This window comes from Onychostruthus taczanowskii, unplaced genomic scaffold, assembly GCF_017590055.1.
Source record: "Onychostruthus taczanowskii isolate IOZ18803 unplaced genomic scaffold, ASM1759005v1 scaffold93, whole genome shotgun sequence".
Classification (NCBI taxonomy): Eukaryota; Metazoa; Chordata; class Aves; order Passeriformes; family Passeridae; genus Onychostruthus; species Onychostruthus taczanowskii.
This window is the reverse complement of record NW_024507324.1, coordinates 488604-560692: the sequence shown is the minus strand read 5'-3', so window position 1 is coordinate 560692 and position 72089 is coordinate 488604. Positions and strand designations below refer to the sequence as shown.

General features: G+C 37.8%; 1 protein-coding gene and 1 long non-coding RNA gene across 4 annotated transcripts in view; one reads left to right on the top strand and one right to left on the bottom strand.

Moving 5' to 3' along the window:
• Window positions 1–17015, top strand: part of LOC121347797 — a 33584-nt gene extending 16569 nt beyond the window's left edge. Inside the window, exons 4-7 of one of the 3 annotated variants that reach the window (XR_005954282.1) lie at window positions 2392–2439; window positions 13840–13961; window positions 15229–15734; window positions 15826–17015. This is a non-coding gene — a long non-coding RNA (uncharacterized LOC121347797). Of the gene's footprint in view, window positions 1–2391; window positions 2440–10420; window positions 10462–13839; window positions 13962–15228 lie in introns of all 3 variants that reach the window. The other 2 variants (XR_005954281.1, XR_005954280.1) reach the window with 2 other exon arrangements.
• Window positions 17016–33498: 16483 nt separating this feature from the next.
• CENPF (centromere protein F) lies at window positions 33499–67468 on the bottom strand. The gene is made up of 19 exons (XM_041426678.1): window positions 67307–67468; window positions 65749–65945; window positions 64301–64416; window positions 63202–63293; window positions 60639–60906; window positions 58905–59107; window positions 56082–56207; window positions 54308–54436; window positions 52660–52782; window positions 49910–50045; window positions 45981–49426; window positions 43190–45484; window positions 42495–42635; window positions 41276–41452; window positions 40421–40582; window positions 38972–39137; window positions 37784–38260; window positions 36237–36430; window positions 33499–33699 (listed from the first exon to the last, which is right to left on the bottom strand). Exons 1-19 carry the CDS (start codon window positions 67466–67468, stop codon window positions 33499–33501), a joined length of 8811 nt encoding a protein of 2936 aa, XP_041282612.1.
• Window positions 67469–72089: the final 4621 nt, after the last annotated feature.

The window sequence follows — 72089 nt, the reverse complement described above, 5'->3', positions numbered from 1 at the left end:
GGCTCTTCAAATGCTGTCCCTACTGCAAATAGCCACAAACTACTAGAAAGAAAATTCAGAATTTAAAAAAAAAAAAAAAGTCCTGTGTCAATTGTCTGGAGCTGTGTAAACTTCCAGGTGCTTCAGGTGCAGATGAAACAGGTGGAGTTGAATGGCCATAGCTGTAATTAGGTTCCTGCAAGACTTCCATCCCCTGGGCTCCAAAGGCTCTCTGACCAAAAAATTCACTGATCTCATGCAGTGAGCTTTATAATAACACAAAACTGTAGAACAATAGATCGGATTGCTGCTGTGGGTTTTGGGGTTATTTTGGTTTTTTTTTTTTTTTTTTTTTGCCAGGAGACAAATCCTTTTGTAAATTTGCAGTGCCAGAAGCTTTATCTTAAGTTACCTTGCTCAAATACAGTGCATCTTTTCATTGTAGTGTCGGAATAATTCTTTGAAAGTTTTATGACCTCCACCATGCTACAGTTCATGACCATCCCACTCATATTAGGAGGTGGAAGCTGGATTGCTGCTGTGTATTTTTGTATGCAAGTGACTTTCACTTTTTCATGGCTAATGTCACAGAAACAGTGAACTCTAGGAACTGTAGAATTCACATCCTAGGGCTTTACTTATAAATATACAGAAGCATCAGGACTAATTAAGAGCAGCAAACACTGCCATATATAATTGAAATTTTATTCTCAACTGGTGAAGTCTAAATGAGGGAGTGAAGGTCAAAAAATAAAAGGAAAGTAACAGAGGTGTTTTTCAGTCTTTTTGTGAATTACATTCTTACAGCTCAGAAGAGACTACGCAAAAGATATTCTTCGTATAAAAGGAGCCAAGTGCTTTGTTCCCAAGCAGGTTTCAATTCTTTTTTCAAATGTCAGTCCTGTTCCCCTTCAGCAGAATTCAGTCAATCTGGAAAGAGCTTCTCACAGTAGGTGCTAATCAAAAGTTCCAGTGGCTAGAATTTCTAATTCTTAGGTGTTTCACGATCTGAATTTACAGTTCTCAAAAGTCAGATTTGGAATCTTTAACCTTAAAACACTTATTTTTCTTATTATAGTGCTACATGAATCACACAGATTTTAATTGTAGAGATAACTTTTGCATACATATCAAAAACTGCAATATTGCAAGGGTATCAATGTTCTCTTCTGTACATACCTGATGCTGTGAAATGCTGATTTGCCACCTGCTCTGTACAGCTTTACAAGAGATTATAGAATTTTGTGCCTCTGAAAAATCTGGTCGGGGTATAAAGGCCTTCTCCAGTATCCTTCTAAATATTCTCCAATCTTTTTGAAATGCACCTGCTTTTTAAACTACAACTTGTTTGGCCTCACTCCAGACAGTGACCAGCCCCACATGTCCAAAACTTTTGAGCATTTGTACAAACTACAATTTGCTTTGACATTTAGCAGTAATCACAAAAATAAAAGATGGAAATTAAGTCAGTGTCCTTCAAATGCAACTGGAATGTTGATCTTCTAGGAGATTGCTTTTCCCTCTACAGTCAAAAATACTATTGCCTCAGTTATATCCAGGGATATGCAATCTGACGTGGAACTCCTTACCATCCTTAACATTGCCTGTATGGACACAGGACTTAATGAAGGCTGAAGAATGCTTGATTTCTTGAAGCTTACTCCATTTAATCTTTTACAATGAAAACCAAATTACCACATAACAGAAAACGTGGTGTGCAAAACTGTCTGTAATTGCGTAATGAAATAGCTCCTTTTGCTAGGAAGACCGATGACCTTGAGCCTCAGGACATCTTGAATCATATCTTGGAGCATCAGTTGGCAGTTTCCCCTCTCTGATAGCAGCTGCTTACTCATCCATGAAATATAAACTTTCTGGGTAGTGGTAAATGCCAATACAAAATTAATACAGCTTTTCTTAAATTGTAAATTAAAATGAAGGTTAATAAATGTAGCCATACTGGCTCTAACTTCTATACCTAAGTAGATGTGGGTGAAAACCACAAAAAACAGATCTAGATTTGATACTGAACCAGTCACAGCACTGCTGAGGCACTTATCTTATGCTTTTATGCAGATAGAAACAATGGATCAAATCCTCAAATAGTATCATTGCAACTATAGTTGGACTAACTCAACTAATTTCACAGCATTTAATGCATGCCAGATTTTGAGAACTGACCAAGCACAAAGATAATAGAAGAAAATGGTGTTCATCAGTAGAGAAAAATTAGAATTTGGTGGTCATTAGATCTGCATTATTTATTAATTATGCTAATATTATGCAGTCTGGTACTATATTCCATAGGGAATTGAAAACCTTAGGATTATCAGTTTCATCTCTGCCCATTTTGCTATGATTATTTGTGTTGTTAGTGTTTCATTGGACTGAACCTACTTTTTGTTAATACAGCTGCTGTTGATTCATCTGCACCAAAGTGTTTGCATACCAGTGTTAAATGTGAGTAGTTTTATTTCAGTTTGTTTTGAAAATAGGTCTGCCTCCATTTGTTTGGTTTGGAAACACTTGTCTTTTACGGTAAAGGTGTTCTGAAAAGGCATATATGTGCTGAAAATATGCCTCTTCTGGGTTAAGATAATAGTATCTGGTATCTAATCTATTATCTAACTTAATTGTATCTAACTTAATTGCAAATTGGGTCCTGTTTGCAGAGACACAAGCTAACCTGCAGTGTGGGACCTGCTGAAACACCTACTGCAAGCAAGGCTGTTGGAGTCATAAATTGCTGTAGTTTTCCAGTCCAAATTCAGGCCACTGGCCCTTTGAATCCCTTGCTCTTTCATGCTACGTTTTTCATTCCCCTAGCTGCTCCATGTGTCTGGGGACATCGGGCACACGTCTGCTGAAACAGGTTTTGAGGAATAAATGGGCTTTGGTAAGAGAACCTTGCACTGCACCTTAACGCCACCTCTTGGCTGAAGCCCGCAGGACCCAAAGTCAAGGCAGAGTCTCTCCTGCCCTTCCCTTTTTGGTAGGAAGGAAGATTGATGAAAAGGAACCCGTTCATACATTTGCCTGGAAACACAGCCTTCACTTTGGAATGAGTTTAGTTTCCATCATTCACCACGTTGTGATGCATATTCTTCTTATCTCTATTCTGTCTTATCTTTCTCTGGTAATTACACACAAGGCAGGACACACGCTTCCTACACAGACACCTCCTGTTTTAAAATGAAATTGAAAAAGCTGAGAAAATGGAAGCTCCAGTTTTTCTTACAGTGCATGCATAGTGAGTTCCATGTATCCGAGACCCGCGGAGGGCCGTTGCTCTGAGCAGGGCATAGCGCACTCGGAAGAAAAGATAGCTCAGAGGCAGTGGTGACATGCAGTTGTCCCAGCAAGATGCACACAAGTCAAGAAGGCAAACATAACCCTTGCCCACAAAGAGTCAGAAAAATGTATCATACGAGATCCTCATTAGACAGGAGCAAGAGAACAAGTTCAAGGTCCTAACACATTGCAATCAAAACTTCCTTAAGTTGGTTTTTTAACTCCTCACACTCAGCAGTGTTTTCCTTTTTTTTTATAAGAGCTGTCTTTTGTATAATAATTTAAAGATTAGTATTTCTCATTAATCAGTTTAATAGTGATTAAACAGTGTTCTAATAGTAGAAATAAATGCCATGGAAAGTTTTCTGAGAACATTAGTTCGAGAGAGAGATGATCCTGATGTAGAAGTGCATGAGGAGTAGAATCTCACCTCCTTGAGAATATCAAGAGGACATAGAGTTTGTTCAGCTGGGTTTGCCACAATAGCAAGTGTTCCTAGATGATATATCAGAGGGAAACATTATCTATGTTTCTTAAAATGCTTTCTTAGGAAGATATTCATCTTACAGAGCTAAGCAGAATCAAACTGGTTTGTGCAGTTTTTGTTAATTTAGAAACCCACACTGAGTACAAGGTGCCTGATGGTCATAGGAGCCACAACATGATACTCCCAGTCAGAGAAAGTGAGGACCCAATATAATTTTTATCAGTGTCCCGCTGGTGAAATGCAAATCACCTGTGTCATTTAATATTTTTCTTCACTAAAAGGTACTATATATGAGCTAAGTCTTTTTTCTGAAAATTTAGCTGCAGAAATGTCTGCCTCGGCAAAAGAAATTTTATTCCTCAAGGAATAAAACTCAAAATTTAGAAGTCACCATGAAAATGTGCATGAGAACTTCTGTGTTCTGAAGTGTTAAGTAAGGCAGTAGCACAATGGAGGTACAGTTCTTGCTTTTGGGGATGATGTGCAAATCATTTGAGCAGTATAAAATTACGTTATGCCTACAAAAATAGGCTTCTGTTTATTATTTGCATAATCAAATATCATTTGCATAAACAAAATGAATTAAGTCTGTTTTGCCAGCCTACTAGAATAATGGAAGGGCAAAACTAATTTTCTGCTTAGTACAAGATTACAGCATTTTTTTTCTTTTCATGTACGATTTTCTCCCACAACCATCTCCCACTATTACTTTTGCTAGTTACTAAATGTGGAGTGCTTTTAAAACCTTGACATTTATTAGAACTTTGACAGGTACACATTCTAAAACCATATATTTTCTTATCTGTTCTCAATCCATACAGTCAGTTAGATATAACCTTGTTTTCCAAATGTGTGAACTGGAACTGTGCTGGATTTTTCCAAATGTGTTGATCTGTGTTGGATACCACACACTTCAGTGATAGGCTGAAAAGAAAAATCAGGTCACTTGGTAGTGATGGAGACATACAAAAATCTGTAAAACTAAAGAGAAAGACTGAAAGAGCTACAAAGATTAGTTCTGAAGAGCCAGAAGAAAATACAGAGTGCAACACTTTGTTTCATTTTTGAGAATAAATGCACAGCAGATAAAACACTGTAAAGAATTTGCTAATATTTCCTATAAATAAACTGCACCATTTCGCAAGGCATCTGTAGTGTTGCACTGTAGATTCAGAACTGCACAAAGTGAGAGATGTGCTGTGGGTAGGACTTGCTCCTGAATGTGTTCTGGTATATCTAGGATTTTCAGTTCTAAGCTTTAGAAGGACACTGTTTTAAATTTTTTGCTTCATTGGGCTTTCTGCACTTCTAGATTTCATTAAGCTAATAATGTTGCTATAGGTAAGAGTGCCATTGAATTAGCTGATTTTTTTCACATAAAAAATTATTCTAGTGACCTTTAAGTATGGCATGTAAAGAATAGCAAGTACCAACTTTCATCAGTTTGTGAGAATAGAATAGAATAGAATAGAATAGAATAGAATAGAATAGAATAGAATGTTCAGCTGAAAGGGACCTACAATAATCATCCAGTCCAACTGCCTGACCAATGCATAGCTGACCAAAAGTTAAAATCTGTTAATAAGAGATATGCTCTTGAAATTGCACAAATTTATGACAAAAGTTAGGGAGAAACAGTTAAGATAAAGTTTCCTGAGTAGCCACTTCTCTCCAACACAGAGCTGGCTTTGTTGTAGCTGTAAAACTGCATCTCCAATGTCCTTATGCTAAAAATCATGGGCCATTTTTCAGCTTCCCTTAAAGAATAGAAAAACATGTGTCTGTCCCATGCCTTAAGAATAGGTATATTAGCTACAGGTGCAGCAGAGATCAGGGATATGAGAGATACAGTTCATCATCACAAGTGTTCCTGTGGAGATAAAATTATACAGAGGTGTTTTAAGAGTCATGAGAACAGCATGATTTATGAAAGTACATGAAAACAGGAATTCCTTGGCCATTCCAAGTGTCTGTGTAGGAGGATGTTTACATTTCTTACTCTTAGCAGAAAGCACACTTCCTAGAAAGAACATCTAATGAGTATGGAAAGAGAATAAGGTGTGCTGCTGAAGGCACCAGTGAAAAGGTTTCAGAAGAATGTCTCAGGGATCAAAAAGAAGAATTCATGTTACAATGGAAATGTGAAAGTTCTGGGGCAAAAAAATTGCTATGAGGCATTGGACATGAATAAAGGAGAAAAGTCAGTGTAATTTTGTTTTAAATCAGTTCTTTATTTATATAGCTCTGAGCCTGAGACTTAAACTTAGCTGTGGCATCCAGAATGTTCTTTAAATTTCTCAGTTATTAGGGATTAATAATTAACAATTAATATTAAGCAGTTGAATAACATTTTTGGACCTTGAAAGCATAAGACAGCTCCAGAAGTCTCTTCTAACCATCATCTCCATGTTACAATGATGTTCTGCCCCAGATTCGCAGAGGCCAAGTTTGAGTCAGATCTCCTGAGGTTGATCAGCTCAGTAAGGGGAGCAGAAACCTTGGCTGATGTACATATGACGCTGTCCCAGATGAGCTAAGAAAACTAGAAAAAAAACACTCATGAAAGATTTATCAAAGCAGCCCTAAACAGGAGTTCCATAGAGGTAACCCACAACTCATACAGGAGAATGAGCCACCCAAATCATTAGTTAATCCTGCAGTTCTGAAAATCTCTGGCTAAGGCTCAGCCCTTTGACTCCAAGTCCATCAATACAGGGAAGTGCAGTGGTCTAAGGCACTAATTCTCTTCCCTAATTCTCTTCCTATTCTCCCATTCCAGGAATGAGAGCGTGTCCACCAAGGGCTGCTCTCATGTATATTTTTTTTATCCTAGAATTTCAGTATCTGCTCTGCTTCCATTAGGAGAGTACTGGTTATCAGTCCAGCAAAGAACACTCACTAGCGTGGAGAAGCTGGGCTAGGAAGTGGTCATGTCACTCCACCAAGCCAAAGAATCTCCTGAAGGAAGACCTAGGATAAATCTGCTTCTCTGAGCACACTTTCAGGTGTCTACAACCTTGGTCTTAAGACAAAGACCTTCCTTATCCATTCTGTTGAGCTACAGTTTGATTACCAAGTCAAGGTCAACTACCAGTGATGGCAAGATGAGCTTTTCAGACCACTGTATGTTTTACACAATTCTCTGGACTATTAAGAGCACAGGATGTACATTTACGCAAAAGGAATTACAAGTAATATTTTATGTAAGTACATGAAGCCATGTGACTGTTTCTTGTTCACCTTTTGGGAAGTGTTGATCATATAATTGCTTCATATCCTGTGACTCATTTTTATAAATATGAAACCCAAACACACAAAAAAAAATGTGTACAGAAACATATGCTTTAGTAATTGGAAAAAGGAATAATAGCTTTCTTTAAGAAGAATTTTCTTTTTCCATGTACCAGCAGAGTATTTAAGTGGTTAGATATGGCACATACTGGTCTTTTTATAATCTGTGTTTTTCCCTTTATAATTCTCTGCATGAGACAGACATTAGTCAAAATAACAATTTCCATTCAAGTTTTAGCCAGTTGAAAATGAAGTTGCTTTGTGATTTTCAAGCCCATAACAACTGTGAAAAAGAACAAACTGTTTCTCCTAATGGTTCAAAGACATACAAAATTCTGGAATTTTCTCCGGTTTCTGTGAACAGAATATACAGTCAATTATATAAACATAATTTTATCCTTACAGACAAGGAAGCTCAGTTGTTATTTATCTTGGGCAATTGAACAAATCATTTGGTAATCAGTGAAAATTAATGTGTTTATGTAGGCAAACATCAGTTTTCTGTCGTTGCAGGTTTAGGGAGTGCTAGTGAGATGGTTTTTAATAAAAAGTTTTGTAGTCTGTAAAAAATAAATACATATACCACCCTCACAAGAGAGCTGCAATAAAGGGACTATCAAGTGTATGACTATGTCATTCAACTGTTATTCATGATTAAACAACTTGTCTAGTTCATAAATTCTTCTCATCACACTGCGACTCCTACACTATGCAGGCAACTCCATTTGGAATCTGAGTTCCCTCGCAGTACCACTGCACATTCCAAGATCATCTTCTGGGAGTATCTGCCCAAAATGATGCACCAGCTGGAGCAGAGTAGATGAGTGTTAATCATCCTCATTTACAGGGAACAAATTAAGACACCAGAGATTAATTAACATACCTGTGATCACTCTGGAGCTGGGAATTAAGGGACAGTTTTCCAAGTCCTGCTATAGTGTTTTAATCACCAAGTCATCCTTCCCATCAATTTCAGAGTCTGTGCTGTTGAAAGGGGTGCTTTAAAAAGGGAGGAAGGGTGTAGTGGGAACTATTGGAGCATGTCGAGAAACAGGAGTCTTGTCACAGCCATTATGCACCAACTTCGCCTTTTCCTGCCACAGGAGAAAGCCGATTACTTTTTGCCTTCCTCCTGGGGAAATTCCTGTTAATGTCAACATGAACACTCACAGTAGTAAAAGGTGCAGAATTTGGCACGTGCTTAGAAAACAACGAGTCAAAGAACAACAGGCAGTGTCACTTAGAAATGTTTCTTGCTTTATTTGGTGTTCAGAGATGTTTTAAAGGTGTTCCTCCCATTTCAAATCTTTGTTATCTACTCACCTGATAGCACTGCAGCATTTAAATATTGCTCAAAACAAATCATGCTGAACAAGACCTTGGGGCTTAAAAAACACCATGTCCTGTAGCTTAATGTTCCAACATAGGCTTTTTGTAAGGACAACTAGCATAGAAAAGAGCCTCTGAAATCAAATCTAAGAATTTGAGCCTCACTTACCACTGGTTTGTACAGAAGAAATGGTCTTCTTTGCACTGAAATGCCAAAATAAACAGTTCCCCACTAGACAAACTGCTAGCAGTGTAGATCACAGCACCTGGCCCATAGATGTGAACTTCATGAGTTACTCTCCTTGTATCCCTGTGTATTGCACTGGCCAAAAATCGAATACTATATCAACTAAAAATAGCAACAAAAATTGAGAAAAAATGAGGTTTTCGAGAAGCTGATAGGTGATCTGTGATGACTGACACATATCTGAGTTTCACAAACACAGCAAGAATAAACTGCTGTGGTTATATAGCCTGGTTTTTCCCTAAGTCTTCTCTGCATTCATTGCTATTTCTGAAGTTGTGGGGAAAGGGTTCAGATGTCCAAACCTTGTTCATTTACATCTCACTTCTCATTAAAGTGTTCCAAAGGCTAACTTACCTTGCAATGAGGAATACATATCTCTCCTTTAGGATGCATTTGTATTGTTTAATTTCTGCTCTGTTTATAGGTAGTCCTAAGCAGGAATAAAGTTACTTCTTAACCATCCTTTTGCACAAATAAATACATTCAGCTCCTTAAATCTAACTCTTTGGAGAGTGTTTTCCAGAGTTCATCATACTTATGGATCTTCTCTGTATCCTTCCCAATATGTGAATGCTTCTTGAGTAGTAAGGTTTTAAAGTAGGATGTATAATTCTAGCAACAGCTCTCAAGTAAGAAGTAAAGGCTTCCTGTACTTAGACATGAGGTTTCCACTCCTTATGGGCAGAGGTATTACACTAATTTTGGCTCCGCTGTTGCTGTGGGAAATTACAGGTAGCTGTTTGTCTAGAAGAAAGTATGGATGTTTTATTTAGTGACACTCATTCCCAGATAAGACTCTCCTTCTTTAGGTAAGAGCCTGCCTTTTCACAGTGGAGATGTTAAATTATCCATGCTGAAAAGTATGCTGCTTCCCTACCTCTGAGCAATGCACATCACTTTGTTACAGTAAACCACCCCTTTATTATTCATGAGTTCCCAAACTATAGTTATTCAAGCTTTATGAGAAATGATTTTATGTTTTCTTTCAGATAAATGAAAGAAATTATTTAATATTACAATATCAAAAGTGATCCTTGTTTTAGAAACACCTGCTGATTCCATTTTCAGATCTCCCAATTCACCATTTTGTAAAAACCTGTAATTTTGTTCTAATTTCTGAGTCAAAATGCCATGCAGAACATACAGAACAAAGCCAGGGAGCTTACAGAAGTCTTTTAAACAAACACCTTTATCTCATGCAACCACAATCAAAAGATCTTTTTTTCTTATCTAGTTAGCATGGTTCTGTGTTTTTTGACTGGTGCTGCTCACATTACTTACTTCAAATGAGTCTTGTAACAGCCTTTCAGTTGTTATGCTCAGGACTGATACTAGCCTGGAGTTCATTCACCACTTTTGCTTTTCTCTTTTCCCCACAGTCCTTTGAAACTTCCTTGTTTTTTCAAAAGTCATTAGGAATTAAACAGCCAACTGTTTTAAAACTCTTGGTAGGAATTAAACAAGAACTCCCACTCTGAGTCAGGAATGAAGGCATGAGCCAAGGTGTAGATTCTATTTCTAACTATAACCACTGAGTTTTGTAACATCTGATAAACAACTTCAGGGAAGCCTCTTCTGGTTTTATATCCCATGTTCATACTTGGGCCATAATGTTCTGCCTTAGACCCAAAAATAACGTTCTCTTTTAAGAGGCAGCTGTGCATGCAATCTAAGGTGTTTAATGACCCTTCTTCCTATGTAAGATAAAGATAAGTAGACCCAAAAGGCACTGGGTTTAAAAAAAAAAACGAAAAAAAAAAACCACCCCACACTCAGATTTCTTTTCTTTCCTTCAGATCAACCAATATCATCAGCTAAGCTGCTTCTACTATATTGGGTAAGTTAGTGCCCACTCATTTTGTACACAGGACTTCCACACAGCAGCAAAGGAAAGACAAGGTGTTTTATCAAACGGCAAGCAACAAGAACTGCCAGGAAAACAAAGTGGGGGCTAGAGCATCTGATCTTCCTGTGGTTTTCAGGGACCAGACTACAACCAAATCCCTTCTCTGTTTTTGTCACATTGACAAGTATAGATACCAGTACAAGTACCAGTGAAATTGTACTCTAGCACTGATAAATTAATGCCTGCCACAGTAGGCAGGACAATAAATTAACAAGCAAATGAGCTTAAGAGAAAGGCTGTTAAATACATTTACCTAAATAACTCTTGCACTGGCCACACTACATGAATCTATTCCCTGGGAAGCAGTTCAGCCAGTTCTTAAACTCTTCAGCTAAGACATGAGATCAGTAGGCAAGGGAAGGCTTATTTTTGCTTTTCTAAAAGAAAAAGAAAGAAACCCCAAGCCTCATGAAAAGTTTGCATGCTATTTTCTATTTTGTTCTTGGTCACTGATGTTTTTAAAAATCATTTGGAGAAAGACATAATGGGCAGGTGGTTGTTTTCTCCTACAGAGAAACTGGAGAGCAGGGCTGGAAATTGTTTAGGCAGTTAAATCCCTTAGCAGACATGTCAGCAAACCAGGATCTGCTGCAGGACCTCTCAGTCAGCCTCACCTGGCTGTGACACATACAAAACCCAGCACATGAAACTATCAGGAAAGGGGAGGGAGAGTTGCTATGAGACTTTCTGCCCAGGAGCTTTTGCTAATTTCTCAAAACATAAAACTATAATGCACTGGAATAGGATGTATTTGCTTCCATGTGGTGTGTTTATAACCCATATTTATAGTCAAAATATCAGTGAAATACTAGACAAAAGCTGTTTAAAACCTGTAGCTCTTTGACCTGGAGCATTTTATTTTCTTGCCCTTGGCAAGGCTTGCTGAAGGCTCAGTTGTCCTGCCTCACCTGTGCCCAGACAGAAAGGAGGAGTGGCATGGATGTCACTTTTTCCTGAGGCCTCCCACGCCATTGGCACGGTCCTGAAAGAAACCTGGTACCCTGACTGGTGGCACTGTTGTACAGACACTACACAAGCTACCTTGCCTGCTATTTTTCACATGACTGCAGAATGCAAAGTCTTTAATCAGAAGGGGGGGTTCCTTTGATTGGGCCCATGAAAACCAAGATGAATGAGGAAGGTATTAATCTCTGCATAAGCGCGATTGAGCAAGTACATTTTGTTATTTGTTTCAGTGAGTTGTATAATCCTGCTTCCCAATCATCCAAATAGGATTTAGCATTGTCAACATGTTTTTCTTAATAGGATGATGCTATGAATTCATGTCTATGCAAGACTGGAAAGCCAGATTACCTGTCATGAGAGGCTGTATATTTGTCTTAGCTGTCAGTGAAATCTTGTTTTTTCAATGAAAAGGACACAGCTTTGAGGCCATCTTAGACTGTGGGATGGTGTGCCCCATATAAGACCCCTCACAAACTTTGGAGGAACATTTAGAGAAGTGTATGTTTTGTTTATAAATAAGATTCAGCTGTTTCTTTTCCAAAAGAAATAGTACTGTAAGGCTAACACCCAGTCACCCTCCTATTAATTCAGCAATTTTCAATACTAAATACAGGTTGGTGCATCTCCCTCCTCAAAAAAAACATGTTTAGTAAGTGCTGCTTTGCCAGGTTTCAGGTGTTATTCTGTGACATTATTAGTGAGATGGTCTGCAATTACACCCCTTCAGAGAAGGAGCTGTTTCTTCTCATTAGCAAAAAAATTGCAACTTATTGTGAGGACAAGTTTTAGTCTCTTGCCACAGTAGCAATGTAAGGGGACCCTGTGCTGATCACGAACCGGTTGTGAATTTTGACAGGAATAAGTCATTGTTAATCAAAGCATCATCACACTACAGAAGCCACATTTCACCAGCCCTCCTGAAGCCTTTCCAGCTCTCCAGAATTATATCTTCAAGTAGCCTCTGCTGCTGCACCCAAAGGGGAGTGAGCAGGATATATTTCTTTGCTGGCCTGCCTGGCAGTATTGGCATGTGCTACCATGTGCCAGAGCTCCATAGGATGAGGAAATTCTCACAGAGCTGCATTTTTTACTCAAAAAGTCATATGTAGCTCGCAGGACCTCAGTGAACCCCTCTTTATCAATATTTTGTGTGAGTCCCTAGGTTCAGCTAGAACTGGAGGGAGGGGAGGGTATTTTTTAAACATATCTCAATAAAAAGAAATGTGTTGTTGCCCATCAACATACACTTTCTCTCAGAGCTGTGCGTGGAAGGAACACAGCAGGTAAAAAGAGTTGAAAATTTTGGTCATGCATCATTCCTGTTTGCATTGTTAAAAGTAAGGTTCTGACAAAGGATGGTGAATTGTGAGAAGATTTTCATTATACATAAATATGCCCCTGTGGGCTTCTATAGTCTTGGGTAACTCATATCTGCTTCCAACCCCTGTATTTTTTTATTATTTTATAATACTTAATATATATTACATATTAAATTATATAATATGCTATATATTATATAGCATATGATGTAATGTAATATGTAATATATAATATATATTAAGCAGTCATGATTATAAGAATAAGCATTCTTATTTCTACTCTCACTTGCATATTTTCAGGAAGATCAGAAGGTCGTGAAATCATCTAATGGTTTGGGTTGACAGGGATCTTAAAGATCATCTGGTTCCCATCCCCCTGCCATTGCCAGGGACCCCTTGCATTAGATCATGTTGCTCAGAGCCCCACCCAGCCTGGCCTTGGACACTCAAGTTTGGGTCATGCACAGCTTCTGTGCCAGTACCAAAGGGCTGAGTCTGTTTCTGTTCATTTTGTGTGTGAGGGACTAACAAGAGGGTCACCCTACTCTTCTCAGGCTGAGTTTGACCATGCAGAATGAGGACTTTGTTGGGATTGCTGCCTGCACAGACCACAGTGGCAGCCTGACTTTGGTCACTCAATTCTTAGTATGTAGACTTGAATCCTTATTCAACTCTCTCAGCTCTTCTTTTCTGACCTGTCTCAGCTTCTGTCTAGGATAGGGGAAAGGATGCACAGGGTGGGAACAAAATGTTACCATGCTCTCTTATCCCTCTAGTAGCTCATTACTCACTGTAATGAGTGATGTAAAGGACTCCTGGCTCACACTGATTTCAAATTCAGATGTGTGCTGAGCACAGAAGCAGCAAGAGCCAACTGTAAAAGGTAAAATGATTGCCTTCTCTGATTGCTACTTGGAGGAGGAGATAGTCTTTAGTGGCCAAAAATAATAATGAAGAGCAATACTTTATGACCTGATCATTGACTTAACAGGAACAGACTGTATTTTCATATTTACATGTACAGACAAGGACCAGCAGAAAAGAGACAGAATAATTCAAACCCTTGATAAATACAAGAAGGATCTTGTACGTGGTCTTCCTGCCTCACCAGTCAAATGCAGAAGTATTTCTCCAAACCAGCAGAAGGTATGTGATATTCTGACAGCGTAAGACCTGTCACACAGGTGGCATTGAGCCACATAAAAAAGCCCATTTTCCCCTTAGTTAGATGTGCTCTGTGGTGTGGGGAGTGCCTGTAGCACAGCAGTTACGTGCAGGTTTGTTCAGTGTGCCTTTTTATAGTCTAGTCAAGCAGAGATAATATTTGACTCTCAGTTTTGCCGCCTGGCACTTATCCTCCCACTGAATTGTTTCTGTCCCTACATGGCCTACAGTGACAGGTATCAATGTTATGGCTGTGTGTATGTGACTAAAATATGTTCAAGAGAACACAGTGTTTTCAAGAGAATGATATTCCAATATTTTTCTGTGAATTCCCATACTTAGCGTTGTTTTACAGTATTCCCTGAATTTGAGAACATTACTTATTGGTAAAACCAAGACCCTAATTATATATTCTGCCAGAGACCAGAAACTGGACAACCCCATATTAATGTAAGTAGACTTTTCTTCACCAAATTCTTCTAGTGAACCTCACCTCCACAAATTCTTGCAAAACATTTCATCCTACCATAGTCCAGTGTCTCTCTCAGGCAGAAATTCCTCAGCAGAGTATATTTAGGTTTTAAGAATTTCTATAATTTGAGAATCATAGGGGGCTTACCATTAGATTTTCAATTATATTGTTTACAAACATCATCCAGTTCAAACATGCATTATTTTGTTTTGCAAAATCTTTCTCCCACTGAGATGAATAGCAGTAGATCACACTTTCACCTGTGGTATTTGTAAGGAAAGCAGTGGCTCTATTTGACTTCAAACTCATGAGATGATGCTGTGCTCATACCTGCACAGGCACACAAGGAGAGAGAACAGAAGATACCATTGATAGAGGACTGTGAGACTGCCATGGAGTCATCAGTTCCATAGGCAATGCCCAAGGAAGAAAAAAGTCTCCTGTTCTCCTTCTGTCAGCCCTGGCAAGGAAAATGGGATTTCTGTAATTTCCCAAGACTACTTGTTATTAGAAACTCAGCTTAGTAAAGAGAAGGAAGGAAAAGGAAACTAGGTAAAGGACTGGTTAATTACCTCAAGCACAGTGGCAGGATGGCTTTACTAACTAACCACCAACTGTGGTTCCCAGAACTGATCAAGTCAGATACACTTCTAAAAACCAATTGAGCCAGTTTAAAAACAGTTTCTTAAAATTCTTCCTGTGTGAGCTACTTTGTTGGAAATAGTGTCTGTAGCAAATTCTCATGTAATTTTTCTGTCTGTTTTGTTTAACTTTCAGATCAATTGGGCACTGTTGGAAAATGGTCACCCACTGTCTGGTCAGAGCAACTATCCCAGGACAAAGAGAGAGCAACCCCTCTCTGTATCAGGCAGAAGTTCACTTAAAGGACTCAGAGGCTGAGTCCTGCTGCAAGAAAGGCTGTCCCAAATACTGCTCTGTGTGCTTGGTCTCCAACCAACATCAGTTCACAGTCCTAGTGCCCACAGATCATCTGCTTCACCCCTCCTGCAGCCTCACATGCCTTTGAGCAGTCACAACAGGAAGAAGGCATTTCAGAACTCTGTTCATAAAACCTACTCTGGGGACTTCCTTGACAAACATGCAATTTACTTTGCAGAAAAGAAGCAGTGTTTTACCTCTCAGATCTTGAAGACATCACATCAACCTTTGCTTGTAAAATATAGGTATTATAATCCTCCTTCCAGAAAAAGGAGCTCCTCCCCAGGCAGACCATCAATTAAATCAGCAGGCATCAACAGCAAAAAGAGAGAAGGCTTACACAGGTGCTGACATCAATGCTAAAAGTTACACAATTTTTTTTCAAACACATTATTTGAATCATAGCTGTTTCTCACTGTGCTTTTAATCTTTCAGATTTTTAGAGGATGAACATATGAGACCACATTCTGCTAACTTTTCTCAGCAGCCAGTTGAGGTTAGTGTATCCAGTGAGTTACAAAGAAAAAAGGGCAGAAAACACTACTTATGTACAAAAGTTGTCCTGGTTATGTGAAAATTAAATGGATAATGGAGTCAGTGGCTTTGGGGAATCTTTGTTAAGAGCAAAACCAAAATACTCAACTTCCTTAAGAGAAGTGACTACGGTTGTAACTGAGAAATCCAGCATGCAGGGCTAGAAGGGGTCAACAGGGATCTGTGAATAAAACAGGAGCAGCTAAAGTCTTTGAGAAACACAAATGAGGCACTGTGATGTGAGAAACAGTGTACCCCAACACAAATCTGCTCTTCTGAGAGCAGAGTTCTTTCCTACTTGACTGAACTCTTGCTTTTTGGTTGGTTTACAGCCTTTCATTCCATCTAAATAATAACTTGGAGCCCAGAAATGTCCAGAAAAAGTGCTATTCTCTCTGACTACGGTCACATGTCATGCAAGATTTTGTCTGTAAGTTGCACTCCATTAGTCATCTGGATTTTCAAGATGAATGGTGAATTGATTTAGGAAATTTTAGTGCACTTAAAAATAAGGGTTGCTTAACAATAGCCAAAGCCATGCACGATAGAGGAGTTTTGTATAATTCCTTGGCCCACGTGCCCCTTTACAGAAGCCATTCTGAATTTCTACACAGCTCAGCCAAGGAACCACAGGCATGATATGTGATAGCTTTGTGCTTGATAGTGCTATTTCAGTTCTTATTTCAACCACCAAAACCTTCATTTAACAATATTAACTGGAGTAGCTCCTACTTTCATTTGATGACCTGGTCTGATTTTCTAAGTCCTCTTTCAAAAACACAAATGTATTTTGCATGTCCTTCTAAATAAAATGCTGTTGTATTTGTATGGAATCTGTAAAGATTTTCAATTTCGACAGAAATTCTGATTTTCTTTATATTTGCTTCCTTTCTCTTGGGTTATACAAGCTGATTTCCATTTCTGTTACCATGAACCTACCCAATAATAATACTTGTTCATTATTTACATGAGTGATTGACACCCAAGACGTTTATTTCACATGAGCTGGAATGTGATATAGTTGTGATTTTGATATGTTGTGGTATCAGATTATTTCCCCTGGTACTCTGAATGGAAATAAATAATGAGAATACAAAGATAATTAAACAAATCATTTACTTTTTTCTCCTTTTCATTTTTGTGGCAGAACATGAATTGTGGAGTCATGATTCTAAAATGCCACTTTCTCCAGGATTACAACTTGAAAAGGTGTAAGTCATATATTTGTTTGTCCCTTTTAACTATTTCTAAGCTTCACATCAAAATATTAAAGTAGAAATCTAGTGGAAAATTGAAAACATGACACAAGAGCCTATTACCAATGGCTGTGTGCAGTGAGTAGAGGGATTATATTGGGAATAAAGGATTCAGCCACTTGCTTGGGAAATGTGGGATCAGAAAGTTGGAAGAGCTTTTCTGGGTCATAGTCTTACTGTATTGGTCTTAACATATTTGGCTTGCCTTTTACTGTAGGCAAGCTAAATATGTTAAGACTAATAAATATAAAATTATCTTCTGGTACCTTTGTTCACTGGAACCATTTTTAACTGATTATTCACAAAAGGCATAAATCTTTTAGATTAATGAAAATAATGGATTAGAATATTTTGGGAGTTGATCAACAGGATTGTCAAAATCAGTAATTTTAAAACTTATAAGACTGCTTAGTAAAAAAATGAAGACTAGTAAATAGATTAAGCACTTTTGTTTAATTACTCTAAAATCACTGCCTCTTTAGTTGGTATTGTAAAATTTTGTTTGTATTCTGTGTATGTTAAAAAAACACGCTGACAATTTGTGTGTTTATATAAAGAAGAGTACCTTTGTGCTCTCCAGGACCTTACGAATGATATTTTGATTAGAAGTTGTTAAAAAAAAAAGAATAAGTGTTTTGACTTTAATATTTAATTATTTGAGAAACAAAATTTTGACAAATCAGTGTAAAGAATTGGTGGTTTTAATGATAGCAAAGTGTAACTCTGATTCAATTTAATTGGATGAACACTTTTGTGACTGCACTGTATGGGAGTCATGATCTAAATTGAGTAGCTGGACAGAAAATACTCTCAGCCAGCCTCATATTTCTCACTGACTTCTAGCAGAAACATGGAAATATCATATTTGCTAACCCTGTTCTCAAGCTCACTCCTTTATACAGGATGGTGATGGATTTTATTGTTGCAACTGTCTCATTCCAGTTCCCAGCTAAAATTGAGGTAGCAACCCATGGAGTCTTCTCTAGCAAAGTTCATCAGAGCAAGTCTGTGTTTAGAGTTCTTCCTCCTTCCTATCAAAGCAAAATAAATAAATGCAATGATTGCTTTCTTTAGGATATGTGCAGCCTCAAGTTAATGTTCCACACAAATGTTAGAGCCAAACACACCTCATGCTGCTGGTGTCTAAAGGCAACAACTTTTTCTGGGCTCATGTTCTGTACATTCTAAGAGTAAATCAACACATTTCTAATATTTAGAGAGCTGTGATAAACCGCAGAGCCCTTTCTAGCCCTGCTACAAGTGACAAAACTGGGTGACCCTTTCCTAAGCAATTTCTTGTCTGCATCTTAACTGAAAGAAACTCCTCCTTTGATAGAGGATTTTATCTCAATGTTTAAGATTTTAAGTGCTTGATGCTAAGTAGGTGCCAACCCCCCCAAATCAATCCACCTCAGCTGATACCAAGGTATTTCTTTTTCAATTTAGAGGATTTGAGTTCAAATCTTAAGCCACTTAAAAAAAAAAAAAAAGTGCCTAATGACACAAGTTGTTAATTTGTTTTCTGAGTAATCAGTTAAAAGTAGGAGTTCCCCTCCTTCCTTCTAGGTATTTTAGTTTTCAGACAAAGGTAAGGTCCAAATTAGAAGTGAATTTTCTGGATTCACTGGGAGAAACACTAGCAGATTTGAAATTCATTTACACTGAAAAGACACCAGTTCATTTACACTGAAAAGGTTACAAAGCTTGGGGCCAGCCCATAGATGCAGTAAAAAAAAGTTAAGGGTCTGTGTGTTTGTGTCCCTGCTCTGGCCTGCAGGGTGAGAGGACTACTCTGCTGGCTTTAGAGGGAGGTGGTTTAGATGCTTTGTACTCCTCCCTCAAAAATAAAGTTTACTAAAAATATGTGAAAAATCATCCATTGCTGTTCTTGGGTTGTCTCTAATAACAGAACTTACTTGTTCTGCAGAAGAAAAGTGAACAATCAATAATATCCTTTCATTTTAAAGCACAAGATAAATTTCTAAACAGGTTTTATGTCTAAGAGACACAGCTAGTGGCCTTAGCTACCCTGCAGGATTAATATTACAGACACATTTTAAAGTTTCCATTTATTTAGGCCAGTATTCTACAGATAAAATCATGAATGCCCTCTCAATTCTAATATACAGAATAAAACCAAACCAGCTCTGCTGAGCCCTCCAGCTCATTGCAGACATTGCTGAAAATGCAACATACTGAAATGCAAAATGCAAATTGGGTTAGATTAATTATGACTGCAGAACCTGGAGACCTAATTTCCTTAGTCAGATAGGTCTTTATTTTTACCAATTCACACATCTTTTGCTCATAGCTGATCATGGCTCTAAAAAAGTTATTGAGAGAATTTTCTGAAGACATCTCCCTATCCCTAGTACACCTATTAAGCAAACTATGAGCACGAAAGTTCAACCTTCAGTGTTTCCCTAAGAAGTAACTGAAAAGGAGACCAAAGAACAAACAGATCATGCAAATGACCTTCAGAGTCTAAAAGTGCTGGCTAGAGACAGTTTCAAAGCCTCTTTGACTAGCACCATATATTGAACAAAGGAGCAAGAGCTATAAATCAATCTAGGAGGCTGCTTGCAGGACTGCCCAGCACCCCAGTACCCCCAGCAGTCTCACTCACTCAATGTGGTGGGACAGAACTTGGCAGCAGCAAGAGAGACTTAGGCCCCACCAAGACACAGAGGGGAACTACTACTACATTGTGATGGGGAGCACCAGTACTCCTATATTTTTTATTAAAAGTAGAAGAAGAAATTAGAATTATATACGTAAAAGTCTTTCCCTAACATAGTTCCTGACAAACAGCATGGACTTGGAATGACAATATCCAACAACCTTAAAATGTTTAAGATTTTGGTTTTTAAATCCTCTTACAGTCAGACGGGGAGCGGATGGAGCAAAAGTGGAAGGTTGGGATGCATTTTAAGTGATCTGAAAAACAGGCTGAGTAGTTATTTTTCATTTTGAAAGTATATGGACCTTGAACAGTTGAGGTTTTTTACACTGATGTTCCTTTTTCTTTTTTTTAAGGGCATTAGAAGATGTATTTCAAATGCACATTAAAAGAGGCATAACCTTGATGAGGTTAGCAAAAAAAAATCTAATGTTAAACATTCTGTCACCTCCAGTAGAAATGTTGTACATCAATGCTGAGCAAAAGTTTATGGCAGATCAACTACCACACAATTTTAATAAAAAGCAAGGAGAAATTCCCCCTATCAAAGCAGCAGTAAGTGTGTTTTCCATGGAGGGCTGGTAAAGAAAGATTCTTCTGTACATTTTTTTGTATTGCTCTAATAATATTTCTAAAAGACACATAACGTAGTTAGCATGCAGAATGGCTTTAATTACATAAAACCTGTTCACAAAGAACATTTGCTGCTGTATTTTTTTTGCTGTGACTGCTATTTTCTGGAGTAGACCAGCAAAATAGGCTTGGAGGCTGTGACTAGATCTAGTAAGAAGACTTTGCAATTTAATAGCTTGAATTTAGGAGTTTGGTCACCAGAATAAAATGTAAAATTCTAAGTTCAACATTAAGGCTCCCCAGATGGGGCCTGCTGAGAATTATACACCTCAAAATGCTTGTCTGGACATCTCCCACGCCGAGAGAGAAGAGGCCTGTGGAGAAACAAAAAGAAATGCCAGGCACAAATACACAGCCACAGTCCTGTCTCTCCTTTCTGCAAGTCTGGCACCTTATCTAGGATGAGCAAAAGCACATTTCCCTGTGTTAATCCAGGGTTTAGTGCCCTCTCCTGAGAGCAGAGCTTATAACTGGCCTTTGAAAAAATTGGAAAGAAGACAATGTTTACCTATTAAAAGTCATTGGCAGAGAAAGTGGCATTAGTGGCATTGCCACTCTCTTTGCTGTTACCCCAGTTTCGCTGAAGCACTTGCCCATGAAACGGGGAAGGCAGACTCCAAAGGCTGAGAAGACCCAAATCCAGCCCCTCATGAGCAGATGGTTCAACTGGGCTTTTGAACTAATTCCTCTGGGTTAGACTGTAGGAGCAAAATGGGGGACACAAGCACTGCAAACTTAGGCTGCAGCACTGATTTAAAAGGCACTAGGTTTTTCTGCTTCCCAATAACTGATAATATAAATTCCTTCTTCTTTACAGACTCTGAATTAAAGGGGAAAAAAAAAAAAACCGCATTCCCAAGAGTCTGCTGCAGAACTGTGGGCTCCACAGAGGGTGCAGAAGTTCATTCACAGCCTTCCTTGCATTGTCTGCCAGCTGCTAATTGGAGGGGCCCTGCCCAGTGCACAGGGCTTGGGGCTTTTTCATCCTGTGCTTCTCCCATGTCCCACAGGGACTGAGCCTGCTAATTCCAGCCTTGAGAGGGATCTGATGTTGAGTTCCTCTCTAGATCTTACTTTAAAGGCCTCTGCACAAAAAGTCATTTCACTGGGTCAGATGATCCAAAGGTTTCATGGTCAAGGACTCAGAGATTGCATTCTAAAGTTCGTATTGCTGCAGGGCACTCAGGTGGGAACTTTTCTCAGAAACTGTCAGAGACTGGCTTTTAAACAAGCTACCTTGACTTTTTTTTTTTTTCTGCAAATTTTTAACCATTTAGAATTGTACTTCCTTTAACACTAGGCATGTGGGAGTTGCACACGATTTGCACACTGAATAAACAACAATCAAAGGAATTATAAAATAATTAGAATGCAGAATGTTATTTTGTCTTTTAAAGTGCTACAGTAAGGGGAGAGGTGGTGTTTTGGTAACTGTTTAGTTGCTGGACTGACAGGCAGTAGGTGGAAAAATTGTTTAGGGAATGATCTGAGTTGAAATTAGTGATATTTAACTTTGTTTTGTCAGCAGCAGCTGCACCTCAATTTGAGAGGATATGTATTTTACATCTGACTAGAGGATGCTGAGCATATTTGTAAGGTCAGCTGTTGCCTTAGAGATAGAGCTAAGAAACCTTTAATAGGAAACTAAAGGTACATGATTGCTTCCAGAAGGATGAGTTTGTAAGCAGTGGCAGCTTTCCACTATGTCCCACTGCAACATGTTTGATATCTAGGAACACATTGTTCTGCACCTGAGCTGAGCTTAAGTCAGGTGTCTCCCCCTTCAAAAATACTGACTAAAAATTTTAAAGAAACTCAGAAAAGAGGAATAAAATTGGCCGAGAACTGACGTAAAGATTATTGTTAATCAAATATTTGCATGTTTAGCCATGCATCAGTGGAAAGAAAAAGAACCAAACTACCTCTGTATAATAGAAGAACACAGCACACACTGGAGAAAGAAGTGTTTTTTGGAAAGGTTAAAGAGGAAGTGTAAGCATAACTTACACCACAAGAAGCTTGTGAGCAGTGACATTTATCAGACCAGGCACAGTTCCCACAAGAAAAGTAATGGATGCTGAATCACTTTGCAGCTTTTAAAAGTGAACTGGGCAGTGGATGGAAATTAATTTCATAGCAAGTGGACTTTTTTTCTACAAAAATTTGTTTTTCTTTTATTTTTTTGTCTTCAAACCAAACTCTTTTTATTTCCTATCACTGCTTTCTGTACCAGACAGACAAAACAAGAAGATGGAAACACATCAAGGTCTTTGTAATGTCTTTTTTTACCCACACTGGATGCCTCTGAAATTGTTACTTGGGTACTTCCTTCACTGGGCTCTGCTCTTCTTCTTCTGGTTTGCTATCCAAAACCAACACTCTTCTCTCCAAGATCCTGCTGGCATTTGCTCCAGTACATTGTCTGAGATCTGTTCCCTGAAACAACCTCCACTTTGGTCTACTGCCTGCTAAACCATGAGAGTGCTTAAACCCACCCCAAACATGTTGCCTGACTCACCATCCATGTTTGTCCACACAACACATCCAAGCAATCCTCACCACTTAGGAAATTCACTGCTCTAGTACCTGAAGCCTCTTCTTCAGCTCTCAGAAAGAGAGTAGCACCATTGCTTTTCCAGGGAAATGGTCACACACTCAATGGCATGTTACATGGGGACTGACGGAAAGAAGAATGCAATTATTTGCCTAATTCAATTAGGAAACTGAGATAGATAACTTTTTTTGCTTTAGAGCATGCAATCTCAAACAGAATGCCCAGGAGAAAGCATGCACTAATCCTTCCAGCAAATTTTTTTTCTGCTGTTCACACTGTTTCACTGCCTCTGCAGACTGCATTCAGTGGTCTGCTTAGAAGTCTTCAGCTGAGGGCTCTTTTCACCTGGCCAGCTCTGGATATTCAAACATTCTTTTATGATTGAGTATGACAATTTTTTTCCCTACCACACAAATTAAGAAACTGAAGAGTTTTTCCAACAAATTTTCAGAATAAACAGGTTCCCCCATTTTCTGTAGTAATAAAATTGTCTCCACTCAAGAAAGCTTGTAAAAATTGTCTAGCCGCTCGAATTGCTCGAACCCACCATCAGTTTTATACCTTTAGAAGTGCAAGGATGACACATCTGCTGCAGAACCTGATCCATACTCAGATACATTTAGAGAAGCTATCAGTTTCATAAAAAGTATTTCCTTGAAAAGAAAAAAAAATGCTGGTCCTTGCTAAGAGGTACAAGTAAAAGGGTAGCTCTTATAATCTAGGAAAGTGGAAACTGTATCTCCTGGGCTTGAAATAGCCACTGAAATGGGTCTGTAAGTGCATCATTTCAGGAAATTGATGGGAAACTAACACAGCACCTACAGGGGTGAGGGATCCAGTGCCCATCAGTCTTCCAAAGAGCAAACTGTTCCAAGTAACTTATTTCTGGGAATTTTATCATATAAAACCAAAAGCTTCTGAAGACACAAAGTAATATCTTACACTTGTTTTATGCCTTTGCTTTTAGGAGGATCATAAAGTGTTCATTTTCAAAAAAATACAGTGTAATGACACCAAAAGTTTTATCTCAGGTGAGGGGAAGATGGAAGACATCTGATAAATGGCACCCTGCAGTGTTACCAAACATTTCAGGACAGGAACACAGAACAGCACAGGTAGCTGAACGTGACAGTGGTGTGGAAGCTGAAAAGCCACTTTTTTCAACCAAATAAAATAATTTCTTTTGATAACTGTGCAAGTATGGCCTCGGTGATAAGACCTGGTAGAAAGTGTCATAGGATCTTTCACAGCCATTAGTGGACAGGTCTATTTTTACATTTCTAAGAGAGAAAACCCCCTCTCTTTGATGTACCACACCTCAGCACTATCTTGAGTCACACTGAAGCAGACAGGAAAAAGCAACCTCTGCTTAATCCCTGGCACTATCTCCTCCATGTCCTTGGACCTTCCCTTCTGCGAGTGCATACCCTTTCTACTTAGCCCATGTACCTCCTGGGATTGCCTAAGGAGGAGACACATCACAAACGACTGTGATTTGGGATGCTAATGCAATAATTAGAGGCTTAATCATCAAAGTGAATAAGCAACTTACAAACAGTTCCTTTCAGCCCTGTGCACTGTTACCATTTAAATACATCATTTTGTAATGGACCATAATTAGATACTGCACATGGGAAAGTTTTAAAAGTAAACCAGTAAAAATGAAAATGACTGCTCTGAGATGAGCAGAGGACCTAAGTTTATTCTTCTCACAACAGAAAATGTCAGTGATCTGGTATGTGGAGACTTTCTTCCAAACCAGTACTGACCCAGTGACTCCATCACAAGCAGAAGGGGAAATGTCCTGAGAAATAAGTTCTCTTACCCATGTGACTTAAAGTAGGAATATTCTATCTTAGCAAAATTTTAGAAATTCCAGCATGAATAGTTTCATTTAAATTCCTTCAGTTTCTTCTGACGTTTCAATTGGGTGTACTAATTTCGCTGCCTGCTCTGGCCATTTATACAGCAGAGCTCATCCCATTTCAAGTGCACATTCAGTGGTGTGCCTGCAGGGGCAAACACCCTTTTCTTCAAGTTGTCTATGTAAACCAGAGTTTCCAAACACGAAGACAACTGAAAAACTGGACAAGTACCTCCCAAACACGATTCATCTCACTATCAGAGGACACGTGTATGGTAGATTCTTCACATCTGCATTGTTTACTTTGGCCACTGAAACCAAGCCTAACCCACTGAAACCAAGCCTAATCCAGACCATGATTTAGTTATAGGTCACCAAGCTTTAAAATGAGGTCTAGAGGGTACTAGACTCTAGTAACTAGACTCATAGGTAAAACACACTTTTGTAAAACAAACACTCACCTAGTTAAACACAAGATCCTGTCAGCTAGCTCAGCACTGTGCAGGCCTGGCCACAAATTCTCACACTTCTTAGCCTTCCATAGCCTTGGCTGCTATACTAGATTTTTTCCTTTTGTTGAAAGTTCACTTTAGCAGTCAAATCAGCAAAACAGAACACAGAAGATATAAAATATCTTTATAAAAGTTTGAATAACTTTTATATTCATTCAGAAATTTTCATGAGAATTTCTTTAGAGTCATGGAAGAGGTTTTAAAGTTGCTCTTTTCACTTTCTTAAGTATTTCTTAGTGTCTGTCATAATACACTAAGGGCATAAACTTCTCAATAGAAAAAAATGCTGAATACTGCAAATCTCATCAGCCAGTCTGACAAAGCATGTCGATGAAGAAATCCACTGGATCCCTATCACAAGGAGTTTGCTCCATATTTTCTGAACACTAATATTCCAAGCTACAAAAGTGACTTCTTTTGAAGCACTGGATGTTTTGTGTTTCCATCTCATGGAGAGTGTCCATTATCTTTAACATGTTTCTACAGAACAAGTAATTTTCTCTTAAAGTGGTCAAGATTGAATGCTTGTTGCAATGACCTTCAAATTGAACCAGAGTTTCAAAATTTTCCCAGTAAGCTCCTCAGTCTGCCTATTTTTTTCCCTTTCTGTGTGACAGCTTCCAGTCTCCATTCCATGCCATGAATACTCACAGGTCTTCCTCCACAGAACAAAGAGGCCGTCATGATTATCATCTCTTAATAAAGCAAAGTTCAGTGAGGGTGCTCTAGGAATCCTAATCAATTAAACTGTAATCTATTTTCCCCTTGATTCATTTTTACAGTGATATTAATAATTTTGTCAGTCTTGACCAAGTCAAACCACACTGGTCAGATGCTCTCAGTCCATTTGGCAATCATCTGCCATTCAGAATCTACTCTTGTACTTTCCAAGATAGGTGAACTGTTTGCTTGCTTACTCGCTACCTGCAGTCCAGGCTGCTGACTGCACATTTCATCACCATTTTCCCTTCTCCCAGTATGATTATACTGGATCACTGATGTTTTTTAATTCCAATAGTCTTGGCTCTTTGTAAGGCTGAAATAGAGAAACACATGGGGTCACAACAAAATATGAAAAAGCACCTGTTTTGCTCCAGTGAATTCTGGATGCTTAAGCTATGAGGAACCTGAGCACATGGTAGGCATAACCTTGGCCTACATGCAGTCCCAAGCTATGATGTAGCAATCTTCCACATTGTTCACACACAGAAAAGGTTAATTTGCTGCTACTCTATGCTGTGTGTTCCATGGAGCACTACTCCATGGGAGCTTATTGTAGGCAGGCACTTCCCATAGAACATGCTCCACCAAAAGAACTTAACTTACTCTTAAAGGCCAAGTGCTTTCTAGCAGTTACCTGCACTGTAGGTGCCTAAGAGCCCTGTAAAGGCACAGAAGTACCACAGATGATGCTCAAGCACTGCTCATGTTGCAACAGCTGTGACCTGGAAAAGAGGTCTTTGTTTCTAGCATTTTCTGGTATTTAATGTAGATGGAAACTGCATCTTCCAGAACGGGATTTTCCAGAACAATTTAGCTAAAAGATATATAATCTAGCAAAATGGAAGATAACTGCAAAATTCCTTGCAAATGGAAGACAAAGTCTCTGGGACTTGAGTGAGCTAGAGGAAATAAATGAATGAGGTAGTGGGGACAGAAGTGAAACACCTACTTAACTGAAACCTCATTTCAGTAGTTTTCTCCAGTTAATTAAGTATTGAGGAAAATGGATGCAGAAAGTACATTTCAAAGCAATCAAGTACTGCCAGAAATCAAGCCAGCAATTTGAAAAGAGAACAACACTGCTCTCTGGCATCTGACAAAATAAGATATTTGACAGGGAACAATATGTGCAGTACTGGTTAATTGGGAGGCGAGGAGAAGAATAATCATAGCTGCATTACTGAATTTATAGAAGTGTCTCCAGTGTACCACAGGGACGATGTGAATTTGTGGAATCCTCCTGCCTGCTACAGCAAGCCAGCAGTCACTTACATTCCCATCAACATTTTTTTCAATGTACCCTAGACAGCAATGCAGAAATAGCAACTGTGGTGGCTGAGCCCAGGAGAATTGCCTTTGAAATGACTGTAAAATCCCCCACTTTCCTCTACTGATGAAGAGATATTGGGTACGAAACAAGTGGGGAAGAATTAACACTTGGTCCCCTATGCTAAAGCTCATCAGAGCAGGGTACAACCCTTTCCCAGTTATCTGAATATAGAATATGGCTATTCCAGCATCAGTTCTACAACAGATTAGGTTGACTGTGTGTTTTTGCAAAGTATCATCTTTAGAGCAAAGACAAGACCTTAATTTCCCTCTCTTTTACTTCTAAGCTGTAGCCCAACACCATAAGTTGAGGGAACTCAACCCATAAACTCAGCTCCATTTTGGAAGCTCTGGCAGAACAGTCAAGACTGTATTGTCTTCCCTGCAGCTGGTTCACTGACCTTCCATTTTCAACATGTCACTTTAAGCACATTAAAGTGATGCTTTCAACACAAGAGTGCTGCTTTTCAAAGGGCTCAGCAATGGGAATGGAGACACCTGAACAAACCAATCATTTGGTACCCTACCCAATCATACTTAGAGCAGTGTAAGGGGATGTGCACTTTGTGGGATTCTTACTTAGATCCTTTGACATAAACCAATATTTTCATATGTCTCAGCAGTAAATTTGCTGATCTGAAGATAATATCAGGAGCCAGATACCAAACATTAACATAAAAAGAGAAAAGAGCTAACCAAGTTAAACAAGCAGTGAAGCAAGTAGGAGATCTGGGAATCACAAAATAGATTCTTTCCTCTCTAATTTTTCACAAGAAATTGAAGTGAAAGAAAAATCCCTGAGGATGAAGTATCAGTCTTCTCCATTACTACTTTTAGCCTCCATGATCGGAATCTAAGGTAATTATGTTAGTCCAAAATTAAGTTAATCGAAACAATGCTTCCCTCAGAACTAAAATCTTCAATCCCTCAGTGCCAGGCAGTGCCGAAAACCGCACATAAGTTTAAATAACAACAGTCCTGAAAACAGAGTATTTTTTAATTTGAGGTCAAAAGAATACAGAACACTTCCCTTTCTCTATACTGAAAAAAATAAAAAAAAGAATTGAAGCAGTCCCCAACCACAATTAATAACTTCCAACTTCCCATTTTGCCTCTAGAAGAAAAAATCTGTAGTCAGATGTGGATACACAGCCTTCATGAAAAAGTGAATCTTCCTTCATAAGATCAAATGTATTTACACTGTATTTTATGTGGTACTCAGCAGGCCACCTAAATAAAGTCCTGAAATAAAGGAACCTCTGTATCCAGCACAGAGCAGATACTCACTAAGCTTCCATCTGTTTAATTTATGAAGCACAGTAGCAGAAAAGCAAAATACAAAGAGCTGCTGATTTTTCTATGCACCCATCAGACCTTTCACTGAAGTATTTCAACAGCTGTATTGTCAATAGAGATCATGATTTGTCTGCTGTTAAAAAAGCTTCCAGGAATAAAACCATGCAAAAAGCCAAACAGATTTAGCTGTTTCATAGCTACATCCTGTTTTTCTGTGTTCCATAGAGTTTCTGAACTCTACATTGAAATAAGTGCTTGGGTGTGCATATGTCAGAGAACACACGTACACACAAATACATAACATATATATAAACATATATAAACTATATATATATATATATATAAATCTGCTATCTGTTTACAGAGATCATCTCCTATCTCCTGTCCCTGGAACTATAGATAGACTAGTCCATGTATCAAGCAAGTCCACAACATTACATTGCCTTTGAATACTGCTGTTGCAGTCTGCTTTCACCACAGCCCACCTTGCATCCAGTTGTCAACATTGTTGATTTCAAACAGCTGTTTTCTGCAGAAAATTGCTGGCAGCCTTTTGTAATTTATGGCTATTTAGGATAAGATAGCCTAAGCAGAGGGAGGTGGAATCACTTTAAGGATTAGACAGCTGAAATCTCAAACAGCAAGAACAAGGAACCTGAAACTAGTTCTGGGACAAATCTGGAGTGTTCTCCAGCACCTGGGCCATGGAGTGGCAGTGGGTTTGTTTTTTCCTACAGTGTTTACATTGTACAGCAACGTTACCCTCTGTAAAGGGAACTTGTTTGGCATGTGTGGCATGGAGAAGTTCCCCATTAGGTGTGTGTTGCACTTTTCTCTGTCATCACCTTCAAGGTTTTAGGGCACTATTTGCTTTGTTGTCCAATACACACTTCTGAGACCAGGCACATTTGGATTCATCACGGTCATTTTTCTTTCTGCTTAAAACTGTATTAATTTGCATCAGTTGTAGGGAACGTAAACAAAATTAGCTGAATAGCGAGTGTCGTTCTTCTTTCAGCTCCATCTCTCCCTCCCACTGGCCATCATTGGATGAGCAGACTCTTCCAAGTGGTCCCAGTGAGCCAACAAGTGTAGGAATGGCAGCACTGTCCCCAGGGGTGGAAATGCAGGGCAGTGCAGAGAACTCGTGATCACCCCTGCAACCAAGGAGGGGGCGCTCCACAAGTCACGGCAGGATCTGATATTTTAAACATTTTAAATTCTGGGAACATTTTAAATTCTGACATCTGAGAGATCAGTTCAAATATTGGCCCTTAATAATAAGAATCCAGGAAGAATATCTGACAAACAAATCTCCTCTTATGTTTTTCTTTCGTAAAAATGAGAAGAATAGTTCAAAGTCTGAAGAAAGAGCTGAACATCACAAACCACCCAGACTCTTCCATCAGCTGTGGGGGAACATGGCAGAAGGATGCCAGCATTCCTGCAACATGCTTTTAATGTACAGCTCTGGGCATTTCAGGGAGCATGAAAAACCACTTGGGATAGCAAACTAGATTTTACACCAAATATAATGTAAACCTTGGATAAACAGGAAAGCGAAGAAGAGATCCAGCTAATTCATCTTCCTGTGATGTAACACAGTATCACTATGGCAACAATCAGGTTAGCATGCTAAGAGCAATAGCAGAGTACCCAAGATATTTTTACACGGACTTTTACAGTCAGAATAGAAAGCCACATACAAGTGTTCTTTCATTCATTACAGAGAGATGACAAAACACATCCTATGCAATCCTACTAGGAATCCTGATGAGGAACTCTGATTTTTTTTTCTGCATGTTTGATATACATATAGGTTGGAACTTATGTTCTTAATAGAGCTTCCCTGTGTGGATTGTGACCTGAAGTCTCATTAGTTTGCAAGGGAATGTAAAATATGAAGTCCCACTTTCAATAGATTCAGGCATTAATCTAAGACCTCTTTAAAACCTTAACATACAGCAAAATACATACATACCAGTACTCCAATACATACTAGTTGCTAAAAAACCCAGACATTGTAACATTTCAAAATGCAAACATTTCACAATTAATGAAATATAAAGGCTTACAAAATACAAATGTAACCATGTAACAACTAAAGTCTCAATGCTTTCTTTTACTGATGATAGTCACTTCTTTCGTTATTTTCATTATAACATAGTTGTTCAAATTTGTCTGGTTAAGATTAGACAGCTTTCTAAAGATAGATGTTTTTTCCACATTCTTCTCCAAGTGGGACACTTTTCAAGGCATGAGATTAGAATAGAAAAACAATAATTTGGATAAATAAAACACACCAGTTTTGTTTGTTTTTTTTTATTATCGGCTACCAAAGCCTCTTCATATCCACGCTTCTATGTCAAGACACTTAATTTTATTTCTTTTTAATTGCTAATTCCACAGATGATTCCTTTGCCAAGATACAAAACTTGGTCTGAAATAATTTAGCTTTTATGAGCTTTGACAGTATCCTGACATGAGAAGAGACAATAAAATGCATCCTTTAAGATGGGTCCCTTTCAGTCTACAAGGATTGTTTAAATTACCTAACACTTGAGCTGACAAAAAACTTGAGATGTTTAAGAAAAAGCCACGAGAGCTACTGCTGTGACCCCAGGCATTAGTATATCTCGTTACTGAAGGATAGTTTGTGTGGCAGGATTTTGATCTTTTGAACAATGAAAAACATTTCATTTGCCTGATTCTGTTACACATATTTGACACAAATGTTGAATTTCTTTAAAGATGTTTTGGTTACACTGATGAGTCTAACCAAATACACTCATGAGTCTAACCAAATCTAGATGATTTGTTCTCCTAAACTGACTGCATTCTAACAGACAGTACTGTAAGAAAGGCAGAATAATTGTGTGTATGTATACGTAAAAAAGAGAAAACCACTCTGCTCTCTGAGAGTGAAACTAACCATGAAGGAGAAGGTATCGTTATACTTTGAAAGTTTAGCTTGAAACATAAGCATTGTCTCTTAGTTTGAGGAATTTTTTTCAAGGTGTAGAAAACATTATTACATACTTTTGTTGAAAGAAGAAACAACATCTTTCTGACACAGTAAAAACAATTAAAATGCCTCTCTGCTCTGTATCTTGGAGCTTTAGGGCACATATACAGGAGCTTGATTTCCCTAATACCTGACCAGGCCAGGTGAGCATAAGCAATATGAATTATCAGCAAGTAATTTCTGCTTAGTTGGATAATGACTGATGTTGTTGATGTCACGCTCTTCTATAGTGTTAAATTGGTCTGTGCTGCTGAGCAAGCCCAGTTAGACCTCTGAAATCCACAGGCTGGGGTGAGCATTTTTGTAGTGAATCATTCTAAATTCAAGTGCACTGTCATGAACTGGATGGAGTTATTTCTCTTGTATTGATGATACCAGAATCTTATATGCTATTTCCAGAAAAGTCACTGTCTTTTGATATCTTAAAGATCTTTCCTGAATGAAGTAACCTAAGGCATTTCGCACATATATTTCTTGACACCTGAATGTTTCCCAACATATCCATCCTCCTTACATCCGGTAAAGGTCTTCAATGATTTTCATAGAGACAGATTTGAGGTCAAAATTGTCAAAGTAAAGGGTGACCAGCAGCAAAGCAGCAGCCAGCCATTTCTGATAGAACAAGAAAAAAACTGTTGTGATAGGGTCCTTTCTGGCCAGGTACAAAGTGCTCACCCCATCTTGCTGAGGTTTACTGGCTGGCCAAGGGCCATTTGGCAATGTGACGATCAACATAGGTCCTTCAGTTAGGGAGGTACATTGTCAGATGCTTCATTTCAGAGAAACAGGCAGTCCTCTTTGGCTTTTTTTGAATGTCTCACCCCTATTTACACAGTATTATTTCATCAGGAAGAAGGGATACCAAGACACAGAATACTAGCTAGTATTAGTGCAGACCTGTGCACTGGATGCAGTTTCTGTCTGATTCTAGATTTTTGTGTTGCACTTAGAAACTAAGTCATTGTTTCATTTTGAATCATCCAATAATATTTGCCACATTTTTCCTGGAAACTAGTATTTTTAGATACTTAAGTTTATTTTCTATTTGTAAATCAACCACTGGTACACAATAAAAATTACAATAATTAACTACATGGCAAAATGCGGCCACTTTTTCTACGTTTTAATTTTTTAACAGCTTTATAAAGAAGTATTTACAGAAAATTATACAATTACATCTAAAAGGAGGTTGTAGCCAGGTAGGGGTTGGTCTCTTCTCTCAGTTAACCAGCAATAGGACAAGAGGACACACAGACTCAAGCCGCACCAGGGGAGGTTTAGGCAGGCCATTAGGAAGAACTTCTTCACAGAAGGAGTGATTGGGCATTGGAATGGGCTGCCCAGGGAGGTGGTGGAGTCACCATTCCTGGAGGTGTTTAAGAAAAGACTGGATGTAACACTAAGTGCCATGGTCTGGTTGACAAAGTGATGTTAGGTCATAGGTTAGACTCAATGACCTCAAAGGTCTTTTCCAACCTAATTGATTCTGTGATTCTATAAAAAGATCAATTATATCTGTTCACTATTATTTCAAAAGTTTACATGACAATTGGCATTAGTAAATATTCACAAAGCAGCTCTGCAGAACCCATATATCATTACTCATTGGAGAAGAGAAAATGGTGCCCTCCATATACTTATGATATTTATTTTACAAACTGGTTTTGATCACCAGTTATTCTGAGTAGTGACTAAGTCAGATTTACTGGACCTTACAATTTTGTTTTTGCTCATTTTGCTCAGAAAATCCTTGTTCATTTAGGGAATTTTTTGCTTTGTGCATTGTACAACTCTCCCCAGTATTATCAGAGAGAGGTTTTGGGGATTGTTTATGCAGGCCAAGCGGTGACCTTGATGTAGAATTCATCGGTGGAAAAGCTTGGGACTGCTGCTCATCATTTTCCTGTAACACACACAAAAACATCCTTGTTTACTGGTAATGGAAAACCATATTAGCTTTCTGCCTTGGGTCAAAAGACTTGCTGCAAAAGACTAAATATTAGGAATTTGCAAAAGACATAGACATATTGGAAGCAGAAAAACATATTTTTAAGGCACTTATCACTCTGAATACACAACACAGTGAGGCTTGATAACTCTTGTTTTGTTGTGGTAGGAGATGAAATACCTGCTACCCTCCTGGCAAGCTATTTTCCAGGAGCAGAAAAAGCTGCAGAAGGAACAGACAGTACTATTAAGCTGTTTACTAAAGTACCTGGTAGTGTGTATCAAGAGCTGTAGTTAATTTTTTCTCTACATATTCTGCAAATGTAAAGCACAGGTGTCACTTTTTTTGCTGACTAGTCTGGGCAGAAACCACTACTTTCTTCACATTTTGACCGATGTGCAGTCAAAGCACTCAATTTAAATTCTACATTAAATTCACGTAGAAAAGTGAATAAATTTGCATATGAACATGACAGGCACATTTTAACCACCTTGAGAAATTTGCAACAGTTTGAAACTAGGTATTTCAAACCTAGGTAAAAAGACTAGGTATTTGAAACAGTAAAGTAGATGCAAGTGCCTGTCAAAGAGAAGGAAACAATGTTTAATTCACTTTTAAAACAAGACACACCATTTACTGTATTAATAAAAGACATGAAACAACACATTTTAATGGTTTCAACAAATGATGAAACAATATGAGCAATTCCTCCAGAAATTCACAGATGTACATCATCTTGAAATCAACACACATATTCAGCAGTGTCCAAGAAAAGGGCACAAATTGCTGGAACTGATGACTTTTGCATATTTATACTTGGGAGGAACAAAACTAACACTGAAGTTTTAATTATTGTGATCTAGCTGAAGGTGAGGAGTAGCCTGCCCTTGGACCTAGACAATACAAGTTTAGACAAAGAGGAGGAATGTTTGGGAAATCACTCCTTCAGTTAAATGAAAAAATATTATTACTGATTAATTGTTTCTGGCTGTAACTCTGACTATAGTCAGTAAGAGTCTACAACAAGCTTACACCACGCTGGCAGGTGATTACTACACAGCTTTCTGTGACTGAGGCTTCCTTTCTTTTTTGAACTACTCAGATTCTTTACAAGCAACACCATTTGTTTCTAAGGTTATAGGGAAACAGACATAAAGGAGTATAAATGAAATTTATTGGCATCACTTAATGAAGCAGTAATAAAACACAGACCTCCAGGCAATGTCTGTATGAAGCAGCAACTCTTGGCAAGTGGGGTAATTATCCCTTGAAACAACATACACAAATTCAGTGGATTCACTCTCACTGCAAAACACCAATTTTCTATTGCTGTAGGTCCAAAAAATTATGGGTCTGATCTGATTTGTCTTCCCAATGGTGCTTTCTGGCCTCAAAAGCAATACATCCACTAAACTATGTGGCATTTGCCTTTACTTACTTTTGGTATCTTGCCAACATACTTTATGTGCTAATACAAAATTACTGGATTTTAAAAAAAAAAAGAAAAAACCCAAAAAGCTATGTGCAAGATTGTCAAGAGAATACTTTTGTCTAACCTGGCAAACTGGAAGGAATTTTATCTACTGACATATTTCTGTGTAGCCCTCATACAAAGAGCTACCAATAACTGTTCTCTTGCTGCTCAGCTTGAGATAACATGGTTACAAACTTTGAAGGAGGTTTTGGACAACAAAAGGTTTATTTCTGTCCTAAAGTTGGAACAATTTTCTATATTCTGCAAAGCATTTGCATCATCTTAGAAAGAACACATTGCTCTGATATACTGTAAAATATTCAGCAATGTGTCTATTACTGAAAACACAAAGCTAATGGAAACTTCAGTTACTAATATTTTTTTTAAATAACAATCCACTTTCAAAACATAACTGTGTAGTATTTATTTGTTTTGATAACAACAAAATCTGGTAATCATGACCAAGCTGGTCTAGTGGAGGGTGTCCCTGTCTGTGGCAGGGAGGTTGGAATTAGTTGATCTTTAATGTCCCTTCCAACACAACCCACTCTTTATAATCCAAATGTTCTCTATTTACATGTTTAATAGCCTCTCAAATATCTGTAGTTATTCTAGAAATTCCAAGAAGAGCTGTTTGTAGAAAACTTCAAGCTCAAACTCCTAAAGGTCAGTCTTTTTGCTAGTTACTTTCTCTGCAACCTAAGAAGCCACAGTATAAGGAATATCTGCTCTTTAATATCCCTTGTAAGAAATTGAAAATATACCTGCATTGAACTTACATTTCTCACTGGTTGTTCCTATGAGCTCACAAATAAAAGCACAATTTGCACATTGATAGTATGGTAAGACCTATGTCGTGTTTCAGTCATTCAGTATTTATGATCTTCTCTCCACTCTGTTGTTGAGGAACATAAAGAATGATATGTCCTCAAATTCACTTAGCAAGATGAATATACTTAGTGAATGCATCAAGCCTTTCCCATTACTTTCATACCCAGATAAAATTTTTCCAAGTTACCTTTTGTGGTTTGCTGCCACCAGGTGTCAAACAGCAGCGCTCACCAAGATGGTCTGGTCTGCACTTCTGTGAGTCCTGTGTAGGCAAAGGCCTCTTCTCACTCGAGGAAGCCAGATGGGGACTGGATCTGAGGTGCAGCGTTGTTCTACGTAAAATGTAAGGGCTGGCCTTGCCACTGGGGATGTCAGCAAACCCTGAAAAATAAACAGCTTCTATAAAAATCTAAAGCAATCACACTTCCTCAAATGGATTTCTTTTTTCACAATAGGAATAAAATAGCTGATGGAAATAAATCATCTGTTCCATTGGAAAAAATGGAACAAAGAGATTGCTGAATAGATCTTGCACATTCCAAAATTCAAATGCAAATCTTGTATATCACAGAAGAACCATTGAATTACAAGAGTAATTCTATAGGAAAAAAAAAAAAAACAAACAAACAAGTGTTTGGTTTTTCGTCTACAGGGAAAAAAAAAAAAAAAAAAAAACAAACAAGTGTTTGGTTTTTTTTCTTTACAGGTACATTATCATGTGGAGAGTAATTTCAAACTGAAAACCAGTACTGGTTAATTCATGATACCGTGACCTGATGCTCTTGATTTTTAATACTTTTCTCTGTGTAGAACTATTTATGCATAGACTGTTTACTATCTCTCTAGCCTAAAAGTCAAACATGAGCTGGCACGTATGTCCTCAGAACAGGGCTACTTTTAGAAGATATAGTAATGCTGGTAAGAAAGTGAAATGCAAATAATGTTTAGCTTTAGAAATCCTGACTTCTGGAAATGACCAAAGTTGAGGCTATTTGGTATCTTTAGGATTTTTCCTTTAATGATGGCAATTACGTTAATTATAAAGGGCAACTTAATAGATAGTTGAACTTACAAGATGTTTTTCAAGCTCTGATTTGTGCAGTCTTCTCAGTTACCCTCTGCCGCAGTGAACCCTTCTATGGAGTACCAGACTGCCTAGTTTAGTGTCATTCATAGCAGACAGAAAGTGAACTCTCATGAAGATGAGTTAATTAATTAATCTCCTCATGAAGATTAATGTCTTACTGCTGTGGGCAAGTCAGTTTCAACTCAGGGAATTTTAGTCGATTTAATGTTTTGCAAATTAACACACTTGTAATTACTGGTATTGAAAGAAATAAAAGCCCACAAATCAGCAAACACTTCAGGAACACATGTGGGCTTCCCTCCAGACGCCACTCCTTCCCAGTTCTGGTCTTCATTTGCCTCACTGCACACTACACCTTGTGAGTGAGGTGATGGGAGCACAGGAGACTGTCAGGATCACTTAACTCTTAGCAGAATGGGAGTTATTAACACAACAGAAATGTGCTCTGCTGGTCTAACACCAGCGCTCCACAAAAGCCAACTTGGCACCAACTGCCACATCTCTCATTGACTCCTTTCACCTTCCATCACTATCACCAAAAATGTTTGCATAGTCACCAACTCAGAGTGAAAGCCATTCAACAAAACAAAAGAGAAAAGCACACCTGCTGTGCTCAGAGAATATTTGCCTTTATAAGACATAAATACCTTTTTGCACTATTTCTGGAAGCCCATCCAGCTCACAGTCAGTGTTGTCTTGACCTTGCATATTTTGAGAGATATCACACTTCCTTTTCTTTTTCAATGAAGTCACTGGAGCAGGAGATCTTGATTCTCCCTTGTCTTTCCTGCTGTCTTCACATCTCTGCCTTTTACTTGAAAGCTTAGCAGTATCTTCATCTGACCTTCTGTCTTTGACAAAGTGTTTGCTCTTCTGTGTTAATGACTTCTCTGAATTCAGCAAAGGAGTGCTGACAGCATCACTCGCTTGCTGTTTCAGCTGAGTACCCAACAGACTGACTTGTGTTTTTAGCATCTCATTTTCTTCCTCTAGTTTATGATATTTAACAATGAGAGAGCAGTATTTCTCCAAGTTCTCATTTGCTTCTCTGGTCTTCACTTCTGTAGATTCCTGCAATTCTTCCAATTTTAACTTAATTTCTTCTGTAATGGCATAATCATCAGCATCTTTCAAAGAAAAACATGATTATTCTGATGTAACTGACATAACTCATATATAAGAATTCATAACACAATGGTCACGCATCTTTTAATTACACGTTTTGTAACACTGCAACTATAAAAAAAACCAAATTCAGTAATACAATAGAAGTAATAATGTCCCTGTTAAATAGAGCACAAATATACAAATTGTGAAATGAATCCTTGACCAGTGCATGGGGAAACATTTTCCCTCTCATTTTGTAATTTCTGAACACCCCGTTTGCACCCTTAACTTGCTTTAAGTATCATTTACAATACAGTGCATCTCATGAGGTGAGCTAAATTATTAAGAACAAAGCATGAGAATCAGAGGGAAAAGCTTGCTGGAAAATGATAAAAGAACTTGGACATAAAACTCACTTAGTAAGAAAACCATCCCTTTCTTCCTTAAGTCACTTACACCAAAAATGTAAGATTCAACATATTTATTCAGAAACCAGTGTTGTTTCTGAGAAAAGAAACAACACCTTTAAGAGAAGGAAGATTAGCTAGATTTTGAACGTTTGACACTTGCACTTGTAACTTTTATCCTAGTTAAGAATCATGCTCTGTACTAGAGTTGCATATGCAAGCGGACATTTTAGGGAACTAGGAAGTTTTACAGATTAATGCACCACTAAGAAAGAATTAAGACAATCTAGATTCAGTTACCTTCTTTATTATGCTTTGCTATAGTCAGATTTTCCTTCTTTAGCAGCTCATCATGTTCAGATAGTTGTTTCTGCAACATTTCCTTTTCCTGTTCCAGCTGCTTACAGGATTTCATCCACATCTGCACTTTGCTGTGGGCATATTCATTTTCCTTCTTCAGCTGAATTATAATGTTACTATTATCAGCCTAAAAAATAGGAAATTATGTCTCTGGTGAAATAACTGAAGTCCTCTTTTTAAACATTATAATATCAAATGGAGTAATAGAATCACTGAAGTTGGAAAAGACCTCCAAGATCATCAAGTCCAACCTTTGACCAAATACCACCATATTCTAACTAATTCATAGCACTAAGGGCCACCTTGAGTTGTTCCTTCAACCCTTCCAAGGGCGGTAATGCCACCACTTCCCTGGGCAGCCCCTTCCAATGCTTTACACTGTTTTCTAAAGGAAAGAAATTCTTCACAATGTCCAGTTCAAACCTTTTACCATCCCATTGGTCTGGTACCTATGTGTGTGCAAATAGTACATAGTGAGCACAGTTAAAAGCTTTCTCTGCTACACTGACCATGGGTACTGTTTTCTGGCACACATCCCATAGGACTTGATCCTTGGACTGCTCTTATTAACCAAATTAAGACCACAGTGGAGAAGAAAGAACTGTTGAGCATATTGTAAGTCAGTGTTTACTTGCACATAAATTGAATTGACTGTTTCTTCAAGAGTACATTTATAGAGACACTAATTCCTGAAGTGGGAGCACCAAGCTGGAGCCAGAAATCAATCACAGACAGAAGCAACACCAAAATAGACCAAAACCACCCAGAAAACAAGAAAAATGCAGGGATAGGGTTATTGATACAGAAGTTCAGTATATAGACAGTAAAGCTTCACCTGTACTACTAAAAAAGCAAACCAAGACAATGAAGAGCTATTCCCAGCTATCAGTAGCTCATAGTATGTGGAACTCATATTCCAGCATCCCTGAGGACAATTCTGTCAGAGAATTACACTAGTTAATACCTGTAATGAGAATTCCATATAAAATGGAACTGAAAAAGCTGAATTAAGAGCAATCTATCAAGACTAGTGCTTAGGGATAGACCATGGTACATTTCACCACCAAAGTAATTCACAAACACGAAATAGAGGCACTGCAAAGTCTTTCTGAGTGAATTCTAACCACATTTTAGCTCAGCTGCAATGGTCACTGTAGTCAATAGACTGCTGTGTTTAGGTCACAGAAACCAATCCTAGGTGATCTCAGCCATGGCACACAGAACAGAATTTTTCTAATGCACATCAATAGTAACAATGTTTTCTCCAGGCTCTATGTTCTCTTTAGTGAAACAAAGGCTGTACCAAAGTCAAGCCAAAGTTCTGGAGCACTAGTTCCCAATCCTATGTTTCTTTTTCTACACAGCGTCTGGAATCTCATGTAATTCATGTTACTTAAGGGTTTTTCTTACCTTAGTTTTTAGGAGTTCTCCTAAGGATTGGTTGGCTTCTTTAAGGGAATTATTTAGCTGTTCTTTATTTGACTTCAAATGCTCAATTTCCAATTTTTGTGAGCTGATAAAGTGCTCCAGTGAACTAATCTTGCCATGACAGGCCTCAATTTCTATTTCATTCTAAAGAAAGAAAATATGCCTAATTACTATTATACCAAAAAGGACACTAAGTTTTATTTTAAAGATGTACCTAATAGCATATCACAAACCCACAGGAATTCTACAGCAAATTCAATAATTGTGTTTTAAGGAGTTGAGCATTGAAAGGGCAATTTGTCTCAAGTATATATTTTGAATACTAGAATCTTGCCTCTTAAGAAGACTGTCAGAAGAAAATCCTTGTATTTTACTATAACTTTCTCTTACGTCTACTTTATATTAATAAGAATGAAAACTATTAAGAAACAGTTATCGTAAGTTGTTTGCCTGTGTTCAGCTGGCTTTAAGTTCAAAGACATTTCTGCAGTAAAGTTGATGGCTCTTTGCATATAGCACATCTGACAAACGTATTTCCAAAAAATTTGTCCTTATATCCTGAACTGGTTAAACTTTCTTCCCTCCTCCTACCAAAACAAACACTTCCTGGATTAAACATACTGTTGCTTTCCCTTTTTCAAGGTTATAGTCCTAGTGAATTTTTATATAAAAAAGTTAACACTTAACACATACTCAGCTCCAAGGTAAGTATATGTAGATTTTGGAAATATTGTTAACAACAATAAATTCTTTTGCAATAGGATCAGTAAAATTTTGTAAAATACATAGAACTGAATTAAAAACTCACAGCACTACTCTTCCTGTTTTCTGACTTACCTTTCGATTTGCTTCTGTCAGAGCATCCTGATGCTGTTTCTCTGCTTGAAGTAGTCTGTCTTTGTATTCTGATCTCTCTCTTTTAATTTCACTTTCTTTTTCTTGTAGTTGGTTCTGGACCATCTCCAAACACCTGGCCAGTTCATTTTTTTCTGAAGTAGTTAGATGCAGCTGAATCTGTAAATAGTAATTGTACATTCTTTGGTATTTGGAGTTCTCAATGGAGAAAGAGTTGACCCATTAAACTGTTTAAATCTGAAGCATCTTTGAATTTCCCAAAACAACTTGGTAAGAAAAGATATTCAACAGTAGCAAAACACACTGTAATCAAAGAAAAGAACCTCTGAACACAAAAGGTAGGACAGGAGGCAAAGGAAGGTTCTCTTAAAAGAAAACAAGTGCAAGTTTGCCAACAGCATTAAATCAAGCAGCACTGCCAAAATCAAAGCTTAACTTCTCCAAATGTTCTTCCCTCTGAGAGTGACTTGAGAGGTTAAGGGTCACTTCCTCACCCTCTTTAAGATGACAAAACTTTCTAAGCATTTACATCAATTTTTCTAACTACTTTTTGGACAGCTGGCCTGTATTTCCATTTAGGGTTTCTGAAAGTTGCATAAATATCTGTTCTTTTCCCATCCTCCTCAAATTCCTCAATGCCACAATAGAAACAAGCCCCTGGTTATAGAATTTTGTAAATAAAGTTAGTAGGTCAGACAACCACATAAACTGGTTTAAAGACATAATATTGTTCACAAATATGACCTAAAGGTTTCTAGATGATAAAATAGCCTCTAAGAACTAAATGCAAACAAATTATAAACAAAGCCTCCAAAACTGTTTCTTCGTTGACTGTGTCCTGAATTAAATTAGCACTATTGAAACAGTATAAGTAGTTTAGAGAAATGCTGTATTTTTTAACTGCCTCCTCAGTCTGATGATTGAAAGCCTGTAGTAGAGAGTTTCTCAACACTGAAGAATGTCTAGATAACCAGCAGTGGTCTTTATGCTAAGAAAACATAGTTTGGATGGAAGGAAGAGGGGGAAAAACTCTTTAAGTAATCATTTTATCTCAAAAGAGAACCTTGGATTTTTTTAAATTTGGGAGTAATAATCTCTAACACTGTACTTTATCACAGATCCCCTTGACCAGCCTCCTCAAAGGTACTGTACTTGAGCATCTGGCTTTGAACACAGAAATAGTGCAGATAGAATAACTTACCTTGTTCTTTTCTGAATGTTCTTGAACACATTGCATTTGTTCAGCAAGCTTATTTCTTTCTTCCTGTAATTTAGCAATCTTCTGTTCAGTATTACTTAGCTTGACTTGCAGATCAGTTTGACTTTCAGCCAGTTCATTAACCTGAAATAAAATTTTCCAGAAATATTTTTAATACATGTGCCATGACTGCCAAAGAATGTACTTATATGTAACAACCAGTTTTTAAGATGGTTTATTTTATTCCCATAGTTGGTCAAGTTTTAAGCAAAAGTCACAACAGGGTAATGATGTTTTCACATGGCAAGTGCACTGTTGTTACTTCACTTTCTTAGGAGCTTCCAAAGTATTTATTCTTGATATGAAAACTCAGTCACCCAATACTAATTTGTTCTTCTTCTTTTTCTTCCACAGGAAAAAGAAAACTATCCTGCATTATTTGATTGCTTAAACTTCTATGTCTACTTTGAAGTTACCTTCTCATTCATCCTATGCAAAACAATGCTCTGCTTTCCAGCTCTGTAACTTCAATGAAAATTTATGATTGTATGGAAAATGTAATTTTAAAAAGAGGATGTTACCTGCAAAAGTCTGAGTTAAAATTATTTTAGGACTTATTTTATTAAGGAAATGGTAAACCCAGAGGACACTTTACCCTCGCTCCTACAAAGGGAACTCTGCCCTAATGGAAATATTACCTTTTTACATAGAGTGTTCTTTTCACAAAGTGTAGATTCTAATTCCTTCTCAAGGTTCTTATAAGACATTTTTAGAACATTCAGGATATCCGGAGAGGTTTCACCATCAGAAAAATGTTGCTCCTTCAGCTTCAATTCCACAATCAAGTTCTGCAGCCTCTCTTTTTCCTGGTGCCAGCATTCAAGTTCATGCTGCATGTGAGTCAGCTGCAAAGATAGTGCTTCTGTTTCTTTCACCTGCTTTTCAAGAGCACCATTTTCCTGCACCTTTTCATCGAGTTTTTGTTTACAATCCATCAATTCTTGAACAAGTACTTCCCTTGCTTGATCCAATTTGATGTTTTCATTTTTTATTTCCTGACATTCCTGTAACAGCATTATTTTATCTTGCTCAAGATGAGCCACCTGATCAATCAAGACTTGTTCTTTTGCTCTAGCATCTGCTTCCTCCTTGCATGAAAACTCCAATTTCTCACTCATATCTTTGAGCTCAGATCTCAGCAATGCTACAGTATTTTCAAACTCATTTTTGATTTGTATCATTTCTTCCTCTTTTTCTTCAAACTGTTGTGCTGTAGTCAAATTTGAAGACTCTAGTTCAAGGAATCTTTCTTGCATTTCTTTTAACTCTTTAGCCAAACACTCCTTTTGTGAGGTGAGGACATCAATTTGTAAGTTAGAACACTTCAGCTTTTCAGTCATCTCTTCCATCTCTGTTGCTAATGTTTCTGCCTCTGCTTTGGCAGTCTCCAACTCAATAACTGTATCTTCTAGATTTTTCTCTGACATCTCCAACTCTCTTTCAAGCCTCTCTATTTTATCCTGAAGAGAGTCAGCTTTCCGTTCATTGTCTCTCAGCTTTTCAGCAATGTGACGTTTTTTCCTCTCATCAGACTCAATTTTTACTTTCAGCTTCTCAATTCCACACCTCAATTGGTCTGCTTCTTTCTGTGCTGTGCTGAGTCTTGAGGCAAGTTCTCTTTTTTCCATTAACAAGCCTTCCAAAGATTTGGAAAGTTTTGAATTTTCCATTTCTGATGAACCTAATTTATGCTGCATCGTTCCCAACTCTCTTGCAATCAGCTCTTTTTCTTTCTTTGAATCTGCTGCCTCATTCTGGAATTTTTCTTTTTCTATGGTGAAAGATACAGCATCATTTTCTAAACTTTGCAGCTTGTGAAGAAGACTATCTTTTTCATTGGATAATTGATTTGCATCAGATTTTGCAGCCTCAAGCAGATTTGCTTGTGTCTTCACTTCATCCTCTAACCTTCTAATGAATTCAGTAGAATCCATTTTAGTTAACTCCAATTGTTTTAATTTCTCTTGTAGCTTTTGATACTTCTGATCCAGTTCTTTTTTGCTTTCAGACAAAATACTCAGTTCTTGGCCAATATAGTTTCTCTCAGCTGTGACTGAAACAAGGTGCTCTTGAAAGCTAGAAATAGTTTTCAGATTAACTTCCCTCTCCCTTTCTAATTGCTGACACTTTGCCTGAAGCAGTTCAATGTCATGCTCTGTGAACAAGGCATGGTTGCCAACATTAACTTCCTCAGATTTTGGACTCCCCTGCTCATTTTCAGCTGTAAGAAATTGTTCCTGACCAGCTCTCTTGGTCATTTCTACATCAAACGTGTCTGCTGCATTAGGCAACCTAACTTTACCTATCTCCAGCTCAGACTTTAGGTTCTCAGGTGCTTTTTCTGATGAGACTACGTGAAGAGATAATTCCTGCTTATTTACAGAAACTGATCTGTGTTTTTCATTTATGCCACAGTTTTCTTTCTTAACAGCTACAGTAGCTTCCTCCAGTCCTGCAAAAGCTGAGCTATTTGAAATTATTTGTGCCACCTGGAAGTTCATCTCTGAGTTTGATTGCTCAACTCTTATTTTCAAATCTACATGGCTTTGCTCTTTTTCTGTCTCATAGATGAGCTTCAAATTTTCAGCAGTCTGTTGCTTTGCTTCTTCCTGAAGCATTTCAGTGGTTATTTGATTTTCACAGAAATAGCCAGCACTCAAAACCCTACTATTGGAAAATGACAAAGCACTGGCATGGTCTGAAGGGCTGGTTATTTTTCCTGACATATTTTTACACTCATGTTCTCCAGAAATTTTCTTACTGAAATCTTCCATTAATCTTGCTTCCACAGTCTCAGTTTCATTTTCACACACACAGTCATCTCCTGCAGCCATTTTCTCAATGGGGATTATTTTAAGATTATTGTTTTTCAGAGCTGACTTTTCAACAGGCACTCTTAATTTATAAGGAGTATTGTTTTCTTGTTCTATGCTCTGCAAGGAATAAGAATCAATTAAAAAAAAAAGGGGGGAAGAAGACATATAAGAAAAAAAGGTGAGTTTTAAAACTTTTCTTAAACTAGTAAAGCTCCTTCTCTTATGCAAAATAAATAGATATTCCTCCTTACTTCACAGTCTCCTTTCTTACAGAAAGATTTGACACTTATTCATATACACATCTTTGGCCAAAAAGGTTTTAAAGGTATTGAGGGAGAAATTTTACATAAATTTGCTGAATGCGTGCAAAAATACCACATCCTTCGATATTTTGGGAAAATAGGTGTCTACATGACAAAGTGAATTATTATTAGCATTACTAAAGGGACAAAGATTACTGCTTGAGTATGGATTATTTTTCTTCTTTCTCCAAAAAAAATAGTACTGCTACTGTGAGGCATAATTTAAATAGAATTTTTGCAGTAAAATCTATCTGGGTGACCACAATCAAAGGATTTACATAAAACTCATTTGCATGACAGCAATTACTTACATTTTCAGTATCTGTGCACAGCAGTGAATGAGAACTTAAATCAAGGACCTGTAGTTGGAATCTTGCTGCTTCCAGCTCCAAAGAGAGATTCTCAGTTTGTTTTCTTTCTGCTGCCAATTTGCACTCCATCTCCATAGTCATATTATTCAGCTTCTGCTGCCATTCTTCCTTTTCAGATAGATTTTGCTGTTTGAGATGATCTATTTCTTTCCTTTCAGAAAGTATAACTTCTTTCAGCTCTTGTATTTCCTCATTTTTCCTATTCTCTTGAACAAGAAACTGATCTTCAAGCACCTTGATGGCCTTCTCATATGTCTGGCAGTGCATCTGAAGTTCTTCAATTCTATTTTCAAGGTTAGATTTTCTTGGAGTAATACTCCTGAGCTCTCTAACAGAATCCAAATTGTGATCATTATGACACTTTTCAACCAAAATGTCTGTTGCATCCTCTGACAATACTTCTACAGAACTGTCTGTCTGATTCATTTCCTCTGTCCATTTGCATGAACCACTGTTATGATAATCAACCACCTCACTTACTTCTAATAAACAGGGATTTACAGAAAGGCCTGAGGAAGAACCTGTGGCCTCAGTTTCATCTAATTTAGGCAGTGTGTCATCTCGGCTCGATGACAGTGACACTTGCACAGAATCTACATGAGCACTGCTCTGACTTGTCGACAGTGAAGAATTTTCTGCTTTCAGTATTTCAATACAAGACTGCAGCTCACATATCTTTGAGCTCATATTACAGTGCTGTTCATACAATTTTAGATGTTCATCCTGGAAAGTCAAAAGCTTCTCTCTTACTTCCGCAAAGTGTACCTTAACTTCTTTACTGGACAATTTTAAATCTTCATAGTCAGAAGAACTGCATTCTTTAAGTCTGAAGGACACTTCCTTATTATCAGAACGCATTCTCAGATCACTGTTATCACTTTGATCCATAAGTTCATCAGGAAGAACAGCTTTCTCAGCTTTTAAATTGCTATCTGCATTCATTATATGATCTGTCTCCTCTTCATTAATACCTGTGGCACCATTGGTTTTAGCATCTTTGAATCCAGAGGCTAGTGCATTGTTTTTATTCTGCAATCTCTCACACATTTTCTCAAGCTCAGTCAGCTGGTTTATTGTTACCTGCAAAGAGGATGCCAGCAACACTGATGAAGAACTTTCATCTACTCCTCTTTTGCCACAATCCTGGGAAACGTCACTGTAATTATATTCCAATGAGTGGCCATCTTCCTCTAATACTGTAAGCAAAGAATCTGCAGTTTTCAGTTCTTTAACAGACAGCAGTTCTTGCTGCAGTCTCTCTTTCTCTCTCACATTTTTCTCAAGTTCTGCTTCCTTACCTTTTAAAGCCATCTCCAACTGCATCACTTCTAACCTGGAGTTCTTTAGAAATTTTTCGCTATCCTCAAAATCCATTTGAAGCAGCTCAAGTTTAACCTGGTATTTATTCAGCTCAATGTCCTTTTCTTCCATGGACTTTCTCAACTGTTCTGAACAGAGTCTTTGTTCACAATTAACATTGCACATCAGAGGTTCATTTTGTATTGGTAGCTCCTTCCCCCGTTGCTCCTTTTCTTGACATACAAAGCCACATTTCTCTTGCATTGTATTTTGTCTTGTCTGGACATTTAACCTTTCCTGGCTTAAACAGTCAAGCTCCACAGAAGGCATATGTTGGATGCTGGAAAATTCTGACTGCAGCTGCTGAAGTTCATGAACCAAATCCTTTTTTATTTCTTCTGAGGCTATTAGATTATGTAAGATATCTTTGTTCACACTAAGTACCTGTTTCTCTTGCTCTAATTTAGCTTTTTTTTCATCTAATTCAATTGTCTGCTCTCTCAGAATGTTCATAATTTTTCCATTTTCTTCTTCTACTGCTTTATACTTTGCCCGCAAAACTTCAAGCTCTGTTTTGATTTCTTCTGTTCTTGATTGAATATGCTGTCTTTCCTCCTCATGTTTTCCAGACATTTCAGAAATTATTTCTTCTCTTTCCTTTAAACTATCATAAATATTTTTATTTGCCTCCAGTAAAGTTATTTGTTCTTGCTTTAAAGCACTGCTTAAATCCCTAAGGGCTGTATTTTCTTCAGTAAGTTCACCAATTTTTTTACTGTATGAGCAAATCATTGAAGACATATCCTTTTTCTCTGAAACCCATGTTTCAGACATGAGCTTCAGCTGTCTTAGTGAATCCTCAAGCAATTTATTATTGATCCTTAAATCCTGAAGCTCAGCTTCTTGGTTGTCTAATCTTTCACTCAAAGTTTGCAGTTGCATGTCCTTTTCCTCAAGAAGAGCTGAAGTTTTTTCAACTAATTCCTGACGTGCTGAAATATCCGCTTGCAAATTACTGATGTGCTGCTCAGTTTCTGTCATGAAGCTTGTGTACATCTGTTCTACTGCAAATAACCTTTGTTCTGTTTCACTCTTTATTTGCAGTAAGTCTTCATACTGCTGCTGCTGATTTGAATTCAGCTGATTTTGAGCTGCTAAAGAACTCTCAAGAAACGAGATCTGCTCTTGTAAATTGGCCAGATCCTTAGTTTTTCCCATTTCTAGAACGGCTCCTGCACATCCATGATCCAACACTCCATTGTTGCCATTAGTTGCTGCAAATTGCATATTCTCTAAAGGCATCTTATCCTGTCTGCTTTGTAAATTAACTTCTCCATCTTCTGTCATTTCTGAAGTATCTTTTGCTTTTATAAGACAACAGATTTTTTCATATTCACCAAGCAGGTCATGATAGCACTGTTCCCTTTGCAGTCCCTGACTTGCTGCCAATTGTAACTTGTCTTCTACTTCAGCAACTTGGTTGGTGAGCTGGAATATTTTACAGGACATATTTCCTATCTCTTTGCAGTACTTTTTATCAGAACATTCTGCTTTCTGCTTAAGTTCATCAAAAGCTTTTTTTTTGTCTTCTAATTCTGCACTTTTACATTCTAGCATATCTTTAAGTTCTCTTATCTCTGTGGATTTCTTGTCACTTTCAGTTTGCATCATTCTAAGTTTCTCACTATGCTCATGATTTTTGCTTTGCTGACTTTGAAGGGAACCCTCCAAGTCATTAATATGAGCCAGCATACCTTCCTTTTCAGACTTAAGTTTACTTATAAGATTATCAGTTTCATTTTTCCATTGAGAAAAAACAGTAGCCTCTTTTTGCAATTCTTCACATTCTCTCTGCTTTAATCCAAGAAGTCTCTGCAAAGCTTCTGATTCTCCCTCCATCTTACTTATTGTACAGTCTTGTTCTTTAATATGATTATCTTTTTCCTTAAGGAGACCTCGGGTAGACTCTTGTTGCTTTTCCATGTCAGCTAAAGCTATTTTCAGGTTCTCCAGTGAAAGTGAGTTCTCTTGGCTTTTCAATTTCTCTTCCAGTAACTTCAGTTCCACTTGCAGAACAGCATTCTTATCTGTAGAAGAAAATACCATCAAATGTTTGTCAGTCAGTAGTGGCAAGTCTACTGATAACTTTCTAGATAAGGTGATACTATTTACTTTTACTATTTTCAATTCTCATTCTACAGCAAAGCCTCACTCTTAAGATATATCACTGGATGAAGGATGTTTATATTACTTTAGGCTATCGGGCACTACATACAGTCAGCTTTCCATAAAGGAACTGCTAAACAGAAGTTTTCTATTTAAAAGAGATTCTATGAAAACAAATTTGCTGATAAGTTCAGTACACTTTGATTATTTTCAAAACAGCATATCTTCAGGAACTGTACATATTCACAGACAAAAAACTCATTTTCATTGACAACAAACTCAATGTTCTTAAAAAACACTAATCACATCCCCCAGCAGAAAATTTTTACTTAATTCACAATGAAACTTACAACATTGCAGGAAACATCCAGAAAGAGTTCTGTAAATTTAAAATCATAACTCACTTTTCATCTCTTCCGCAAAATTTTGGGTTTGCTTTAGAGATTGCTTGATCATATTTAGTTCTTCTTCAAGCTGCTGGATCTCTCGCGATTTCTTTTCAAGTTGACAATTGAGAAGATTTTTCTCCTGCTTCACTTCCTAAACCAAAACCAAATAAGACCATATTTCATGTAAATTGATAAGGAGAACAAGGCACTCAGTTTTTAAATGATATTCTATTAGATCCTGTTAAGACTCTGGGAATCTATGCCTGGGTTCCTAAGTACTGCTTGGAAACATAAGCTGAATTTTTTACTCTTAGCAAATTGACAGCATCAGAGAGATACTGCCAGTTGATGCAGTCAGTGTGCTCCCTGTTGGCATAGAACAAAGAGCTCCACATGACTTCACAGAAAGAGATGGGACAGGACAGATTCTACAAAATCTGAGCTGATTAAGTCAAGCTACTTTCCCAAAACAGCTCAGTATACAAATCCCTGCAATGGCATCAAAATTAACATGAAATGTGTAGATCAGATTTCACCTGTCATCATCTCATGTAGAGACAAGTTCTCTTTCCACTGAACATCAACAATGTGGCAACACTGGCCAATTTATATTTAGAAGTGCTTACACTTTGAGATGGTTGTTATGCAATTAACAGCATTTTCTTTCAAATAAATTGATTTAAAAAAACTCCAAACATGCAAACAGAACACACTAAGACCATCACCAAAAAATATTGTGTAAGTACATCATACCCAGGAAACCAAATACAAGTTCTTTTAAAGAGACTCATCCTTGTTCTCCAAACTCTTGTGCTCTGGACAACAGATGCCACAGAACTGGCATGGCCCAAATGGAAACAGACCGTCAATTATTCATCCATTTACAAAACCATTCAGCAGATGGGCATAGGATGCACAAAAGCCAAGCTCAAGAAATGGAAAGGTCTGAATGGAAAAAATTAAAAGCTTGCTGGCGCGGCAGGATTGTTTTTGCAACATAAATAAATTACCCTCAGAACATAATTAAAACTGTCACTGTCACCTACAGTTGCCTTTCCTTCTACTCACGGCCTTCCCTACCCTACTTTAAATAAAAAAATCAGGTCACATATCAATTTAATGAATAAGCTTTCTAGCAACCTTGATACATTTTCCAAGAAGTCCAAGCATCTAAACTCCTTGAATTCAAAGCTGCAATACAAGTACGTGACTTAAACTAAGCCGTTCATTAGAAAACAGAGGGTGATCTATGGAAAGAAAAACAAACAAGTTTAAGGAATTAAAATAGCTGAAAGGTCCAATTATTTCAATTTGGTGCAAACACTCCCAATATCCATAGAATTATACACTGGGTTGGAAGGGACCTTAAAGATCACCTAGTTCCAACCTCCCTGCCATGGGCAGGGATGTCCCTTGCTAGACTGGACACAGAATTTTTTCCTAGTGTCTAATACAAACCTACCCTCTGTCAGTTTGAAATCATTTCCCCTTGTCCCTGTCCATGCCCTTGTAAATAGTCTCTCTCCATCTTTTGTATAGGCTCCCTTCAGGGACTGAAAGACAATTAAGTCAACCCAAAGCCTTTTCTTCTCCAGACTGAACAAACCCAATTCTCTTAGCCTTTCCTTGTAGGAGAGGTGCTCCATTCCTCTGATCATCCCCTTGGTGCCCTCCTGTGGACTTGCTCAACAAGTCAATGTATGAGAGAGAGCCAGGCAACTGGGCCAAAACCATGCAAAGTGCTGTTCCAACAACAGTCACATTCCAAGAGCTGGGAATGTTCTCAGACATTGCAATCTACCAGCAAGAACGTACCTAAATTTTCACACTATACTAAACATGTACAAATGTTTGTGATGATCTGAACAAAACCCACTATTTTACTTTAGACTTTTGCAGAGAATTTTGAAGGTAATTTTTTGGCAGAGACTATGCCAGGTTATTTTATATCTGCTCATGACAGCTGGTAACAAGCAAAATGAGAGTGTTTACCAACACCAAACTGCAACATGGATTACACAGGTATCCAGCTGGTTTTCCTTCTTACTGCTGATTCTCCAAATAAAGGATAAAATTTGCATTGAGAGATCTCTAGTGGCAAAACTGGAACAATTTCAAGTGTAGCTGTTCTGGTTGCCACCAAAGCAAAACATTGTAATTGAGAAGACAGAGGAGACTTTAAAGTGAAAAGGTTTCTGCATGTATGAGTGAGATAGCTTGGCAGTATACAGAAACTTCTCTGCATTTACCTTCAAGAGAAAGTTTTTCCAGCATTGCATATTTATTGGACTGCCTTATTCTAAGAGAGATGCATTTTTTTAAAAGAGGATGTAGTATTTGTACAAAGTCACTGAGTTTAACAGTATGAATCAAAGCAGCAGTCAATGATTCTATACTTAACTTTCAAAATCAAACACACATTTACAATCTGCTTTTTATTTCAGAATCAAAAGCAAGAATCTCTTGAAACACAATTTATTTTTTTTAAAGTAAGTCCAACATGAACTAGAACCATATCATCAGCATTACAGCAATGCATCCTAACCACACAGCTAACTCCAGAAACTCCACTGATTCCCATGATGTTAGGGAAGGCCTCATTTTTTGTTACAACTAGGATGAGTTATTAAGATAGTCCACAAAAGTGTTTAAAGTTTACTTATGGCGAAAAACACAATTGTGAGCAAATGCTCCAGAGTATTAAGTGTTTACAAATTGCTGACTTATGGTATTAATTGTGCCAAATACTCCTCAGCATTGCTCACCTGAAAGCTTCTTGTCAGGTCAGCTTCCTTAGCCTGGGCTGCTGATAAAGTCTGCTCTGCTCTGCACAATTTCTGGGTGAGATCACCGGTGTCATGCTCCAAGCGTTGTTTTGTTACCATTACCTGGAAAACCAACATGGTAATCACAGGAACGACTTTTTTTAAACTCCAATTCTTGAACTCAACATTCTGCTACAAAATGAAACTACATTATTTTATCCCTCCCTGAACCCAAGGGTTGCGTTACTGGTGTTTAGAGAAAAGTTGCTTTTTGCCTTTGCATTCCTTTGCTTCTGACCAAAAAGATGGGCTGTCTCTAAAATACATACATTTCTAGACTGTCTGAAATAAGATTAATTCATCCAACTTGCAGATACATCACCACAATGATATGTGTAGGATAGAAATGAGATTGAAATACAGCTGGCTTTTTGATAAGCTACAGGAATCAAAGAATCGTAACTGCAATTACTGCTCTGTTGACACAGATTTTTTTTTTAAATGAACAGGTTTTACCTCTTTCAAAAGAGTCCTAAAACACTCCAGATTAAAAAGGAAGGAAATTACACTAGTGGGTCAAAAAAATGTCTATTCTGAGGTCATCAAGTAAATTACCTTTCATTGAGAAGGAAGTAAAAGGTACTTATTGTCCTCTCAATTTAATCAATTTTTCAGTAAGCATATACAAAAGAATATGCATATGATAAAGAAGCACCCAGTAAAAACTTTTGACTGAATGTAGCCCCACAGCTATATTTCTAAAATAAAACAAACCTGCAAGAAATCTGTTGGCAGTTTTGGAAATGATGTTTCACTTTAGGATGCCTGCAAATGGGGCTTCTCAATACATCTTTCAAGAACTTGTGGCCCTTTTTAGAAAATCAGTTAGCTCTGCTGCTTGAGAAATGCTCTCAAGGGTTTTTGAACCTCTTTCTGGTCACCCACTCCTGAGGCTTGTGCTGCTTTTTAAACTACTGAAAATTGGGAGTTTGTGACAATTAAAGTGTTTTAATAGGTAGCTGTTGCTAAAGCTGTGGAAGAACTCCTCCATACTGATCTCCTTCCTTACACAAGCCATGACACTCATCTGGTTTTGTGGAGAACCAGTTCAGGGTGTTAAACTGATAGCAAACACTTGGTTCTGTATACACACATATGCTAACTTAAATGTAATGTTTTCTTTGCTTTTTTATCTCCTCAATCAGCTCTCTCCAGGATCACATGAGGAGTTCATGGCTAGGGTATATGAAAATGGGACTGTTTTTCCAAAGAGCAACAACCTGTTGGTCAGTAGCTCTATCATCAAACTACACCTCTGCATGGTTTTGGATTTTTTTACATCAAGTGACTAGTGATCAGCCTTAGCAGCTCCTCTCTCAGATTTATTTTATCTGCACTGTCTGCATGTACATCTCCTTCCCTGTGAGAAGTGGACTAGCCACAAACTTTTAAAAGCCTATAATTCACATTTAAATATATAGTATTTTGGTATGAAATTATAAATATGGAACATCTAATACATACTGTAAAAACATTAATACAAGATGCCACATTAATTATTTTTTTGCTTTTTGTATAATTAAGGCAGTGCTGTTGAGACAACTAAACACCACTCTAGTAGTGGACTTTAATGCTAAAAAAAGCCTACTTTGTCAAATTCTGCCTGCAGAACATTGAAGTCATTTTTGGCTTGCTGTAGTTCCTGGTTCAGTTTGCTTCTTATCTGGTTGCACTGCTGATCCAGTGTTTGCAAGGCATGCTGCTGACAAGAGAGTTCCTAGAAAACAGTGGCACAGAAGCAAAGAAAAAAACACATGACCACAACAAGTCTCTATTTTAGTTACCGCAGAAATAACAACTGATTATCAGCAGGTATTGCCTGCTCAGGGACACTTGTCTTACACAGCAAACAGTTCAAATACAGCTTTAATTCATGAGGCAAATGCCACATAAGCAAGAATGACATTTACCCAATTTATGTCATCTGCTTAAGAGCTTAATTACTATAACATTCTTGTCTCAGAAAGGGAAAAAAATTGAATCAAAAACTAATGAAAGCAATAGTGTTAAAATTTTTCATACTAAAGGTAAATTTCATGTTAGAATTACATTACAGTACAAGTAGACAAGTTCATCTCTGCTATTGCTTACCATACTATAAGTTAGGTTTTTTCCACAATATTGCACAAATTTTGTTGCAAGAAAATGTAACACAGAGCCTTTAAATAGGACTTGACAGACTAATATTATAAATGAACATTAAACAAACATTTTAAGAACCTATAACAGCTCACAGATACTAACCATTGCAGAAAAAAAGAGTTCTTCTCAATTAATGGCCTTGCTGAACAATTTAGAATGGCAGTATGTGGGCTGACATATTAATTTTAGGAAGGCCTTTATTTAGCTAACTGAAAAAAAGGAAAAATCAGGAGAGAAGGTTCATAGGCCTTCAACCCATCTTTTGATTAATACAGTGATGCTACAACTATTCAAATACAAAGATGAATTTTTCCAATTTACCACTTCTAGACAAGGTTCAGTATCAATTTGAGATCCTGAGGTACCACCTTGACTAACAGACTTTATAAAATCACTTTTTCACTCAAAAGTGCTGGTAGCAGCACTGTTTATTGGCTACCCCACCAGAACTTCTCTGCCAATCATTTTATCTGTCTGGACATACCTTAGAGAAAAGGCTTCAGGTTAAACATTTGACACAGCAAGTAGTCTTCCTCAGGGTAATGCCATTATATTCAATCCCTAAAGCAAACTTAAAATGCCCATCTGAACTAGCACTATCACTTCTGAATCTGTGTCTTGGATTTCCTAACACTGATTATTAAGCTTAAAAAATAAAATACAAAGAGTTTAGCCCTAATCCAAATCATTATTAATGCTGTTAATACTTCATTACAGAAAAATTCCTGTATATTTTCCTGAAGTGCTATACTTCTCTCTGCAAGAGCTGGCATGAAGGAAATGAAAGATCCTTAGGTTAATTGACTATATTAATATCTTCTGAGCATGAACCAAAATTATAATAATAGAGATATAATCCTAAAGAAATTATTTTCTTCTGTGTGAAATGCATGCAAAATTAACTCAAATTCCACAGAAATAGTTGAGCTGGTTACTAAGTTTGAGCTCACATATACATAATTTAATGAAAAATGGAGCCTAGTTTCTCATAGATTTGCATCTCATTCCATCTCTGAAACATGTTCTCTATTTTCCAGTGAATATTATCCCCATTATTACACTATCCCCACTATTGCGATGTTTGTTTTCCATTTTTTCCATGACCTTTGCAACTTTTACCTCTCTGTCAAATGTGATCGCATCTAACAGAAAATCAGATACACAACACAAGCCAAGTGATTTCATCTCCTCAAGAAGTCAAAGTTAAAAAGTTATCCTACCTGTTGGTATTCTTTTTCCTTGGCCTTTATTCTCTGTTCCAAAGACTGACGAGCGCTCTCAGCATTTTGTCTCTGGCAACTCAGTTCTTCTGACAATCGCTTCACCTTTTGCTCTAACATTTGGACCTAAAATAATTTAGTTATCAATCATAAGTATTAAAGGTGCAAGTTTCATTTAAATATAAATGAACAACACAAGAAGTTCACTGCTATCAGCTACTACAATTGTTCTAGCATTCATATAACCACGCTAACTTTAGCTGGTACCATATAAATTCTTAGCAATCCAAAGTACAAAACTCATTCATTCTTCCTTATGTTAGCAAGAAAATGTGTGTGTATATATAAAAAAGAGTATATATACTTGAATATATATGTATTAGGTGTGTGCATACACACAATAATAAAAAGTTTTTAGATTATACATAAGATAACATATCTTTATATATTTAGATAAGAAAATCAATGTTTTTGACAGTCAGCAGAAAGATGCTACATCTGGCACTAAGAACAGATTGCATTTTCAGTACCTCAGGTTGCTACCAACTAAAGAACGACTGCTAACTGCTAAGCAGCTACATGTTTAGTCTAAAAAAAAAATGAATATTCCACCAAATTTCAGAGTGATTTGGCAAGTTGATTTGGACCGAAAAAAGAAGCAATTACCTTAGTTTATAATAACAATTTTTTACAATTTTACAATTGTATTTTTTACAATTTAAACATTAAAAAAAAACTCAGCAAGCTGTGTCTAGGTTCACCTCCACATTAACTTATTATTTAACTCAGTTGATTTTATCAATATTAGGTCACCCAAGAGAGTAATGCATCATTCACCTAACTTCCTGAACAAAAAAATGTAAATTTTATTCCAGACCAAAGCTGTTAATGCATAATACATACTTTATTTTCCCCAGAGAGTAAGAAAAAATGGCAAAGCTGTTTATTGAGTTAATGAAATGGTAGAAATAAGAAAATAAGAAGTGGGTAGTTGCATTGGGATGTCAGGTATTAGGCAGAAACTGCAGGGATTGTGAACTTCCTAAGATCACATGGAAAGGTGATTGCAGAAAGGTTGCAGGTCTCACAAGGAATGAAAATACTTGAAAACACAGAGGTGCTGGGCTTGAGGTCTGGGAATAGTACCAGTGACAAAGAAATGTACAAGGGAGGTTGCCAGGATTAAATCCAGGCTACAAGGCACAAACTAAAATCTAAAATCTCAATACAGTTCTATTTTCAAAGTCCAGGGTGGGTGGGCAGAGATCCAATTCCAGTACAAGAAAGAAGAAACAAAACAGAAAGTAGTCACCTTCAGATGGCAGGACCAAAGGAACCTTCTGGGGCAAGATGCACTGCACCTTAAGGATGGGCTGCACATCAATAATTCCAATGGTGGCAAGTCCCACTTCTCCTTATCCTTCCCCAGGCATGTTTCTAGATGCACAACCTTGCCCCTTCTCTTGGGCTGCTTTTAATCCCCTTTGATTCTCTAGTAAAACAATTCCAGTCTCTTATACCCATAAAAAATTAACAAGGGAAAATTAAATACATAATAACCTAATTTTTAGGAAGTTGAATCAAGTAATTTTTGGAATCAAATAAATTAAAATTAAGCCCTTTTCAGACAAATTGAGCTGTCAGACTGGGTCAGATATGTCTTCACAAAACCACCATGATGACAGTGCCTTTACGAAGTCAAAAGACTATGTCAGGTGTTTGATTTTCCCTTACACAGCCAAGACTTCCCATAAACTAGTTGACAAAATTATCAACAGGCAAATGTTGCTGTCTCTCTGAGAAGGCAGAGTGATCAAGTTTTACATGCAAAGATTTATTTTTTAAGGGCCAATACAGGAGTTGTGGGAAACATTAGCTCACCAATATACTTAAGTAGCATGCAGAAACTTGCTGACAAACAATGGATAATTATTCTACCCAGAGAAGACACGCACAGAAACATCTTTTTCCCTATGCTGTAGATGAATCACTAGTAGAGAATAAAATTAAAAGATAGATGAAAATATGAAGATTCAAGGAATTATGACATCTGTGCACTAATTTCGAATTTGTTAAGTGTTGTGAAAAGGGACTTGAGTAATACAACTTGATTAATCGAGGAAAATACTTACCTGCTACCTTCTGCAGCTTAAATTACTTTAAGCACTGAATTCTCCTTTTGCATATGATAATGAGGAAAAATCTGAACAATTTCAGATTTTTATGTGTATTTACTTACATACACTCTGTAAATTGTTGGCTAAGCATGTATACTACTCTCTTGGTTTTTACTATGAATTCAAACTCCCTAGGATTAGGCTGTGAAATTCCATTTAGAAATTGCATATGTTCTTAATCTTGCATTGCATTTTTACTTAGACATTATTTAAAACAAGAAAGTTACAATAAAAGGACTATGCCCCCACAACATCCTGTAGTATAAGCAACAAATTCTGATTTTCAGCCAAAGATCCAACAGTCTTTTTCAGGTCAGAACTTGCCACCAGGTGTCATTGTTGCTCTATGCAACTTCATCAGTAAATTTTTTTCAGAATTTGAGTCAATCTTGCCAGAGTATGAAAATTATTTCTTCAGGTGGTGTAAGAACCTTCCTGAAAATGGGCAACTGCTTACATGTATTAATATTTTTACAGATAATATGTATCAAACTAGCATGTACTTCTCAAAACTTGATCCTCAGTAAACTCTCGAGAAACTTAGTCTGAGAACCTTGGTTCTTACTAAATGGCTGAAAACTGACATAGAGGAATACTGACAATGAATTGTAAGGACAGTCAGAAGATGTGTGAGACAACATTTTACCTGCATGGTAGCTTGATCAAGTTGTGTACTCGTTTGAGTCAGTTTATCTCTGGTTTTGTTCAGAATTTTATCCTTCTCTGTTAATTCCAACTTCAATCTGTCCAGCTCCAGTTCAGTCTCTTGATGTTTATTCATATGGGACTGCTTCAGTTTTTCTTGAACTTGCAATTGCTGTTCTAGGTCTTTAATAATGGAATTTAGTTCTGAATTTAAAAAACAGTAAAGATTAAGGATACTTTCTGCTTTGGAAGGTACCTCTTCCAACACATTTCCCCTTCCTATTTAAAATGTTTGATAACAACCCGATTTCCTGGCACAGGCAGACACCCTGTAAAATTTTCAGCACATTAAAACAAGTTTTAGCTGTCTTCTACTATGACATCAACAACAAAAACTACCAAGACTGAAAGACAGTTGACTGTAAATCAGGAATTCCTACCTCATGAGAAAGAGCACAAACATGAGAGCTCAGGAACAAGTGCTGCAAAGGCAAAGACAATTTGTTCCTCTGCTGGCTTATTTTTGTTTGGTTTTGTTACTGTTTTTAAACATTCAGAAACATGTCACTTGAAATAACTATTATATATTTTTTTAATGAGTATATCCACTACAAGCATTTCCTTAGCGCAACTGTGCCTCCAAAAGACTTTTCAACTATTTGGTAACTGTAAATGTCCCATTTCATACTTCAATCTTTTTCCTGTCGCAAAACTACATACATATAAAACTAAACAAAGTAATATTTTCACAGTGTATCAGTGAGAATTTATCTTTCAAAAGCCACAACACACTAGAAACACAATTCACAGTAGAAAACATAAGACAGCTACAGGAAGCATTATCCAGAATTAATATTATCGGGGGGGGGGGGTTTTTTTTGGTTGGGGTTTTAGTTTTTTTGGGGTTTTTTTCACTTAAAAAAGTCCTGTCTTCCTGATTCTGAATTTGTATGGCTTCCAAGCTGAAAAAGCCACCAAAATTGAAGCTGTATGTGAGGTACTTGAAAGAAGAGTTTGGAGAGTCTGGGGACTTGTAAAACAGTGGAAAAGCTGTCTAAAAAGTAAAAGCAGCAGGCTCAAGTGAATGCTCAACAAATCCACAACAAACCAGCTATTTCCTTTCTTACAACTATCAGGTGTATCAGGAATGATTATTTCTTCATGTCAGTATGTGCAATACAAGATCATATCTTGGGTTTTGATTGTACTTCATTTTGTGCTACCAGTAGCATTCATCACAGACCAACTCAGTTATGCACTAAGCATGTTCAAGCATCAAATTTTTAAGACATTGTTGCTCAGTCAAAAAGTATCAATAGAATGGAAAAATAAGGAAACAATATAATTGAATTTAACAGTGAGATGCAATGAAATTCTGAAGAGCTTTTTTACATGTTTTAAGAAGCTTGCTCCTGGAACAATGGGATTAATGGAAAAATGCATTTTTCCTTTTAGATGGCATCCCTTACTCAGTCCAAAAATACAAATTGTTCCCTTCTAATTCTTATACCCCTTATGTAAAAGATACCACAGCTTATAGGTAATTTCTGTGTATGGCTGATCACTGAAAATACACCAGCAGCCAACAGGACCAGCTGGCAAAGGCAACAGCAAGTATCTTTCTCTCTTCCTTGCTAAAGCACTAATTTCAATAGCCTGCTTCTATCTGCACACCAGCTTTCATGAAACCATACAGGAGACTGCCTCTGGGTCTTAAAGAAATGCATCAGGATACCTTGGTTCTGTGCTCTCAGCTGGATCATGAGGGAGGAATTCGAATTCTCAGCAAAGCTGCTGTCAAACTTATTCTTCTCTGATAGAACACTTGAATTTATTTCTTTATCCCATGGAGAGGAGGATGCTGCAGAACTTCCCCTTGCAGGTGTTTCTGGGTTTCTAGAAGGTGTCTTTTCTTGTTGCCATGAAAACACAGATGAGGAAGCCTGATGCCGAGCAATCTCTCTGTGACTCAAAGAGCTTTGAGGATGAGACTGGTTTATCTTCTGTGTCCAAAAAAAGAAAAGGATGTACCTTTACACTGTTCCTTATCCAACATAAAACAAATTTACTGATTTAACATTAATAGCTAATAGGTCCTCATCATTTCACATAGTTATAACATCGCATCACTTACCAGTGCAAAGCCCTGATACGTGTCATTATTTTTTATGCCATGTAAATTAAACAACTTCAGCCCAAGATTCCAAGCATAGCTGCTACTTATAAATACAAACCAGGATATCAAAAGAATTTTGACCTATGTATCTTTATAAGTAAGACACATAAATTTTTGTCTTTTAAAGAGGAGTTGTTAAACTCCAACATTTTATAAAATGAAAGCCTACATTTTTGCAAGCAAATAAAGACAAGTAAGTTGCAAAAAAAAAATAGAGGAGTCTAGATTAACATATCTGATATTTGACCAACATTTAGTTCTACTGGAGAACCACAAGTAAATTCAAAACACATTTAATTAGTTAAACTTATAAACAGAGTACTCCAAAATTGCTATAATAAAATCTGACAGGCACAAATTTTCAATATTTCCCCAACAGAAAAATTAAACAGAGCAAAAAAAATTAGACTTTTTTCCTCCTTAAGTGAACAAAACCCCAAACAAAAAAAAAACTGAAATAGTAAAGCCCCTATTGCTTTTTTTAACTGAATTTTGAAATGCAGCTCATTTGAATTACTTTTTCTTAAACTAAATCCCTAAACCATGTAATAGCCAGTGTGACTTCTCAGTCAAACCAGAGAATATGCTGTTATCTAGGAACAGCTGCACCAAGACCAAAAACCTATATTATATTGCCCAGAATGCTGTGTCCAATCCTGTAAAATAACTTGTTAACAAAGAGGAAAAGAAAACTAGTCATGCATGCAGCAATCATTTCCCCTATATGCCATTTAAATTTATAGTTTCTGAGACAAAAATTTGAATCCAGAACTAGCCACAATGACAAACAAATGCTTCCTGTAATCATAGACTTGGAAGTCTGAATGTATCAGGTATTCCTTTTTCAAATTATGTTTTCCTGATGTATTATTTCACTATTCTTTTTTAAGCTGAATTTTACTCACCATCTTAATTATTCCAAGTGTTACAAAATACTGTGTGGTCTTCAACCGTATTATTCAACTCTTTTTCAGAGCACTAATCAATATGCTAAATAGCACAGTTCTCTTTACTAAGCCTTTTCAGGCTCCTCTGTTGACATTCCCCAGTAAAAATGGACCATTTTTTGCCACTCTGTACTCAATCTTTTCCTTGAAATTTGAAAGAACTCCCCTTATCCAATTTTTTCCCTTTCATCAGTGTATATCCAAAAACATTACACTGAGTTGCACTGGACTTACACATTTTCTGATTTGTTCTTAAAAGAAAAACCCCAAAAGATCTGAAATAGGAAGCATGATTTGCCTTTCTCAGCAAATGGTTGGTCTTTTCTCCATACACCTACACACGCTTCAATAAACGTATCATGTCATGTTTCTAAATAATTTGCCCAGGAGAAAATGTTGGCCTGACTAAACTGTATTTCCAAGAAGCAGCTTTGGAAGTGTTTTTTCTCTAATGTCATCATCCTTGTCTCCTTCCAGTGTCAAGAGATGAATAAGGCAACATTGCACATCACAGTGATTAAACAGTCCCACATTGCAGTGCCCTATCAATTAATAGGAAAATATTCTCTATATCTGGTGATTTTTTTAAATTACTATTCATTTTATCAATCAAATTTAAGACTACTTCTGATTTCCAATTTGAGGCTGTGCCACAGATTCAACCCCAGCAAAAAAAGGCTCTGATATGGAAACGTTTTTAAACATTTACATAGTAAGTACCAAAGATAAAATTATTTCACATTTTCTGCAACGGCTTTTTCCTTGAGGGCTTTCACATCTTATTCATCTTGTTCTCAGAAATTAGCTAATACTGTTCCTCCTTCATATATGTTTGAAAGATTTATGGGTTTCTATTTTCTAGGTGTGAATTATTACTCACAATATTTTTCAAGGCTATTTTATTATCATATAGTATTTAACCTGGCATAACCGACACTGTTTTATCCTTGCCTGCAGAAGACTTCCAGTTTGTGAAGGATGTGTTCTCATTTTTTATGTTCTCCTTTCCTTTGCTAGTCAAAGAGGATGGCTTTTCTGAATGGCAGTACACACATATTAATTGTCTCTCTTCTCTTGAAATTATATTTTATGTGATGTATAATATTTCGTTTTCCAAGTTCACGCAGTGGCTACCTTCTGAGATATCACACAAACCATTCCTAAAAGATACTCACCTTAAGCTGGATGGTTTTCAGCTGTAACTCTAGCTTTTTATTTTCTTGTACTTTTTTCTTGTATTTTTCTTCTAGTTCTTCAAACCTAGCATCTACAAAGACATTATGAATATCTGCCTTAGTCCAGTTTTTCACCCAGTCCAGACAGGTTTTCTTATACCCATTCCAACTTGAAATTCTAGGATTCAATTATCTTAATGAATTTAAGAGTCCAGCTTTCAAAGGAAAATATCTCCCCAGGAATACAATTTTAAATAAAGTTAGGTAAACTTTAATCTTTTAATCATTTAACCATTTAAATCTTATCCCTCTTTCAGGACTGCCATGCTTAGTGTAATGCTTGACATTGCCACTAACTGCACCCCTTTACAGACATGCATAAAGAAAGTAAAAGGAACAAGAGTAAAAGATGATCTCAGATTTCCCACTGGAGTAAGACTGAGATGCCAAACTCATAGAACATTTGTTCATAGCACTGAAAGAAGTAAGTAACATATAGTATTGAACACAATGTTGTTCAGCACAAAGAGCATAAGGGTGCCTGACCACAGAATTCTTCACTTAAGGAAACTTCCTGTCATTTTTCCAGTTCATTCAAATACTTTAAATATTTTTGGTGTCACTAATTTGAAGATAGAAGTGATACTTTGAAATGGATACAGAGCATGAATTATGTAGATGATCATGCACAGTCTATGCAAAAAAAACCTTTTCAAATAAATAACACATTTAACTTTTGACTGCATTTCAGTTAAAGTACCTGGGGTACAGGAGAGAAATTTACTTCCCACAACATGAAGGAAAGAGCGGACACAAGGAACAGGCCTTCAAAAAATTGCTGCAGTCTACTGAAGGATATTTTATTACTATTCCATATCCATCAATGTAGCATTGAAAAAATGTAGTATTTGTGATGTGTTCAATCTGTACTAATAATTTTGGAAATTGAAACCTAGGGTGCTACAAATTAGATGCTTTCATAGTAACTTATATAAGAGGGGCTAGGCAACTCAGTACAAGTGTAATGTTTAAAATACTCAACCTTCCAAGAAAACTGACAGTCAACTATCTGTGCTGGATGAAGAATAGGATCATTTACCATTATTACTTTGAGCTGGTGTTAAAGGAACAGTAAAACTTTTCTGTGGAGTGCCACTAAATGATACATCTCCTGCAGCCAATGTTTGCTGACTTCTCTCAAGCTCACATTTGCATCTGTTTAGGAAAGAAGCAGCAGCATAAGTGAATAATGGAAATGAAAAAGTTAATCATCTATTTTTAAGAGCCTGACATACACTAACAAATCATATGATTCTAAGGACTTAGTTTAACGATCAAGTCAAGACACATCCACTGAAAATTTTTAGGCAGTGCAACACAAAAATATAAATGACATCTTTTATTTAGAGCTTCAACATAGTTAATCAATTACACAGGAGTCACAGCTAAAAAACAAAATCAAACGCCAATTAGAAGAAAATCTGTTAGAACTCCTTGAGGTCTTAGTGTATGAAGCTGTAGTTCAGCTAAACACACCCAAACAACTGTAAGCACTGAGAATATCAAACTCTTACTCTTCAAGTGAGCATCTTTACAGCAGGAAACACAGCTTTCAGTTGTTATGTTCTGATACTGCACACTTGCAGAAAACCATGCATGCTTCATCAAAATGCAAGGGAATACTCTCCAGTCAACAGTGTATTTTTCATGTGTTTCATTTACATCACTACCCAAAACACCACAGCAGACAACCCATTTGATTTTGAAATTTTGCAAGCTTGAAGACACCAGGGCATCCAATGAAACCACATAACTGTTCAGAGGCCATACAGTAACTTCTGTCCTGCTCAGTGAACACAGGTTGATAAGATGATAGTCCCAGGCTGTAGCCCATTACATCAGTGACTCCACATTTGCCTTTTTTGTTTTCCCTCTCTTTCACTCTCAGTGACACTTTCACAGCTCAGTGCCAAGAACTCCTCTTCCAGAGGACCATCAGTTGGGATGAAGTGGCAAATGATCACGTACCAAACAAAAGGCAGGCAAATACAAAATCACAAACAATGGCCAAGAAGGAGGTACATGCAGTAACTGATATTTTGTAATGAACAGTTATGTAAAATAATATAATGGGAAGGGGGAACTCAGCAAACCAGACTTGATTTTGGGAATAGATAAATGGAACACATATCCTCAGCTCACAATCTCTTTGTCCCAAATTTGACAGTAGACACAGAGAACATCAGTGACGTTCTACCAATCCTGTTGAATCTCACAAAATTTTTCACTGACGGATCTCAGCAACTCCTTACACAAAGTTGGTATTTCTACATGCCATAAATTGTGTTGCATTATTTGTCACAGCAGTCAAATACCTCAACTCTCTTTAGTTTTCACAAAAATCAAAGAGAAAAAAAACCCAGAAAAATTGAAAGAGCAACACAGCTTCCTCTTTATTTCCTTCTATTAGGACATGTGTGAGGCATGAGGAAAAAAATTATGAAACAACCATTGCAAATATGTTCAAGACACATAGCAAGTCCTCACCTTTTCAGTTCTTGTTCTAGCCTTTCAATATCCTTCTTGCAGGAATTCAGCTGACCTGACTGAATGTTGACCTGAGATTCTTTTACTTGAAGATCATGCGAAATTTTCTGCTTTGCTTTCTCAAGATTATCACACAATTCCATCAAGCTCTGGTTTTCTCTTTTTAGTATTGCAGACTCATTTTTTTCACTTTCGACCTAGTTGGAACACAGAGACATTTTTGAAATTACCAGCTCCTCTCTATACTTCAGTGCATTTATTATTTCAGTAATACAAAGTTCAGATGTTTGTGGTGGGTTCAGCGCAATGCTGTTATTTTCATCCTAACACTTCAAAATCCTGACAACTCTAAAAACCTCAAATGTACATATAGTTTAAATATTCCTGGGTGTGAACAAAACCCACATGTCCCAAAATTCAACTCAGTGACATTAACAGTTTCTATTTATTGATGAGATATGAGCTCTTCAAAAGAATTAATCAATCCCTAAATACTCATAATCATCATTAGCCCACATTCTTCACTGATCATCTCACTTCCCTTTCCAGCCTGTCTTTAGCAGCCAGAAGACCTTGGCTTGCTCCACAAATGGTGGAGCAATAATTATTAAAGGTCACAGCTTTGAAGATGGAGTCTGGCAGGAAAGATGTCCTTCTCCTCCCTGGAGGCACATCCAAGGGGCATCATCTTTGGCTCAGTGTTGTTCTTTTGACTGACAGTTGTATTACCTGCTGCTTCTGAGAGTTTTAAAGCATCCTTTCTTTTTGTCTGGGGACCACAGCAGTCCCTTGGAATGATTGAAACAATTTCCTGTAAACTCATGAGAAGAAACTCAAAGAAAACTGCTGAGCTTAAGGTTTTCTAGAAAGCTGTAGCAATCTAAATGGAATAACAATCAGCCTTTGTAAACTGTCTCTGAACTGTAGTCAAAGATTACAAAGCAAAATGTAACCAAATGAGTTACTGCTGACCTGAAGCATGGCAGGATCCTGACCAATGAGGTCTTCAGTCCCCTGGTTACAGGGCTGACAGGGTAGAGTTAGATGAGGTGTAAAATTACAGTCCTAAAAACTAAAAGGAACACCAAAACCTAAACCCTCAGTATCTACAAAGAAAAAACTAAGGAATAACCTAAACTAAGATTATAGGTATCTATAGGCAAGGTGAAATAGGAAGAGGCTGCCAACTGTGCAGTTCTGATATATAAAATAGGCCCAGTCCTTATCATGGATTTTAACGAGTATAACAATAAAATGCTTATTTTCCTAATAATAAAGAGCTGTAGAAAAACCTCAAAGTACACATAAATAACTAGAAATGGACAATCATGCCAAACACGTAGGAAGAAGGAATTATATTAACAACCAAGAAGAACTAAACAGAGGGAAGAACATGATGAGTATTAAGCAAGATGAAGAAAAACAGTTCATAATTCTGTGCAACCTTTCCTTTCAGTCAGGGAGAAGAAGCAAAACAGTAACCCATTCCCTAACAACAACTACCAGCAAATAAACTGTTATAACAGTGTTTGGCATGAAGAATGGCATTTTGGGTTACCTTCTGCTTCTGTTTCTGCAATGCTGCCTCCAAAGTCTCTAGCTGGTATTGCCTTTGCTGACGCTCCTTTTTAAGCTTATCCACTTGACTTTCCAGCTCATGGATCTTCTGCAGGACTCTGGGGGAGAGGCCCTCTTTCCATTCCTCCACAGCCCAGCTCATACTGTCCAGATTTTTGTTTCACATAAAATAGAGTATTATGCCTGAAACACAAAGACAACTGCAATGAGACCTTCCAAGAGGTGAAGTAAGTGTCCCTTTTAAAGAAATTGCATCTTTTAAGCTCAGAAACGATTAGAATACAGTATTCCACAACCTTACAGGCTTCCTGTAAGGAAGCCGCAAGCAGCACCTTAAAACATTAGGTCCTATTTTGACACGCTTCTATGCAGTTAAGAGCAGATCATAAAACCTCGCTCCAACGAATCTCCTGGCAACAACAGGGTTTATCCTCTTAGACTTGCATTTGACAGCTCTGCCTCAGGTGGCGTCTCCTTGCCAAAACACACGGCTCCGTAGGAAGCCTCAGCAACGCTTCTTTATTTAATTTTCAAAGCAACGTGGCTGAGCTCGGGTTAGCTCAGAGTACCTAAAACTACAGACCAACGAGAGAGAACCCTCACAGAACAGGGCGGCTACCAGCCACCGTCAGCCCCGCGCCCGACCGCTCGTTCACTCACTGTTAAGCGCCGACAGGAGCCCGGCGACCGCTGCCACGGCTGCCGACGCTGCCACGGCTGCCGACACAGCCCGGTACCCGCAGCCCTCACGGCCGGCCGCGCTCCCGCCGCCACTCAAACCCGGCGCCACCGCCCCGCGGCCGTTTGCGCCCGCCCCCGCCATGCCGCGACCCTGCGGGCCGATTGGCCAGCTCACCACGCCGCTTGCCACGCGGCCGAGGTCCCGCCGCCAATGGGAGCGCAGCGCTGCACCGCCCGCCCTCCTGAGTGGCTGGTTTGGAAGCGTTCAAACTCCATTGGAGACGGCGGCGCAGGCGCGGGGAGGCCCCGAGGCTGTTGCCCTCAGCTGGGCGGGGCGGTGCCCTCAGCTGGGCGGGGCGGTGCCCGCAGTTGGGCGGGGCGGGAAGCGGGTGAGGGTGGGCAAAAAGGCGTGGGAATGGAAGCCGCAGTTGTGGGGTGTGGTGGCGGTGTCACATCTTTATCTAAACCCACTTTCCCGCCGCCAAAGAGGATCTGAGTTTTGAGAAAAAGAACGATAGTGCGCTGTCCCGGTCGTCACCCATTCGCTGGGAAAGATCAACGGCAGCATCCCGAAGTGCTTTCGTATTCAGTCCTGCTCCCGGGGCTTGGGGTTCGTTTTTTCTTTAGTTTTTTTTTTGAGGCGAAGGGAGGCAGTTTAGCCCAGCATTACACGTTTTGTGCCCAGAAATACAAATTCAATCAAAAATAGTTTGTAAGTATGGTCTAACACAGAGCATGGAATGGACATGGCAGCAGTGAAGGCTGAAGGATTATAAGGTTCCTGTGAACTTCCCTGGGTACCCATGACTGGTTTTTCAAACCCTCTGGAATTCCCCTCCCTACCCCCTAGACCGCATCTCTGAGGGGAGTTTCGGATTTGAAGCACAATGTTCCTTTCCGTCGGAATCCGTGACTTGTGATTCTATGATCTGATTGTCATTTTACCTATTTAAATGTTCTGCCTCTCGTAATCATTCTGAGAATATCTACCCAAGCACTGTTCTTTTAATCATATTTAGGAAATCGAGTTAAACAAATCTTCCGTGAGAAGTTAAACAGCTCACCAGTCAGCTGTTTAACTGCTGATTATAAATAAACATGGCACAACAAACTCACCAGCACATTGTTAAAAAATCTCCAAACTGTCTCTTGAACAAAACAAGCCATTGCATTGATGGAACTGATCCATCATAAATACCTCTTCATAAATAATGATTAAAAAAACCCCAAACAACCAGACAGGCTAGAAATTTCCATGGTGAAGTTTATGCAGATGTTCCTGGGGGAACAGCACAGAGTAGCAGTGGAGCAGGAACTACTTTAAAAGATTGGAAAACCCTCAAACACTGCCAAATAATTAATGAAATAAGTACTGCCAAATAATTATTGTAAGTTGAGAACCAGTCTGAACTGAAGGGGATCCTCTGCGTGGTGGACAAGGGGCAAATGTTCTGTAAGAATAAAATACTTATTATATGCTACTTTCAGTGTTTCCCATTGGACAGTAAAAAATGCTACTTAATCAATTGTAGAAGCTGAAGAGTTTTCATTTTCTACAGATGATATTACAGTGGGACTACTGATGGACATGGAGTTCCATAATTAGTTCATCATGATTAATCCCTCGGGGAAAACTTCAGCGAAACAGCTTCACCTTCCATGACTGGTGGCCTATTTTTCAGAAGGGAACAAATGAGTAGAGACAGCCTCCAGCATTCTCACAAGGCATGAAAAATGAAAAATCAGCTGGTGTATGCAGAGCTTTTAAGATGCAGTCTGATTAATATCTGGATAACTGAAGCTAAAGGAAGGGAACCTGACCGCTGTTGTCAATTTAAATATGAGAAAACGCTTCTTCTGAAGCTGATTTCTAAGAATGGTCATGTTTGTACTAGGTTAATGATTTACAAATTAATTCTTTCATATTTAAAAACCATTATGCAACTATTTCAGGAATTAACTAATTATCATGAAGGATAAAAAGTCTTGTAAAGAGTACAGAAACTTGCTTTTTCTTTTGCCACATCAATTTATTCTGCACAATACCTTCATAAATGTCAACACATTAATTACCAGAAGTAAATATAAGAATAAAAATATTAGTAAATGAAAGATTGTATTATGAGATACAAAAATAAGATTAAATACTCTGAAAAAAGAATAACAAGTTATAAAGGATGTTAATAGTAACCATCAGTTTACATAACACTTGTAATTATTTTGATTATTCTCTACTAGCTAGAATTCTAAAAGTCTTTCTAAGAGGCTCTCAAAATCCCCTAAGTTTGAGTTCCTCATGATTTTGAGCAAAGACTAGCTCAAGTCTTGTAAAATAGCTTTTCTCTGTCTTTGAAATTCCATTCAGTTTTTGCCAAATGCCAAACATCACCATTTATGTTTTCTCATCTGAATTCTTTACTGCAATTTCTAATAAGGGGCCAGAACAGTAAGTAGAATACAAAAGCCACTAAAGCTTAAATTTGTATTCCTATAGTTTATGTCAGAGCACATGATGGAACAAAACCAGAAGGGAAAGAAAAGAAGTTCTGACGAGAAAATCTCCCCCTGCTTGGATACGACAAGAAGCAGAAACCAGACAAAGCTTTTCCCCCATATTCTTCTTGGTATTCTTCCTTGCCGGACTCAGAATGGATCAGGAAAGGCCAAATTAATGTAAGTGTGTATATAAATACATATGCACATGCAAGAGCACTTGAGGAGCTGGATCAATCCTGTTCACCCAGGGAAAGAGATAAATGGGCTGGGTACCGTCTGATGGGGTTCCACCTTCCCAGCTTCCCTGTGGAGGCACCAGAGGCAGACACTGCCAGGCTGGGTGTGAAAGAAGATGGATCATTTTCCTTAGCCTCACCCAAACCCCACCCTGTACTAAGTGATGCTTCTTGCCTCTGGAAAACAAAATTCCCCAACTCTGCCAATGCAGGAAAGCAACTGAGAAGATGGGGCAGTTTAGGTGTCAGAACGGCTGCTGCATGGGTAAGTCTGCCCTAATAGAGCCCAGGGAGCAACTGTTGTAAAATATAATGTTTGGTTGTTTGTACACCCTTAGATTCCCTATTTATTCTTCACATGGTTTTTCACAGAACACATAGCTTGTTTGGTGAACAGAATGAATGTTAAGGTGGATGCCATTGGGATGCATAGAGAACCTTACATCTTTGATTTCTCAACTGCCTTTTGCTCTTAAAAAAAGTTGAAGTGACCTGCACAATCTTTTTTCACAGTTTATTAACAAAACCACAGCATATCACAAATTGTAACTCTGTTCCCAATAGAGATGGGGGTGTTTCTCTAGTGAGTATTACAGTATTTTTATGTACCAATTGAAACGGTCACTTAAGTGCTAATGCCTATACCTGTGCTAGGGTCAATTGGACAGTGTATTAGTGGATCAAATACCTATAGTTGCTCTATTGTTTGGGATCACATTGGCTAGTACAGCCTACTAAACAGCAGTGGGGAGGTTTCCTAGTACTGAGAAGGTGACTGAGGTTACCTGGCTTGTCTAAGGTGACACAGTGAATCACATGCAGGTGATGGAGAGGGACACATAGCTGCGAATCCTGGCAGTTTAAAACACCTCCAGGCAATGTTGCCACACTGCTAACCTCCTTTCTGTTCCCCACCTTGCCATTGTTCCTTTGTGGCAACTTTGGTGCTGATCTGAATTGCCAGGTGAGAAGGTTCAACAGGTAAGGGGTATTATGTTAAGCAAAGACCTTTCTGGTAGCATCCGCATGTACATATATACATTGGGCTGCAAACTGCTGCGTTGTCCAGTCACATAAATGCCTGTTCCAGCTCAGCAGGTGGAGCAGGGATATGCAGGAGAGAGTGAAGAGGGCTGTGGGGACACCAGCTCAAATGAGTTAAAACATCATGTAACAAGACCCTAAGTCCCTGTGCTCTAATATGTAACACCTAGCTATCACAAATGATAGTAAGAAATCTTTACACAATAAATGAATTCTTGGGTTTTATAACCAGTGTGTTTTACAGGGACAAAACTATCTTACAGCTCCCACTTTCAATTACGTCCCGGACACATTTAGGACAATTAC

Bases quoted from the DNA above. Each gene is read 5' to 3' on its own strand.
- CENPF (XM_041426678.1), bottom strand. From the start codon at position 67,468: ATGAGCTGGGCTGTGGAGGAATGGAAAGAGGGCCTCTCCCCCAGAGTC. The intron at 45,485-45,980 runs GTAAGTAATTGC...TATTCCTTGCAG, and splicing joins TGTGCACAGATACTGAAAAT to AGCATAGAACAAGAAAACAA. The intron at 39,138-40,420 runs GTAAGAAAAACC...CCTATTTTTTAG, and splicing joins GAGAACTCCTAAAAACTAAG to GCTGATAATAGTAACATTAT.